Source organism: Mesoplodon mirus (assembly GCF_964341445.2).
Source record: "Mesoplodon mirus genome assembly, chromosome: X".
In the NCBI taxonomy this organism is placed as follows: domain Eukaryota; kingdom Metazoa; phylum Chordata; class Mammalia; order Artiodactyla; family Ziphiidae; genus Mesoplodon; species Mesoplodon mirus.
Genome location: NC_138981.1, coordinates 14,261,100 through 14,332,753, shown reverse-complemented (window position 1 = coordinate 14,332,753; position 71,654 = coordinate 14,261,100). Strand labels below are relative to the sequence as shown.

General features: G+C 43.5%; 2 protein-coding genes across 7 annotated transcripts in view; both read left to right on the top strand.

Moving 5' to 3' along the window:
- ASB11 (ankyrin repeat and SOCS box containing 11) overlaps window positions 1-7,120 on the top strand; it is a gene marked incomplete at both ends in the record, with an annotated part of 24,804 nt that extends 17,684 nt beyond the window's left edge. For all 3 annotated transcript variants that reach the window (XM_082609379.1, XM_082609380.1, XM_082609381.1), the window contains 4 exons: window positions 1-73; window positions 3,072-3,206; window positions 4,318-4,509; window positions 6,996-7,120. The exon at window positions 1-73 is cut by the window's left edge and continues 78 nt beyond it. In XM_082609379.1, coding sequence (XP_082465505.1) covers window positions 1-73; window positions 3,072-3,206; window positions 4,318-4,509; window positions 6,996-7,120 — 525 coding nt within the window. The remainder of the gene's footprint in view (window positions 74-3,071; window positions 3,207-4,317; window positions 4,510-6,995) is intronic.
- Window positions 7,121-16,636: 9,516 nt separating this feature from the next.
- On the top strand, window positions 16,637-63,583 carry ASB9 (ankyrin repeat and SOCS box containing 9). 4 transcript variants are annotated; one of them, XR_014292469.1, is made up of 8 exons: window positions 16,637-17,002; window positions 25,454-25,533; window positions 33,431-33,538; window positions 37,359-37,509; window positions 39,211-39,345; window positions 40,807-40,998; window positions 56,884-57,035; window positions 63,560-63,583. XR_014292469.1 is itself a non-coding variant. In XM_082609711.1 (7 exons), the coding sequence occupies exons 1-7, from the start codon at window positions 16,909-16,911 to the stop codon at window positions 56,931-56,933; spliced, it is 810 nt and encodes a 269-aa protein (XP_082465837.1). In that variant the 5' UTR covers window positions 16,637-16,908; the 3' UTR covers window positions 56,934-57,408. The 4 variants fall into 4 exon arrangements, 3 of the variants coding, with proteins under 3 accessions (XP_082465837.1, XP_082465836.1, XP_082465838.1); XM_082609711.1 differs by lacking the exon at window positions 63,560-63,583 and having other exon boundaries at window positions 56,884-57,408; XM_082609710.1 differs by lacking the exons at window positions 56,884-57,035; window positions 63,560-63,583 and adding an exon at window positions 47,267-47,482.
- The last annotated feature ends 8,071 nt before the right edge of the window (window positions 63,584-71,654 follow it).

The following is a 71,654-nucleotide window of genomic DNA, read 5'->3' as shown; positions in this document are numbered from 1 at the left end:
CTGCTGGAGTTTGGAGCCAAGGCCCAGCTCGAGGTGCACCTGGCTTCACCCATCCACGAGGCAGTGAAGAGAGGTAAACGAGGCATCACGTCGCTCACAGAACATTGGTGGGCTCCCTCCAGTCTGCATGAATCAGTCATAGAGTGTTTACTTTGCAAGGATCGCCCCAATCTTCTTCACCAGTAGACTAGGTGTGGCTTAGAAATCCCACAGTAGTAACTTGAATATACCTAAGTCTTTAGGAAATACCACCGGCGCATGGCACAGCTCTGCTTAGCACCAGGGAATGGCTGTCTGCCTCACATGTCCTCTTTCTCGCGTTCAGTCTCCCAGCAGGCCTTGCTTGAGGCTCCTTGCTGGGGTTTGGGCGGCAGCTGGTGGAGTCAGGAGGGCAGGGGTAACTTCCACGAGCTGTACTGTGTTTATGTCTCTGTGCTTACTAGAAAATAACAGTTCATGCCCCAAAGCCCATAAAACATCAACCACAGCCAGAAAATAAGTGGTGAAAGTGTCTGAAAGCCCAGCCCGATAGTGTCTCTAGTGGAGGATTAAAGGTAACTGTCCACAGCAAGCAATATACTCTAGATGAGCTGATAGGTCTCGAGGTCATTAGTTATTGGGAAAAAGTTGCAGCTGTAAAAACCGTGGCATTGGAAACCTTGAGGTGGATTCTAGATTTCCGTGTTCTCAGTTGCTTTTGAAATGATGGAAAAGAGTAAAATTAAGGAATTTAAAAGCTGTATGCATAGACTAGACATGAACAAGAAGAGCCATTGAAAGGCGAACGCCATTTGTCAAAGGTCACACCCAAAGAGCAACATTTTCTGTGTTACCCAGCGGTGGAGTTATTCTCTTATATTGAGATCAGAAATACAGTGGAGGGAGTTCCCTGGTGGTCTGGTGGTTAGGATCCGGTGCTTTCAGTGCTATGGCCCGGGTTCATTCCCCGGTCGGGGAACTGAGATCCTGCAAGCTGCATAGCACGGCCAAAACAGAAAAAAAATTCTTTTAATTAAAAAGAAAAGAAATACCGTGGAGAAGTTAGAACACTGTAGAACGGTGATCTTCGCTGGTATAACGAGAATTAAAGTCTTTATTTCAAAAGGCAATAGTGAAAGTTTTGTCCCAGGTTGTTAAACATGTCACTTGGTAATTTTTTTTTTTTTTTGCAGTGGATTACTATAAATGATACAAAACCCCCAAATCTCAATGTATCTATGGTTTTGATGTCCTATACATATTTAACAAACATTTATTAATTAATAATTGATGCTGATTATTTCCCAAACTTCAAGTAAGTCCTTTAAGTTGTAGGGGAATAGTCTATTTTGGAAATGGTATAAAAGTGTTCAAAATTTTTAAAATATTGATTTGAAGTAAAAATCTATTATCTGTATTTCCATCCAAATGCTTAAAAATGGATGAACGTTGGTAATGGTTTGAATTAAGTAATTCTGCAGTGCTTGGATGGTTATATATGGAGTGTTTGGTATCTATGTACCTCCGGTATGTACATGCTTACCATAAACAGATGAATTCATGTGTCTCTACATATTTTTTTCTGTATCATAAAAACTTGTGAGGGACCAGTGTCCACAGAGTGGAAGGATCAATAGCAAATTCATTATTTTAGATACTATTATATTAGTGCCAATCATTTGACTTTTATATAATCATTTTTTTAAAACTTCCTGAGAACACTTAAACTTAACTCAAGCTAGGCTCAGTTTCTTCTGGGAAAAAAAAGGGACAGGAATTATGCTTTTTTTTTTTTTTTTTCTTTTTGCGGTACACGGGCCTCTCACTGTTGTGGCCTCTCCCGTTGCGGAGCACAGGCTCCGGACGCGCAGGCTCAGCGGCCATGGCTCACGGGCCCAGCTGCTTCGCGGCATGTGGGATCCTCCTGGACCGGGGCACGAACCCGTGTCCCCTGCATCGGCAGGCGGACTCTCAACCACTGCGCCACCAGGGAAGCCCAGAAATTATGTTTTTAAATGTTTATTAGATACACTGAATTTACCAGGCAGTTTTAGGTCCTGATTAGATATTATTTCTGGGTTCTTACAGCTTTAAACCTCTAGGAACAAGAGGGGTCAGTCTGAGTCAATACTTTGACAGATTAATGCTATAATTGAGGTATAAAATTTACTTATGTGAACAATAGTAAAATAGTTGGAATTCACGGAAGCCTTACTTGTAGATTTTAATGCATAATTATGCTTAATTCAGAACTTGTGACGAATCAAGCAGGCTGAGATGAAGCTTATTTTGGTGTCATCTCTAAAGAAAAGGTTGGTTAAGCTAATCAGTGCTGATAAGATTTTGGTTTTTTTTAGGAAACATTTAAACCTTCAAAAAAGAACCAACTCTTTATAAAACTCCCATCAATACTTCAGAAGCATTTGCTCCCAAAAAATCATTCATATGCTGCAAATTAATCATGTCTGTCTCTTCACTGGATGAACTCTCCAAGGAGAATGCTTACTTATCTAGTTCTTGTTGGCCACTAAACTTGAGAGTGCATTTAAATAGGTTCTATACTTGAGGCTTTTTATTAATTCTCACAGGAGTCTTACAAGTTGACCAAAATAAGGAGGTGCATGGCGTGACCATCCACCCAATCTTACATGCATAGGCGAGGAGGAGAAGGAGAGATTTGTAATGGAGATGGATGGATCAGGGCTGGGCCTTGGATTTGAGCACTGGCTTTTCAGGGTAGTAATAGCATGAGTCATTTATTCCCCTGGGTCTTGTAACCTCTGCCTGTAATCCGGTGACTTATTATAGAGAGTGATTTCAGCTGTGTTCCTTGGAACCCTTAGTTTGGTTGGAGGTACCTCAGGGCTGCAGGGAAGAATCTCAGTGGGGCAGGGGGCGGTGCATGGGCATGCTCTTCTTTCTAATCTTTTTATTTTGGAGATTTCTAAGATTTCCCCCACCTCCCAAATATTTTTCTGCTGAAAAAAAAAATCTAGGTTTTTTCTAAAGCCCATTCCAGATAAGCAATCTTATAATTCTGTGAATAGTTAATATTTCCCTTACTTGAGTGAGGTTATCTTGTGTTCCACCAGGTAATAGAGAGTGCATGGAGATTCTGCTGGCAAATAACGTTAACATTGACCAGGAAGTGCCTCACCTTGGAACTCCCCTGTATGTGGCTTGCACCTATCAGAGGCTAGACTGTGTGAAGAAGCTTCTAGAATTAGGTAACTTCCAGAAGTCTTTTCATGAGAAGAATCAGTTAACCTTGTTGGTTTTCCATGGCTTCAGAGGTGAAGTTCTTGTCAGGCTGGACAAAATTCTGACAGCATTTGATATCTAAGTGGTTAAAACAACTTCAGAGATGCGTGTCTGTAGTTCTCAGTTCTGCTTCTTTTGATATTGGCTCCATTTTACCTGGTATGGTTCTCCTTGGTGGTCTGAAGAGAGAGCAAGAGTCTCTTTCCCATAAATCCCAGGGGAAAACAACCAATTGTATTTCACTGACTCTTTTTAAGTCACATGCCCATTTCTGAACCAATCATGGTGGCTAAGGGAATACAATACGCAGATCGGCTTAGGCCTAGATTTCAGTCTACACTGCAGTTGTTGGGCTTCACTGGAAGCACATGAGCTGGGAATCACGGGAGATGGTTCCCCAGAGGGAAATCTAGGTGTGGTTACCAGGAAGATGCTGGCTAGTAAAAACAGCAGATATTTGTCATAGAGTACTTTAGATCAACCCTGCTAAATTAGTTTTTTAATTCTCAAAGGCATGTACAGAAACTGAGAGTCCAGGGAAAAGTAAAAGGTCTTGAAACTATTATTTGGTTAAAGATTCCCCAAACTTAGCCACTGACATAAAGGTCGAGATTGTATTAAGAACCTTTAAATAAGAATTTTTGTCTCTAAGATTTTTTTTGTCTTTTTTTTAATCCCCTATCATTTACCACTCCCTATAGTGATTCAGAAGACTTTTTTTTTGAGCCCAGAATAATGTAAATACCAAATAAACCTAACTGTGTCCTTTGCCAAAAAACAAAATAACTATGTAAAAGGAGCTGCAAAGATTTAATTTTGTCTGTCACACAGTTCCTGTGGGAAGGCAAGTAAAGCATTTAAAATAACTAAAAATATCTTTATTCGATACTTTTCTCATCAGAGTATTTGGAAACAGTAGGCATTGCTGAGGGTCTGAGCTTCAGTCATATATTTTCAAAGATTTGTCAAATATGTCGTGGCGTTTAAGATGTCTTTATCGATGGCTAGCACATCTCAGGCACGTAGTGTTTCTCCATTAACCTTGGGTGTTGAATTGTGGTCATCTGCTTTGTTAAGGAGCCAATGTTGACCACGGCCAGTGGCTGGACACCCCCCTCCATGCCGCCGCGAAGCAGAACAGTGTGGAAATCATCCACCTGCTGATAGACTACGGGGCTAACCTCAAGTGCAAAAACGCTCAGGGCAAAAGCGCGCTTGATCTGGCAGCTCCGAAAAGCGGCGTGCAGCAGGCGCTGCTGCTCCGGGAAGGTAAGGAAGGGCTGGGCGTCCGTTTCTCTTCCACAGGCACATTCGCCCCCTCTCCTTCCGGTCTCCTCTCTAGACTCCCTTACCCTTTCCTTTTCCTCTTTTTAATTGGGAGTGGCACGTGGGAGGGGACAAGTCCTAGCATCTCAGAGTTGGGACTTTTGTCTGCTGGGCGTATTCACTTATAACAAAGGGACATTTACATACCACTGGTATGTTGCTTTGCATTTGCCTTAACAAGAAAATAATCAGAGAACTTTGGTGAAAGGGCTGGGCTGTCTCGTCTATCCTGGCATAAGCACGTGATTGAGCAGACCAAAACTCTGCTTTGTAATATTTAGAGGCAATTCAGGGAAAATGAAAAATACTTGAGTAGAGACGGTCGGGTGGACCCAGAGTGTGTCTTTCAGAAACTGGACTAAACGGTGAAGTTGCTTGCCTGTTCTCCAGCTCAGGGAGTAGGTGGGTTTGCGCTCCGCATTGCCCCACGCCCATGTCCACATGGGCTAATGCATCTCTAGATGCTAGAGGAGGGAAGGTGGCGTCTACAAGGCTTCATATGCCAGATTCTAAAGAGAACCGTGCTGTGTCCCTACAGAAAGAGAACACTATCTGAGCCTATTCTGAGCGTTTGTATGCTCGGGAGACTATTAAAGTAGTAATAATTATTCAGCTTTCTACGTGTCAAGACACTGAGCTAGGTCTGAAACATACATTCATCTCACTGAATTCTCAAAACTTTAAAGCCATGAGAACTTTATAGTAACGTGCTATCCCAGCTGCAAGCGGGAAAAGAGGGGCATGAAGAGATGGGGCTTTGAGAAGGTTACACGGCTACTAAAAAGTAGGTCTAGGATGCTAACCAAGAAATAGGATTCCAACTTGCACTCTTTTTTTTTTTTATTATTGGAGTATACTTGATTTATAATGTCGTGTTGTTTCAGGTATACAGCACAGTGATTCAGATATATATGTGTGTGTATGTATATATAAGTATTGTGTGTGTGTGTGTGTATATATCCTTTTTCAGATTCTTTTCCCTTATAGGTTATTACAAAATATTGAGTGTAGGTCCCTGTGCTATATAGTAGGTCCTTGTAGTTTATCTATTTTATATATAGTAGGGTGTATATGTTAACCCCACAGTCCTAATTTATCCCTCCCTTTCTTCCCGTTTGGTAACCATAAGTTTCCAATGTGTACTCTTAATGTTTTGATGCCCCAATCCTGAATCTTCTGAAACAATTTCTAGTGAGGAAGAGTTTAATTTCACTCACCAGCTCCATTTTGTGAAAGTGTCCCCATGTCTTGTATACCTTCCAAGTGGGATGCTTGTTGGTTCAATAGTTTTAGGAATACTCTCCAGAGCAGTGCTTCTTAAGCTTCAACGTGTGTATGAATCACCTGGGGATCTCCTTAAAATGCAGATTCTGATTCAGGAGCTCTGGGGTGGGGTCCCAGACGCTGCACGGCCACCAGGCTCTCAGGTGAAGCTGATGCTGCCAGTCTGAGGTCACACTTTGAGTAAGATGGGTCTAGATGATTTCCAGTAGTCTGTGTCATTAATGATTGTTCTTTGATTTGAACCTCTACTGGAAGAATTAGGACCTTCCTTACCAGCTCCCAGTTTGGAAATATGGGACACTTAACAACTATTAGCTGAGAATATGGTTTATAGCAGTTGTCACATTTCCTGTTTGCTTCCATCAAAAATGTTTCCAGATCCAGGATTCATATTTCTTCTAAACAAGTTCCTCTGTCTCTGTCTTCATAAATACAGCTGCTTGCTCTAGAAGGCTGAACAGCAGCTGTGTCAGAGGCCACTCTGTTGTGTGACAGGAGAGACACTTTGCATTCTTGCTTCCCAAGATTTTAACGAAGGGCAGTGGTCTGCTCCTCCAGGTAGCGTTCTGTCACATGGATGCTCCTTGGCAGTATCAATCCAAGTGTCATCCAGCTGTTTATTCGCCTGTGTAGTCACCATTTCTCATGGGGTGCTAGCTGCTGTGAGAATAGGATTTTCTTGGAAAGGAAAACTTTGTATAGTCCAGTAATCACATAGGTCTACTTGTATCGATCTTTATTGGTACAGTCAGGTAAGGAAACAATGGGGCATTATTACAAATGCCCCTGTGTGACAAGGATCCCAGCCAAATGCTCAGTCAGCCTATTCAGCCATATTTTGGACACTGGTTAGTTTGCTTTCCTTCGGGACTCAAAGCCTTGGTTGGGCACGATGACTCCATGAGACCCCATGAGACTGAGGTTCAGGGTATAATGGGGTCTAAGTGAGTTGGATCCTTTCTCCAGATCGTCTGCTGAGCTGGGATCCTTGCGAGAATGGAGGTCCCTGCCGAGTGTGAGTGGGGACCCAGCCAGCACCGCCGCATGAGCAGCTAGAGCCAGGAGGTCCCTGTGGCCTGACTCTCAGGCCCCAGCACATCTCCTGACACCGCCTCTGTGACCGCGCGTTTCAATTCCTCCCTCAGGCCCGCCTGCTCTTTCCCAGCTGTGCCGCCTGTGTGTCCGGAAGTGCTTGGGTCGCACCTGTCATCAGACCATCCACAAACTGTATCTGCCGGAGCCACTGGAAAAATTCCTCCTATACCAGTAGTCCCAACTGTCCACGGGAAGATACTTGGAAATAAACAGGTCGTTGTACCCTGCTGTACCCAGGGTACCTAGTGTAGACACCCAACAGCTAGACTCTCAAATGAGCTAAGCTAGTTAGAGCACATCCCTGATGGACTGGCACACGTGGGGAATGAAAACTCCTGGTTAGTTTAATGTTCTCTTTAACCAAGGGGCAATCAGAAACTTTTCTGTTTTTAGCTCTCGTTGTTAAGAAACTTAAAAAAATTGTGAAGTAGGGTGAAATTAATAGGCTGTTTTTCAAGATTCATGATCTTCGATTATCTAAGGATCACCATTCTGAATAGCATGTAGACACATATAAATCTGGGTGGATAAGATTTGGATGAATATAAGTATTCCAAGATGGGTTCCTGATTTAGTTCTTCCCGTCTTCCCCCTTTCTTTCTTTCCTTCCATGAATAAACCTCTGGTAAAATTTTATTTTCTTGCGTTTTATTTTATATATAAAAAAGTCAAATACTTTAAACCATCACAGTTAATTGAGACTTGCACTTACTGAGGTCCTGGTTGATGTTGATTACACATGGAAACGATAATATTTTGAATATATTAGGTACATTTCATTATTAAAATTAATTTCACTTCTTTTTACTTTTTAAGTGTGACTGCAATCCAATTTTAAATTACACATGTAGCTAGCATTATATTTCTGTTAATACTGTTCTGGATCTTTTCTGATTTTCACATAAGTTAATCTTCATTAGTTAACTATTTGGGGATAAAGATTAAATTCTTCACATCGTCATCTAAAATCGAATCTTGGTTTTTGGAAAATGTTAAAACATTTAAAATGATGGTATAAAATACTGGAATAAAATGTTCGTGAATGTACATGAAAGGGAAGCTCTCTTCTAATCATAATATCAAATGCAGAAACTTTAAAGGAAAATACTGATAAATTAAAATACATATGATAGAATATGCAGGAATTGGAGGCTTTCTATCTTCAAAGTGTTCTCCGGAGTGCATTTTTTGGTCAACCTGCATCTTGCCGAATGTCTGAAGTCTGTGTTAAGCCCCAGGATGTCCTAGCGTGTTCAGTCTGTCTAGAATCCTGCTGTTGCATCCACTTTCTGAAACGTCGGACCATGGATTTCATGAATCGTTTGTACGAACCTCCAAACTCTGGTAGGGGTGTGTGCGTGTGTGAATCACTCACCAGAACCGATCCTTCTGGATCCAGGATGGATTCAGAACAAGTCCAGATCCCTGCATCTTGGGGTTGTGATGTTTTACCATTTATGATTGGGCCTGAGATAGTCTTTATTTTTTATTTTATTTTATTTTATTATTATTATTTTTTTTGCAGTACGCGGGCCTCTCACTGTTGTGGCCTCTCCCATTGCGGAGCACAGGCTCCGGACGCGCAGGCTCAGCGGCCATGGCTCACGGGCCCAGCCGCTCCGCGGCATGTGGGATCTTCCCGGACCGGGGCACGAACCCGTGTCCCCTGCATCGGCAGGCGGACTCTCAACCACTGCGCCACCAGGGAAGCCCCCCTGAGATAGTCTTTAGATTCCCTTTGAGCCTTCCAGTCCATCAAGCTAGAATTAGACCCTCAGATGAATCATCTAGTTTGTATGAGATTTTATGGCTTGCTTTTGGGGGTTCTGAGCACTAATATAGATTATTTCATTTTTTTCACAGGATGTGGAATGTTTTATTCCCAAAGTGGTGTGATTTCTCACAATTTCAATCATATTTGAAGTGCTCTAGGGTAACTTCTCAATTCATTCATTCAACACATTTTTACTCAGCATCTGTTATGTGCCAGACACGGTTTGAGGCTGTGAAAAAGACAAGGTCCTTGCCCTCGAAAAGCTTATGTGTTAGTGGAGGCAACAAGGAATAAGCATACATGTGTCATCATGTCAGGAAATAAGAAGAAAAATGAAGGAGATTAGGGTGAAGAGTGATGGTGAGAGCCAGTATTTTAGATAAGTTGATTAGGCAAGGTCCCTGGCTGGGTGACAGAATTTTAAAAGAACTATTCATGTGTGTATCTAACATTTATTATTTAATTTTTACTATTAAGGTTTTAGTGACTTTTTTCAGTGTATTTTCAGTACATCATGATGGTTTTTTGTTTGTTTCTTTGCCTGATTTAATATAGCAATCCTATTACAAAAGTTTTTTTTTTTTTTTTTTTTTTTTTTTTTTTTTTTTTTTGTGGTACGCGGGCCTCTCACTGTTGTGGCCTCTCCCGTTGCGGAGCACAGGCTCCAGACGCGCAGGCTCAGCGGCCATGGCTCACGGGCCCAGCCGCTCCGCGGCATGTGGGATCTTCCCGGACTGGGGCACAAACCCGTGTCCCCTGCATCAGCAGGCGGACTCTCAACCACTGCGCCACCAGGGAAGCCCACAAAAGTATTTTTTTTTAATTGAAGTATAGTTGATTTACAATGTGTTTGTTTCTGGTGTACAGCAAAGTGATCTAGTGATACATACATATGTCTATTGTTTTCCATATTCTTTTCCATTATGGTTTATTACAGGATATTGAATATAGTTCTCTGGGCTATACAGTGGGTCCTTGTTTATTATCTATTTTATATATAGTAGTGTGTATCTGCTAATCCCAAACTCCTACTTTATCCCTCCCCTACACCCTTTCCCCTTTGGTAACCGTAAGTTTGTTTTCTGTGTCTGTGAGTCTGTTTCTGTTTCGTAAGTTCATTTGTGTCATATTTTAGATTCCACATACAAGTGATATCATATGGTATTTGTCTTTCTCTGTCTTTCTTCACTTAGTATGATCATCTTTAGGTCCATCCATGTGGCTGCAAATGGCATTATTTCATTCTTTTTATGGCTGAGTAGTATCCCATTGTATATATGTACCACATCTTTATGCATTCATCTGTCAGTGGACATTTAGGTTGCTTCCATGTCTTGGCTATTGTAAATAGTGCTGCAGTGAACACTGGGTTGCATGTATCTTTTTAAATTAGAGTTTCCTCCAGATATATGCCCAGGAGTGGGATTGCTGGATCATACGGCAACTCTAGTTTTAGTTTTTTAAGGAACCTACATACTGTTCTCCATAGTGGCTGTACCAATTTACATTCCCACCAACAGTGTTAGGACTGTCCCCTTTTCTCCACATCCTCTCAAGCATTTATTGTTTGTAGACATTTTGGTGATGGCTCTTCTGACTAGTGTGAGGTGATACCTCATTGTAGTTTTGATTTGCATTTCTCTAATAATTAGCGATGTTGGGTTTCTTTTCATCTGCTTATTGGCCATCTGTATGTCTTCTTTGGAGAAATGTCTATTGAGCTCTTCTGCCCATTTTTGGATTGGGTTGTTTGTTTTTTTGTTATTGAGTTGTATGAGCTGCTTGTATATTTTGGAAATTAAGCACTTGTCGGTTGCATCATTTGCAAATATTTTCTCCCATCCTGTAGGTTGCCTTTTAGTTTTGTTTCCTTTGCTGTGCAAAAGCTTATAAGTTTTGACTGGGTCTCATTTGTTTATTTTTGCTATAAAAGTATTTTTTGATTCCTGCTTTCCCCACAAAGTATGTTGTAATGATTTTCTAAGTTTCAAACCCTTTGAAACTACCCTTTAAAATGGCTGCATCATATTTCTTAGCTATTTCCGTATTGTTGGATACTTAGATTATTTCTAATTTCTTGCTATTTTAAATAATACTAGTATGAACTTCATTTTTTATAAATCTTTTAAAATGTTTGAATTATTTCTTAGATGTTCAGAAGTGATATTTACTGATTAAGAAAACTATTTAAAATAATAGTATAAAATAATTTTAAATATATATATATAATGAATCATTTTAAGGGAAAAGTATTTGCATAGCCAAATACCACATATTATCTGTTCATATGCCATCTGTCTCTCTATATAGACATCTAATATGGCTATCTACATACCATGTGTCTGTCTGTCATCTGTCTGTCCATCCACCATTTATCTAACTGTATCCATCATCTGCCTTGACCCATTATTTAAAAAAAATAAGCTCGCCTGTGTCACTTGAAGATGTAAACCTCAACTCTTTGAAAAGCCCATAAATTATTATTATTATTATTATTTTTTTTTTTTTTTTTTTGCATTACATGGGCCTCTCACTGCTGTGGCCTCTCCCGTTGCGGAGCACAGGCTCCGGACATGCAGGCTCAGTGGCCATGGCTCACGGGCCCAGCCGCTCCGTGGCATGTGGGACCCTCCCGCACCGGGGCACGAACCCGTGTCCCCTGCATCAGCAGGCGGACTCTCAACCACTGCGCCACCAGGGAAGCCCCCCATAAATTATTTAAAAAGCTGGGTACATCATTCAACATCTCTAAGTTTTTGTTCATATTTTATTAAGGAACCATTTCTCCCAAAGTAATCCTCCTCCCTGATATTTCTAATATTGCCATGTCAAACAAACCTGAGGTTTACAGATAATACTTTATTCAGTAACAACGCTCATTGCTGAGACAATTTTATGTGCTTAACACAAAGAGGAGAGCTGACACTTCAGAGACATTGCCTGAGGGATGAATCCTTGTCAGGGAGGGGTGCTCTCGGGGCTGGAGGACCTGACGTTTCTTCCCATCACAAATCCTCACCAGGGGCCGCTCCTGCATGGACATTTGCATGTGAAATACATCATCTTCTTCCTTTAGCAGAGTCAGTACCAGGACAAGACCCAGGTCACACTCAAAATAGCAGCTTCATTTTCCAACATGAGTTTAACCTATAAAAAAAAATGTATATCAGGTTTTTATTTTCATTTATTAATTTCTTCCCCTGCCATTGTTATATCTTGAAAATCTTTCCGCTTACAGAAAAGTTGCAAGAATAATACAATGAATATTTGTACATCCATCACTTCAGTTCGTCAATTGATAGGATTTTGCCACATTTGCTTATATCTTTGTGTGTGTATGCATGTATGTATGTATGCAGGTGTGTACACACACCTATATAATATATATGTATATAAGTAAGCCCATGTATAATGAATACCTATACACATATTTTTTTTTAATGAATCATTTGTGAGTAAACTGTCGACATCGTCATTCTTCACCAGGGCTGGGATTAGGAGGAAGCGAGTGAGGCAAAAAATTTAAGGGGGCACCGAAAAATGCAGTCATTGGGAGAAAAATTTTAGTGCAATATTAAAAAATACAAATGTTAAGGGAAAAAAATCCCCTGATGACCAAAATATCAAAAATTTTGATAAAGACAGGCTGTGGTTTGTTTGTTTTAGGACTCTGCATAATTGTACAATGAGAAGTGTTCCCCATCAGCCCAAGGTCCTGGGACATGGGGCTGCTGGGTTTATGAGGGATGACAATGGCTTGTGAGCAGAGTGGGCAATGTGGGCTTTATATATACTCAAGCTTTTTGACTGTAGGGCTTGCGTTAACTTTTGCTATTTGGTGCAAAACGTGTACATAGGGGCACGCATTTCTCCCCCTGCGTCAAGCTCCCGCGCGGCTCCGCACTGACCACTTCAGCGAGCATCTCCTAAGAACACAACATTTTTGACATTACTGCGGGTGATGCAGCGATCACACGCAGGAAATTTGACATTGATGCACTATGATTATCCGATATACGTCTGTATTTAGATTTCCGTGGTTGTGGCTTTGATGTCTCTTATGTCTTGTCCTCCCCAATCAGGATCCAGTCAAGGATCATCACATTTAATGATCAAGTGTCTTCATTCTCCTTTCATCTGGAAAGCTCCTCCACCACTTTTGTCTTTTACCCCACCCCACTGGCATTTTTGAAGAGTTCAGCCTTATTGTTATGGAGACTCTCTCTCAATTTCGATTTGCCCAATTGTTTCCTCAAGAATACTGCATTATGCCAGTTTTTTAAAAAACACACCCTTGTTTGAATCTTACTGCGCTGGTCGATGGAGTAAGAATGAGTGACAGCTTTCTAAAGTCACAACATCAGACAGCTCAGCGTGCAGAGCCAGCTAGGCGAGCACAACTCAGATAGCAGTTTTGCAGGAAAAGCAGATCATTCCAAATGACCAGAGGAGAGGTGCACCTTTAGGTTTTTAAAGGTTTTGTGCTAGAAAAATTGCCAGCTGGATTGACAAGAGGTTTCAGCTCCTGGGCCAACTTTGACTGATTGGAGGTGACTGTCAAGGCTCCCCAAGGCCTCGGGAGGAAAGTCTTATAATCCATGAATGATGTCAGCCATGGACATCTAGGGGTGGGGCAGTGGCTAGTGTTAAGTCTGCGCCTGATAAAGAAGATTATGGCCTTACTGCTGCTACAGGCCAGAATTCTTTTTTCTTACCTAACCTGGGCCAAGTTTCCTGAACATGCAGACACACACAGAGACTGACTCGAAGCTGGTAAGATTGTTCTGCTCTTGTGGCTTTTTTTTAAGCCAAGCTACTTCTCTATAATCCCAGCTCATATACATGTAATTCAACTTTATCCCCATGTAGATCCTTAAAAATGCATGGACTTCCCTTGTAATGGTTTTCTAATTCCTGACTAGAACTATTGTTAAATAGTTAAAAAAAATCAGTTCCCATCCTCCAATGTCCACAGGTGTTGATCAACATTATAAATATAATGAGAAGATAAAATGGTCATTAATTCCCTCCCAGGTACTAAGGCAACAACCTGGAAATCTTCTTTATTGTCATTTTGGGCAATCAAGTTAAATTTGAATATGCAAAACCTTATCTTCTTGGAATTTAATGAAAAGTATATAAAGAAGCTCTACTATGAAGATTTTGCTCAGAAAGAATGGAATGGTATCTAGCTTTCCCACTGCGCCCCTCTGTTTAACTCCTTGTCAGCAGTCTACATTGGGAGTAAATTTCTCCCTCTCTGCCAAGTACAAGTTTCATTGTTCTTCAAATCTTTCCTGACACAGTAGTGAACAATGTATATGCTTATGGCCTTCTCGGTTAATTCTGCAAATAGAGCCAGAGGGCAGTTTGGCAGTGTTTCAATTTTAAGTGAACAGCTTAATTAATTAATAATTGTAGATTCACATACAGTTGTAAGAAATAATACAGAAAGATCTCCTATAGCTTTGCCCAGTTTTCCCCAGTGATAACTTTGTGCAAAACTGTAGTACAGGACTTCCCTGGTGGCACAGTGGTTAAGAATCCACCTGCCAATGCAGGGGACACGGGTTCAAGCCCTGGTGCAGGAAGATCCCACATGCCACGGAGCAGCTAAGCCTGTGCGCCACAGCTACTGAGCCTGTGCTCTAGAGCCTGCGAGCCTAGAGCCCGTGCTCCACAACAAGAGAAGCCACTGCAATGAGAAGCCTGTGCACTGCAACGAAGAGTAGCCCCCGCTCACCGCAACTAGAGAAAGCCCGCGCACAGTAATGAAGACCCAACAAGCCAAGAATAAATTTTAAAAAACAAAAAAACAAAAAAACTGTAGTACAATATCACAACCAGGAAATTGACATTGAGACCATCCATTGATCTCATTTGGGATTCTCGTTTGACTTGTACCCACTCTTGTGTGTGTCTTTAGTTCCATAGAAATGATCAAGTGTGTATGAGCACAACTTGGACCCAGGATGTCCACTCTTAGGAATCTCGCCTCCAGAAATATTTGCATATTGTCACTGAGCCAAATTTGGGTCCACTCGCCTGTGCAGTAAAGCCAATCTACTGACACCAGGTTGTGGTGAAGGAAAGTATAGCGTTTATTGTGGGGCACCAAGCAAGGAACACGGGCAGCTCATGCTCAAATGACCCAAACTCTCCAATGGCCTTCAGGGGAGGGGTTTTAAAGGCAGTGTGAGGGAGGGCGCTGCAGGTTGCCTGATGAGCTCGTGCACAATTCTTGGATTGGTTGGCATCAAGCTGAAGTTTCAAGCATCATCAACCTTCAGGTTTTGACCAGTCTAGGGTCTACATGCTTGCAGTCAGCAGTTTTCATCTGGTGCAGGTCTGCTTCCTGTAAAAACAGCTTAGGCATGTGTGTCAGACCTTTAGCTGTATCTTTTAGGGAGCTGGGAGTTCAATGATTCTGTTGGGTAGCTGGTTTATAGTCTAAAGTGTTACCAGTTTCCCCACCCAACATTCTAATATTCTTTGTTTCTACATCTTCACATTTCCCAATCATTAACTCTTGAGACAGTCTTGAGACTCAGGGAGGCCTGGGAGACTAAAGCAAAAGCCTTTTACTTCAAAGGACAGGGACACGGGCTTGTACATGGCTTGAATCCCCCCTTGTCTTTGATACTCCTCAGTCTGAGGGGAACAGGTTCAGGACAAGAAAGGGAATAAAATTTTGGACAGAGGTTAATCATAAACTTGGTGGAAGAACTCAGTTTTAGGGGGACTTGGTTTCAATATGTGCACGAAGCCATATGAAGAGATGTGTGGACTGCAGTATTTTTGTACTAGTAAAAGAAAATGGTAACATTCTACCTCCATCGTTAGGGGAATAATGAAATACTTTGGGCACGATATATTTATGGAATGCTATGCAGTAGTATATAAAGGGACAGCTATTCTGCTGAAGTGGAAAGATCTCCAAGACAAGTGTAAAATGCATATGTGATCTAATTACAGTTATGTGGAAAATGTAAAGGAATAAATGTGTATCCACATGTGTGCATGGAAATGCATTTTAAAATATGAAGGACGTTCCTCAAACTGTAAACAGTGGCTACCACGTGGGTCAACCGAGGCTTCATAAATCCGAAACAGTAAGGCTGTATCTTTGGCGTTAAAAATAATCTGTAATTATTTCATAGCCAGGCTATGCTTGAGAAGAACTCAGAGACTTGCTGAATAGGGAAGAAAAATCCCTTTCTACCTGGAAGAGAGGAGCTGGGTGCGGGGAGGAGGGGGGAGTCCGGGGGTGACCATCAGCCTGAACCAGCACCAAGTGGTGCGGGGAAACGGGGTTTATCTGAAAACACACTGACAAAACCCCAAATGTTTTGTAAAGGCAAATAGGCGGAACCTTCACAAAGTAAAACTTTTTATAACTAATCATTGAAAGAGAGCAGCTCTCCTCCAGCGCTCCCTGCTGCCCAGCAATCCATTTTTGTTTTTGTGATAGCAACCCTGAATTCTTTCGGAGGAGCGTGAGCAGGACATTTAGTGCAACCCTGGCAGTCAGAGGAAGAAAGAAGTTCTTTCCAAACGTGCATTTTTGTAACATATAGAGACTTTTTCCTATAAGAAACTCCCAGAAAAATTGAAACCACATGTGCAGATGGCCAGGGCGTGCTGTGTAAGTAAGTTGCTGTGTAAGCAGTTCAGCAGGGCTGCAGCAAAACCAGCTTTCTCAGCTCCTGGGTTCTGGGGCTTGTCTCAACAACAAGAAACCCCCAAACAACAACCGGATCCCAGCAGGGGGAACAACGTTGCAGCAGACCAGTGGTTTCCTCCCCGCCCCCGCACACCCCAACCCTGGGCTCTCCCAAAGTTACATACTGTGTTTCCTTCCTGAGGAACCTCAAGGCTTCCTCCCTGATTGGTCTCAGTTTTGGAAAGGACGTGACATCAGCAACTTTGCAGACTTGGGGCTGGGGGGCTGCTGTGGGCTTTGGGCAGCCTCTAGCCAGTTAGGTGGAGAGAGAGTGTGTGTGTGCGTGTGTCTGTCTGACCACAGGTAGTACTCAGATTACCCTGCCCTGTTCTGTTCTCTGCCATCTGACCAGGACGGTGCTGCTCAGCCAGTCACAGCCCTGGAATTTCCCAGGAGCTGGGGGAGCATGGAATTTGGACTTTTCCTGAACAACTGAAGCGGAGCTTGCCCAGCCCAGGAGAGCACCATGGATGGTGAACCACGGGGTAGCAACGGCAGCAAGCCCCCGAGGCTGGGAGACTCTCCGGACGTCAGGCTCCTTTCCAACCCATTGATGGGGGGTGAGTCTAGGGGCTGTGGAGTCAGCCTGCTGGGGAGGTCGGTTAACGTGCTTTGGAGAGAAGAGGGAGAAGGGTGGGGCAATTTCAGTGACTCCATCTGAGACGTGGCCACGGGGCAGTAACTGGACAGATGTCCACGGCTTGCTGGGATCTGTCTTTCACACGGCTGTTCAAAAATGTGTACACCTCTTTCTGCAGGGTCCTGTGGACCATACCAAGTCAATGGTCACCAGTTACTCTCCAGGAAAAACTTCAGCTCCAAAGAATTATTCTTTGTGGGTCAAATGTATCATTTACATTACAGTTATTTCTAAATAGGAACATCTTTTTTTTTTTTTTTTTTTTTTAAGTAAATTTATTTATTTATTTTTGGCTGTGTTGGGTCTTCGTTTCTGTGCGAGGGCTTTCTCCAGTTGCAGAGAGCGGAGGCCACTCTTCATCGCGGTGCGCGGACCTCTCACTGTCACGGCCTCTCCCGTTGTGGAGCACAGGCTCCAGATGCGCAGGCTCAGTAGTTGTGGCTCACGGGCTTAGTTGCTCCGCGGCATGTGGGATCTTCCCAGACCAGGGCTCGAACCTGTGTCCCCTGCATTGGCAGGCAGATTCTTAACCACTGCGCCACCAGGGAAGCCCAATAGGAACATCTTTATTGCTAAAACGTTTATTAAAAGGTCTTAGGTATTTGGCATTTGGGTGGGGCTGGGTTTATAAATGATGTTCGAACATTGAGCACTGATTGATTCACTTTAAAAGGAGCCTTTTAAACTTTGGGGAAGCGTCGTACAGGTATGATTGTCACCTGTCTCGTGGTATCTTTGCTAATGTATAGAGCCTCAGGCCTCCGGGAAACTGTCATTTCCTGTGAGCACTTAGCTGGTACCTGCCGACTGAAAGGATTCTGAAAAAATGGGTCTAGGCATTAGAGGAGAGACATTATATTCAGCACCCTGGGAGGCTGCCCATAACACTTGGCGGTCAGAGGGACCAAAAGCAGGGAGCCTGCAGTCAGCTAGGACTTACCACTCTCCTACTGTTTAGGTGTTGAAGGGGGGAAAAGACAGAAGAAATAAAATACAAAATGCCTTCTCTCTGGCTCATTGAGCAGACAAGACTGCTCATTTATTCCTTCGTTTATCCGCTTTGGCTCGTAAAATGAGCAGAGCCCTCAACAGCGAGTAGGATTTGCATCTCCAGAGGCAGACCTGGATTCATCAGAGATATCGAGCATGAACTTGGAGCAGCAGAAGGCAGAGCGGCACCAAGTATAACTTTAAAAAATGGATTTGATAAATACATTTTTTTTTTTCTGGTACGCGGGCCTCTCACTGTTGTGGCCTCTCCCGTTGCGGAGCACAGACTCCGGACGCGCAGGCTCAGCGGCCATGGCTCAGGGGCCCAGCCGCTCCGCAGCATGTGGGATCCTCCTGGACCGGGGCACGAACCCGTGTCCCTTGCATTGGCAGGTGGACTCCCAACCACTGCGCCACCAGGGAAGCCCATGGTAAATACATTTTTAAAGGATCAAACCAATCAATACGGGGAAGAATCAGTAATGTGGTTGACTCCTCCATGATTATTTTAGTGCTGAGTAGTTTTATGTTTATTTTTATTTCCGCCTGAGAGAGGGGCACCAGCCGCTTTTCACCGTTTAGGGCTTCTAAAGGTCCTAATCCAACCCTGGTTAGGGCTGGCTGGGTGGGCGGCGGCAGCCAGGCATATACTGGGTTGGCCACAAAGTTCGTTCTGGCCTTTCCATACTATCTTACGGAAAAACCTAAACGAACAGTTTGGCGAACCCAATATATAGCGGACAGTCACAACTGGAGTGCAGTGTCTTGGCCAGTCTAGTGAGAACAAGTTTGGAGAGATGGAACCCAAAAATGAAGCTTCAGAAGCTAAGTGGAGGCGTTTAGCCTTCATGAGCCAGGCAGTTGGGAGCCACCGTTGGTTCTGGAGTGGAGACTTGGCCATAATGAAGACTGTAAGCAATTAATCCGATAGCCACCTTCAGGATGGATTATGGAGGATTTACGAGATATTCTTGCACGAATCCACTGCTTCTCAAACTCGGATACATCAGCATCACCTGGATGGATTGTTAAAATGCAGCTGGCTGAGCCCCACGCCTTCTGATGCTAGGTCTGGGCGAGGCCTGGGAATCTGTATAACACACTCCCAGGTGATGCTGATGGTGCCGGTTGGGGACCACACTTTGAGAACCACTGCATGAAGCTGACATCTGGATCAAGCTTCAGAAATGACAGAGAAAGGGAAACTATGGGGGATAACTTCAAAGGAAAGAGAAATCAAGCTATGTTGCTTGATTAAATATTGGGGCTAAAGGAGAGAAGGTGGCCAAAGCTGCCAAGTTTTCCAATGTCAGATTCGAGGGCCAGACAGGAGAGAAGTTGGGAAGGGGAGCTGGCCTGGGGGCAGAGTGTCGGAGGGAGGAGAAGGCCTTCGGTTGTGAACATGAGAGTGCCCAGGGCCCGGCATGATGGGTGGGACACCGGCTGCGGAATGAATACGGGTTGGCAATCACACCTCAGGCTGTTCTGCAGAGGGGCTGCGCTGAAATCCTGGAGAAGGAGACATTGCCTGATGGCTGATTTATGAGAGCCAAGGATGGAGCCCTGGGACAGGCCTCCAGTTGAGGACGTAGGACCAGTAAGTTGGACAGAGAAGCAAGAAGAGACTCGGATGCTGTCATTTCACAGGGACTAAAGGAAGAGAGGTTTTCCAAGAAGCAGAAGTCACGAGGGTGGGGGCCAGGGCCCTACCGCTCTCCCAAGCCCTACTTCTCTACATCTGACCTGCAAACTCCTGCATCCTTCCATCCACCCGGCCGAGCCACTGCCCCCAGAGAGCCCTCCCAGGCTTTCTGCCCCTCCTCACCCAAGTGGAGGCTGTCTCTCCCTACCGTGTGCCAGTCCTGCCCCTTGGGCAGAACCTCACTGATAGCTGGATTGCATTTGTTTATGCTTCAGGAGGCTTGCCCTTGGTGAAGTGTGGAATGTGAAACACTCAGAGTGTTGTTTCCGGATGGCGTTGACAGGAAGCTCAGCTCAGGTGAAGCATAGCCCCTGGCACAGGGCCAAGGCAAGGGGCCAGCCGGGGCCCAGGTGTGGTTGCTCTTGGGGAACTTTGCGGCTCCCACCTGCACTTGCAGGCTTTTCTTTGCCTCCCTCTTTGGAGGAAGGGAGGAAACGGTATGACGATGGCAACCAACTCTTTATAAACTGTAATTTTTTTTTTTTTCCTTTGCGGTGCACGGGCCTCTCACTGTTGTGGCCTCTCCCGTTGCGGAGCACAGGCTCCGGACGCGCAGGCTCAGCGGCCATGGCTCACGGGCCCAGCCGCTCCGCGGCATGTGGGATCTTCCCGGACCGGGGCACGATCCCGTGTCCCCTGTATCGGCAGGCGGACTCTCAACCACTGCGCCACCAGGGAAGCCCCCAACTCTTTATAGAGATTTAATTCTTGACTCTTCTGCCCCAGGAGCAGGAAAAGAATGTCTTTGTTTTCCTGAAAATACCTTGTTATGGATTGAATTGTGTCCCCCCCCAAAAGACAGGCTGAAGTCCTAACCCCAGTACCTCGGGATGCCACCTAATTGGAAATAGAGTGACTGCAGGTGTAATTAGTTAAGATGAGGCCCTAGTGGAGTAGGAAGGTCCCTTAATCCAATGACTGGTCCTTATAAGAAGAGGAGAGGCACACAGGGAGAATGCCATGCGATGACAGAGGCAGAGATGGGAAAGATGCATCTGATAAGCCAAGAAACAGCAAAGATGGACATCCACCACCAGCAGAGGTAAGGAAGGATTCGTCCCTAGGAGCTTTGGAAAGAGCCTGGCCCCGATGACACCTCCATTTCAGACTTCTAGCCTTCAGAACTCTGAGACAATGAATTTCTACTGTTATCAGCCACCCAGATTGTGGTACCTTGTTATGGCAGCCCTAGGAAACTAATTCACACCTAGTCAGAGAAACTTTGGAAAATACACGGAAGGGTAAACTCACAATCTCCCGTAATCACACTGAGCAGGTAATCACCGTTCTTGTTTTTAGTGTCTCTCCTTCAGGTTTTTGCCTGCAGGTTTTTGCTCACACCTGTAGGGAGATTTTCTTCCTCACAAAATTGAGCCCACCCTGGAGGGAGTATTCAGATTTAAACAGAAGACAGGCAGGAACAGGCATGGAAAGGAAATCATTTCATTCTCTTAGGGTGGATTTTTAGAAGGAGAAAGAATTGCAGTAGACAGGACCTATGTGCCCAACAGTTGCCTCAATGGACCTTTCTATTTGTCTGTTTGCGACCGTGAGCCTCTGTTTCTCTTCCTCCTTTTTTGATTTGTCCTGGAATCCAACCAACACTATAATTGTGCACACAGTACCCAGATCCTCTTTCCAATGTTGGAGAGGATCTCCACTGAACCCACCCCATCACGTCCCAAAGACTGAAAGCAAGTGTTCCAACACTCTCAGAGCAACCCAACCTCTCTTCTCCCCTCCTTGACCTTGCAAAATGTTTCCCAGGAGGAATAGATTGATGCTACTCCCAGCATCCACTGCAGGCTCTCGGAGCTTCACGAATAGCTCTTTGCAGAATGTACCAATTAGTGCATTTAAAATCTCTTCTGAAATAATGGAAATTAAAAAACTCATTCCAGAACTTTCAATAAAAATGAAACGGCACCCTTCCTAATGTGCTGCACGGTTTGATGGAGACTCAGTTTAAAAGAAATGTAAGTTGAATGGCACCGATTGGAGGACTTGTGGGGTCATTTCCTTAGGAGAGCTCCCTGCCCCGTGTTAACCATGAGCTACTCTAGTGGATCTGTGGCATTGCCCGTGACCCCCATTTGGCATCTGTTTCTCGGCAGTAAAACCAATGGATCTTGGTTCAAAAAGTACTGCAGAAGAATCCTTAACATGTACCAAGCGCTTGGATGATGTGTTGTATAGATGTAATGGCCCTTGAGTTTCAAAGACCTCATTGGGGTCAGTGGAAAAGGGCATGTGACCTTGAGTTTTCCCTTCATTCATAGCCTCCTTCTATGAGCAGCGTCCATGTTCTGGCAGGAACAGGTCCCCTTTCCTGCTTATTCTGTTCCCTCCACTTGTCAGCAGGAAGGCAGGCAAAGCTGCTTTGGGGTTTAATTGCTCATGTGTTGAGCTCGTAGCTCACTGCCTGCTTGTGATGTGGGATCTGGAAACCCTGGAGAAACATCTCCTGGATATCTCGTCAATGTTTTCAAGAGCCAAAGAGAGTGTGTGGATTAATCCATGTTGCAAATTATGGCGTTCGCTAAATGAGCTACATATAAAGTTCATGCTCTCAGTGCTAGAAAAATGTCAACCTTTCACAGTTTAAAGTCTTTAGATAATCACTCAAGTGTTCAGAGACCAGCTGAGGCTCAAGTCTTTGTATAAATTTGAGATGACTTTTGGCTTTAGAAGCACCTAAGGTTTTCTTCTGGCCTGGAGTATTGGCAAGCTATGATATAATCACCAAATCCTAGTCTGAAAGGGCTTTAAATTAGGAAGGGAAGTCTCATGGTGCTGATGGAATATAAAGTGGTACAGCTGCTTTGGAAAATAGTCTGGCAGTTTCTCAAAAGGCTAAACACTGGGTTACCGTGTCATACAGCAATTCCACTCCTAGGTGTCTACCCAAGAGAACTGAAGACATACATCCACTCATATTTGTACACGCAAATCAGAGCAGCATTATTAATAACAGCCAAGAACTGGAAACACCACAAATGTCTATCTGTACAAATATTTGGCCATAAAAAGGAATGAAATACTGATACATACTACAGTGTGGATGAACCTTGAAACACTACACTCAATGAAAGAAGCCAGTCACAAAGGACCACATATTGTATGATTCCATTTGTGTGAAAAGTCCAGAATAGGCAAATCCATAGAGATGGAAAGTAGATCAGTGGTTGCCAGGGGTTGGGGGAAGTAGAAATGGGGGGAGTGACAGCTGATGGGCAAGGAGTTTCTTTCTGGGATGATGAAAATGTTCTAAAATTGATTGTGATGGATGTACAACTGTGAAATCTACTGAAAACCATTGAGTTGTACACTTGAAAGAGGTGAATTGTGTAGTATGTGAATGATAAATCATTAAAGCTGGTACATAGATGGGTAGCCGCCCACCACGTGTCCTAGGACAGTATCCCATGCTTCTCGAAGACACAGGCCATCTCTGCCTTGTAAATACTATGTCCTAATGCATGAGTGCAAAAACCTCAGGTAGTCTTTTTTTTTCTCTCTTGGAGAAGTACATAATTCTTTATTTACTCTAAATAGAAGGAGTCATGTTTCCATGATGAACGCACAGAAAGCAAAGCCCATTTTGGTCTACACTTGATAAGATAATTGCATCACTTTTATGAAATCTAAACAGAGTTACAACTTAGGGCCCAAATTACCTGCCTGGCTGTGAGCTCTAATTATCTGAGGTAGCTTTCACAAAGGTTGAGTGTGGCAGCGATACTTCTGAGCAGCTGAGCACTTGGCTGGAAAAAAATGGCTTAATCATCACACACATGATTTTCAAGACCTTTCCCAATGTTTGGCCCTTCTCACTCAGGATTTCGTGTGGATGGTATTGTGCCTTAGCACCAACAGGGTAGAATCAGTTGTCCTTTTAATTCTAATTTGGAGATCAATCTTCCATAGCTGCTGTTTGGATTGTAGGCTCCAAGCCCTAGAAGCAGCAGTATTTTTCCTGAAAGCACTAGGGCCCTCAGAGAATACTGTGAGGACACGAATTTTCTATTGAGCGTCAGGTTTTGGAGGTTAGGAAAAGCCATTTCACTGAAGGTACCTCGAGCATGTTGGTGAGCCCAGAAGGGAAGCCTTGGAAGGGCAACGTGTAGGCAGGCTCATTGAGCTTGCTCTTCTCTATTAAATACCTCATGAATCCATCTGGAAGGATGGTCATGTGCTCACCGGGACAGAGTTTCTGGGACACTGATAGCTCCAGGTGGCAGGCCCACGTCGGCCAACACGTGTTAAGTCCAAAGTGTTCTAGCGTCCTCCTTGATGGGCTGGTGTTGGCCAGGCTTTAGAGGCTTACCCCGGTTCTCCAGGTCTTCTGGGCTTTTAGGAGATACCAGTTCGTCTACGAGGCATGACTGGTATCGGACCATCCTGCCTCGTGTGTGTGTAGTGTGTTTACTTGAGCAGAGGCAGAGCTGGAGCTCAGACCAGCCTCCTCACGTTCTGACTTCCTGCCTTTGTTTGTTCTAGAAACCAGACGCAGCTGGCGATGAGAAAAATTCAGGTCTGCGCCGCAGTCAGTTGACATCCCGAGGAAAGCATTTAACGTGTTGGGATGGGTTTTACAAGCTTCCTTCCTAAGAAAGCGTATTCTTTCCAAATGGTTGGAGAAGACATTTGCTATTTTTTAAATAGCAGTGACTGTGGGGTCTAATCAAGACCCTCTGGTTATTGTTAGAGCAGGATAATAATAGTAGCTAATAGGAGTTGAGCCATAAGTAAGAATATTGCTGTCCTGACTTTACAGAGAAGGAAACTGAAGCTCGGGGTCTGCCCAGGGACCCACAGCTCAGAAGAAGTCAAGCGGGTCTGAATTCACAGCTTTCTCTTAATCACATGGGCGCATTGCCTTTGGGGGTAAATCACGTCCCTGTTACAAGGTCAGACTGAGCTCTGATTTGCGCTTGATATTGGGACAGGAGGTAATTCATAAATATGGTTTTGTTTAGATTTGATTCCAAACCTAATGGCGTATGTAATGACATGATTACTACTATTAGTATATGGCACTGTTTGCTGAGATGCCAGAGTTTGTATTTCATGCAGTAAACTAGACTGGCAACCACCGCTTAACGCACTAATGCTGGTAATTAGTGAAGCTCTCATTTAACTAAATAGACCATTTGCCTTTGAAACCAGCGTCTAAATGGAAGTACAGTAATCTGTCATCCCAGTCCACCACTTTGTCCTCAGTTTGGACACTGGCTGTAGTTATTTCTTTAGCTAGCTAGACATTTCAAACAAACGGTGTTCAAAAAAACATCTATAGGGCTTCCCTGGTGGCGCAGTGGTTGAGAGTCTGCCTGCCGATGCAGGGGACACGGGTTCGTGCCCCGGTCTGGGAAGATCCCACATGCTGCGGAGCGGCTGGGCCCGTGAGCCATGGCTGCTGAGCCTGCGCGTCTGGAGCCTGTGCTCCGCAACGGGAGAGGCCACAACAGTGAGAGGCCCGCGTACCACCAAAAAAAAAAAAAAAAAAAAACCATCTATAGAGGGGAGAAATTCTGAAGTCCTGGTGGAGTTTTGGTTGATTGACTCCAATGTCTCCCTCCAGTAAGACCGGTTAGACTCTTATTGATGGGCAAGGATGAGCCTCCCGGTCTAAAGTGCATTAGCAGGATGTCACCTGCTCCTCCCTTTTCCATACAGATACTGTGTCTGATTGGTCTCCTGTGCATGAAGCAGCCATTCATGGACGTCTGCTGTCTTTGAGGAACCTCATCAGCCAGGTAAGTAACTTTTTGGGGAAAAAAAAGATGAATATTAAGCACATTCTACTGCTCACCACATTGAGAAAAAGACACCACAGTCTGATATTAAGATATAAATTTCCTCTTTAGCAGAAGGAGATGAATCCTGTCCTTCTTTATTTGGAGGCTGGCATAATACTAGAGTTTGGTACAATTCTACACACAGAATAGATTCTATACTAAATATCTGTTGAATGAATAGCAGGCAAATTAGTGCATTCAAGTTGCTCTCACTTTATTCAATAGACTATGTTCTTGAAAATTATCATGTAAAACAGTGGTTTTCAGCTGGGGCAGTTTTGCCCCAAAGGGGACATTTGACAATGTCTGGCGACATTTTGGGTTGTCATGACTGGAAGCAGGAGCAGGGATGAGGTGGAGTGGAGGTGTTATTGGCATCTAGTAGCTAGAGACCAAGGAAGTAATTAAACATCTGACACTGCACAGGGCAGCTCTCCACATTCAAAAATTATCCAGCCCTGAACGTCAGTAGTGCTGAAAGAGGTTGAAAACCCCTCATGTAAAATAACTGCTTGAAAATGTCTTTTAAAATATGACATCGTGGGCTTCTCTGGTGGCGCAGTGGTTGAGAGTCCGCCTGCCGATGCAGGGGACACGGGTTCGTGCCCTGGTCCGGGAAGATCCCACATGCCGTGGAGCGGCTGGGCCCGTGAGCCATGGCCGCTGAGCCTGCGCGTCCGGAGCCTGTGCTCCGCAACGGGAGAGGCCACAACAGTGAGAGGCCCGCGTACCGCAAAAAAAAAAAAAAAAAAAAAAAAAAATGACATCGTATAATTTCAAAGACTTGTTCAGTTCTGTTGAATCTCCAGTGGAAATGGCTCTGCCCAGTTTCATATTAGTTTCTCTGCTCCTTGGGCGTCATTTCAAGTACACATTAATTTGAGTTTTGATGCTTTGAAATTATTGGGAACTTAAGCAAAGGCGCTTTTAAGAAAGCAGTTGCAATCGCCATTCAAAATTCCAGTAAAGTTTTTCTTCATAGTGTTCTGTTCTCTGAAGAGACAATATGGACCTTTTAGGTTAGAAGCTCTTGGCCCTTTCATGGACCCCTTTGATAGTCTGGCAAAGTCTGTGGACCCCTTCTCAGACTAATGTTTTAAATGCATAAAACACAATATAGAGGAACTCTATAAACAAATGTGTGACATAGTAATCTATGAACTTCTTTATTAATGCACTCAATAAGAAGATTTAGTGGTGATTCTAATTACTACCATACTTTCTAAGTAGGATGAATGTATATTTTGAGATATTTTAGATATCTGCAATATTCGTACTGCAATTAAAAATATCTGAGATTCCTCTCTGTGATAGTCCTATATACTGCTGTTTCTACTGTGGTTTGTGATCTAAATTCACAATCAAGAGACATGATAAATTTCAGGTGGTAGTTCGTGGAAATGTGCTTTGAAAAAATTCCAATTTCACGGATGTATATAGACTAAGAAATCCTCCCAAGAGAAAACAGTTTCTAAAGACGATTTTCAGATTACTCTAAGCCACTGTCTTAAGCTGTTTTTGGTAACAGCAGCCTCTTATAAATAGAAATACAGATAGTAACACGTAACTCTAGCTAAATGAAGTTAAGCTGCTTCTCAGATAAAATGTAACATTTACCTTTTTTTGATAGGGTGAAAAATGATCATTGCAGCTTTTATATATGATTTATTAAATTGGACTGATGTTCATTTATGTTTAGTATTTACATGTTTACTGAATATCAGCTGGAATCATGTCTTTAAGCTCTTTTGCATTATTTAAGCAAGTTATTTTCTTGGAACCTCAATTTCTGCCTTTATAAAATGAGTGTTCCAATACCTACCTGTATTAGTCAGATCTTGCTGTGTAACAAACACCCCAAACTCAGTGGCATAATACAATTAACATTTATTTCTTGCTAATGAGACTTTGGATCAGCTGATCTGGACTGAGCTTGGCTCCAAGCTGTGGGTTGGGTATAGCTCTGCTGCACACGCCTCCCATCCTTATTTCACCAGTAGCTACCTGAGGAATTTTCTCCTTGTGGCAAAATGTTGAAGCATAGCAGGGCAAGCTCAACCATGAAAGAATACTTCCAGTCTACTTATGTCACATCTGCTAACACCCCATTGGTCAGAGCAAGTCAGATGACCAAGTCCAAATTCAAGGATCAAGGAAGTATTGATACATTTTGTCAACTATGAGGTCATGGCAAGGGTGTGAATGTATTACACTGCTACAGGAGAGTGAAGAATTGAGACCAAAAATTCAGTCTATTATGTTACCTTATATGAGTTTGAGAGAATTAACTAAGGTGACGTTGTGTAAATTACCTGCTCCAGTTACTCCTCATAAATGAGGAGTATCTATTTTCTTATTACAATCTACATAGCGCTTCAGGTAATCAAAGCATACTGAAAAACTCTCCTGCTAAACTAAACAAACATATTTTAGTAAGGGGAGTAAGACCAAACATTCAAATGGCTATAACAAAGAGAAAAGAAAATTACAAAAAATAATTCTCACTTGGTCCAAGAAGGGAGAAACTGAAACTGTAGCTAATTATTCTTTACTGTGACTTCACATTAAAATAATGTGAGATTAAAAAAAAATAACAATGCCTGGGCTTCACTGTAGATATTCTGATTTAGCCTAGGGCAGGCTTCATGCATTGGTATTTTTTAAGCTCCTGTAGGACCAGTACGTTCAGGGATTTAAAAAAAATAAATTTATTTATTTTACTTATTTCTAGCTGCATTGGGTCTTCATTGCTGTGCACAGGCTTTCTCTAGTTGCGGCGAGCGGGGGCTACTCTTCGTTGCGGTGTGTGGGCTTCTCCTTGCGGTGGCTTCTCTTGTTGCGGAGCATGGGCTCCAGGCACGCAGGCTCAGTAGTTGTGGCGCACGGGCTTAGTTGCTCTGTGGCATGTGGGATCCGGCAAGACAAGGAGCTCCTTTCAGGGGAGCTTGGTTGGCAAAGGCTGAATTTATGTCGTGAGCTGGGTCTCTGGGTGGTTATGTCTTAGCAGGGAATTAGAAACATATACTGGGGATGGAGATTTAGATTTTTTATTTTTTAAAATAAATTTGTTTATTTATTTATGGCTGCATTGAGTCTTTGTTGCAGTGCACGGGCTTCTCATTGTGGTGGCTTCTCTTGTTGCAGAGCGTGGGCTCTAGGTGCGTGGGTTTCAGTAGTTGTGGCACACAGGATTAGTTGCTCCGCGGCATGTGGGATCTTCCCAGACCAGGACTTGAACCCGTGTCCCCTGCATTGGCAGGCGGATTCTTAACCACTGTGCCACCAGGGTAGTCCCGAGATTTAAATTTGAAAGCCCTGATATATAATGTATAAAGAGTATTGAGAGAAAAAGAAAAGGATTTGAGGGCAAATCCTGGAGGAAATGCCTGCATTAGGAGATGTAAGGATGAAAAGGACAGAGTTAGTGAAAGAGACAGGAAAAAAGGCAGTCAGAGGTCGGAGATAATTCCAGGTAGAACTCTGTTTTAGAAGTCAGGGGAGAGGTTTCACGAGGTGAGGATGAACATGTGACAAATTTAGAGGTGGAAGAAGGTGGGGGGCAGAGCAGTGCAAACTGGTTTCCGGAAGTCACAGGTGGTCTTTAAAAGCAGTATCAGCAGGATTGTGTTGGTAGAAAATGAGAGAAGGGGTAAAAGTACAGACAACGGGGATAGACTATTTTCAAAAAAAATAAATAAATAAAGGAGGGGGCAGCAAAGGGAAGAAGCACATGGATGGATGCTTGGCAGAGGGTCAGGACTGAGGGATGGGGGGGCTTTGAAAGCAAAAAGAAAGTGTATCTCGAGAGAGCAGGGGACACGTGAGAAGGTGGATGAAGGAATGTCACGGGCGTGGCGGGAGCTGGGGGGGCCCGGGTGCGGTCACGGGCTATTGGAGTGCACTCATATATTTCTTCCTCAAAGAAAGGAGCAATGCGAGAAAAGAAGACTGGAGGAATGCAGAGAGATTTTAGGGGTGGGGAGAAAGGGAATGTAGGAAGTTCTCACATCAAATGGCTTTGACCTCCTTGGTAAAGTAGGAAGGAAGTGATGTGTTCTGATGAACGTGAGTACGATAGGTGTTCATGATCTTCTTTTCTGCTGAGTGTAGAGAAGGAAGTGAGAACTGTGGGAAGGACAAAGAATAAAGCCTCAGCTTCTTGTAGTCAGTTGGTTCAGCCTGGGTAAGCATATGATTTGAGGCTGGGACAGAAAGTTGCCAGGTACTAAGCACTGTGTCACCCATGGGTGCCCTGATATCGTACAACCCCAAGGACCCATCAGAAAGAGCTTCTGAATATAGGCTGAGACTAGGGGACAGACAGTTGATGATAGAACAATTAAAGATAAGCTATTCATTTTTTTAACTGAGAACTCACTGTAGACTGGACCCTCTCTGAAGTAATGGGTTAAAATTTACCTTATAATAGTATATGATTCAGTCTTGTCAATAATTCAAACAAATTGCCACAGTTCATTTAAAGTCAAACTTGTACCTCTAAATACAGTCCTCAGTTTGCAAAGGGAAACTTAATTTAATGGAACTTCGTTGTAATGTGAATATGTAATGAGTGGTGAACACTTTTGTACTGTGAATAATTCCTTTTTTACATTTTCATTTACCTGGATTTATGTATAAGCACCTAAATGATGATTTAGAAATGGCAGTGGTGACTGCAGTTAACAGAACACAGTAAAGAATTCCTTTAAAGGACAGTCTTCTTTCATCTCAGGATCTGTCGCACAGAGAAAAATGCAGTTAACATTTTGCTGTGAATTTTTTGTGTACTCTAGTAGTGTGTGGGGAAGAGATTGGACAAATATAGAACATTGAGAGTGGGGAAAAAAAGGATTTGAGAACAGATCTTTGAGGGGATGCCTCTAATAAAATAATAATGACAATAATAAAACAGCAGATGCCACACTGAAGTCCATGGGCAGTGCTTCTGGAGGGAATAAATGCTATAACTCAAATTCTTCTCGAGTCAGAGGGTCAGTAGGCATTTATTGAATACAGATGGAATTTGAGGTTATGACGGAAGGGAAGATACAGTCCTATCCCTCCCTGCGAACAGCAGAGCTGGGATGACAAAGTAGTATAAAGGATATTGGAATTTCTCATTTTTAAGCAGGTGATTTTGAGTCACCCAGAACCCCTTTGCAGACCCACCTAAAAAGGCTCTGCGTCTGAGATCCTGTAGACTCAGGTGTATGTCCAGGTATATATCAAAATGCATGAGCTTGACAGTCAGAGGGTAAAAGTCCAAAGGACAGCATGACTAGGGGGCTGACTTGTAAATGCCCACAGAAGTAGAAGAATGTATGTTAGGAATGATGGTGAGTGAAGTCATTGATTGGAATGATTTTAGGCAAATTTAAACTGTTCTGGGAAGAAAAGGTATGTTACCAAGATGTTAATTAAACTATCCATGCTCTTAACTGACATGCCCTAAGGAAAAGAACTTTTATTGTACGTGATTTCTTCCTGTTAGGGAATAGATAATATATTCCAAGATCGGGGGGGTGGGTCTGTGGAGCCTCTCCTGGAGTTCTTTGATGTTTTGCTTGGATTGGGCTCAGGATCCATCTGCTGGAGAGCACATTTTCCCAGAGGATGAAGAATCCCAGGGCCTTTCAGACACTTTCTTGCTTCTTCAGCCCTAGTATACTAGAGTGAGAATGTAATTGCCCCTCAACCTCAGGACTTTCTGCCTCTCTGTCTGTGGACGTTCACCTAATGCTTTGGCCTGTATTAGTCCAGGGCTATTGGAGTGCGCTCATATATACCTGTACGTATATAAGAAATACATATACATATTTCTTATATATACCTGTACGTATATAAGAAATCCCGAACTTAGCGGCTTCATGTAACAGACATGTATTAGTTCCCAGTGTCTATGGGTCAGGAATCTAGACACAGTTTAGCTGGGTCAGGGACTCTTATGAATCTGCAGTCATAAGAGTGTGGACCAGAGCTTCAGGCATCTTGGGGCTTGTCTAAGGATGGACCCCAGTCCAAATTCTCTTACATGGCTGTTGACAAGATTCAGTTCCTTCTGGGTTTTTTTTTTTTTTTTAAGCACACACTAGAAACTGCCCTTTTTCTTTTTTCTTTTTTTTTAAATTTTATTTATTTATTTATTTATTTATTTATGGCTGTGTTGGGTCTTCGGTGCTGCACGCGGAGTTTCTCTAGTTGTGGCGAGCGGGGGCTACTCTCTGTTGTGGTGCACGGGCTTCTCACTGCAGTGGCTTCTCTCGTTGTGGAGCACGGGCTCTAGGCGCACGGGCTTCAGTAGTTGCGGCACGCGGGCTAGTAGTTGTGGCTCACGGGCTCTAGAGCACAGGCTCAGTAGTTGTGGCACACGAGCTTAGTTGCTCCGCGGCATGTGGGATCTTCCTGGACCAGGGATCGAACCCATGTCCCCTGCATTGGCAGGCGGATTCTCAACCACTGCGCCACCGGGGAAGCCCCCTTCTGGGTTTTTTTCACTAAAAGCCTCAATTCCTGGCTGGCTGTTGCCTGGAGACTGCCCTAAGTTCCTTGTCATGGCCCTCATCAAAACAATGAGCCAATAAGTGAGAGGACAAGAGAGTGTGAGAGCAAGCTGAAAGTCAGTCTTGAGTGTGTACACCTAAGAGTCACATGGCTAGGTCATAGGTATGTGTGTCATCAACTCTAACAGATACTGTCAAACTGTTAGCCTGAGTGGTTGTGTTATATTACACTCCCGCCAGCAGTATGATGGTTCCTTTTTTTGTTTGTTGTTTTACATCATTGTCAACACCTTAGCGTACTGTCAGATTTTGAGCCAGGTTAACTTTTTTTTTTAAGTTGTTGGGTTTTTATTTTTATTTTATTTTTAAATTGAAGTATAGTTGATTTACAGCATTGTGTTAATTTCTGCTATACAGCAAAGTGATTCAGTTACACATATATATATACATTCCTTTTCATATTCTTTTTCCATTATGGTTTCTCACAGGATATTGAATATAGTTCCCTGTGCTCTACAGTAGGACCTTGTTGTTTATCCATCCTATATAGAATAGTTTGCATCTGTTAGTCCCAAACTCCCAATCCATCCCTTCCTCAGTCCCCTCCCCCTTGGGAGCCACAAGTCTGCTCTCTATGTCTGTGAGTCTGTTTCTGTTTCGTAGATAAGTCCATTTGTATCATATTTTATATTCCATATATAAGTGGTATCATATGGTATTTCTTTCTCTGTCTGACTTACTTTGCTTAGTATGATAATCTCTAGGTCCATCCATGTTGCTGCAAATGGCATTATTTCATTCTTTTTTATGAGCCAGATTAACTTTTTTTGTAAATTTTTTAATTGATGTATAATTGATTTATAATGTTGTGTTTGTTAATTTCTGCTGTACAGCAAAGTGATTCATTTATATATGTATTAATATATATATACATTCTTTTTTTAATATTCTTTTCCATTATGGTTTATCATAGGTGAGCCAGGTTAACTTTTTTTTTTTTTTACAGTTTTTTTTTGTTTGTTTTTTTGGTTTTTTTTTTGCTGTACGCGGGCCTCTCACTGCTGTGGCCTCTCCCGTTGCGGAGCACAGGCTCCGGACGCGGACGCGCAGGCTCAGCGGCCATGGCTCACGGGCCCAGCCGCTCCGCGGCATGTGGGATCCTCCCGGACCGGGGCACGAACCCGTGTTCCCTGCATCGGCAGGCGGACTGTCAACCACTGCGCCACCAGGGAAGCCCCGGGAAGCCCCCAGGTTAACTTTTAAAAGAATTGTCTTGTACTGAATTCATGACTGAAACCCAACCCTACAGAACTGTTGCTTTGCATCCCTTACTCTGCCCATTTCCCCTCCTCCAGGGCTGGCTTGTGAACCTCGTCACGGCAGATCGTGTGTCCCCGCTCCATGAAGCCTGTCTCGGAGGTCATCCGTCCTGTGCAAACATTTTATTAAAGCATGGAGCTCAGGTAAGTGCAGCTCAAATCACACCTTAGACACCATGACTGAAAAATGACGATTTCTATCCGTTTTGAATACTTTCCAGCGTTTTTGATTAGCCTGATTTGAAATATGAAGTTTTTTTTCAAAAGTATTATGTCTATCAAGCTTATTTACTTTAGTAGTAGATGAAATACTGCATTTTTAGCTAGAAAGTCATGGTCTGAGCCTGTATCATTTTCTTTGACTGTCACTATTCATAAATAGCTGTTCGATTTCTGCCTTCATTCCTGTGGCTGGAAGGTAGTGACATATTGTAGAAAACACATAACATTTGGCTCCATAAGACCTGATGGTCCCAGACCATCTCTACCATTTACTAACATTGGAAACTTGGACAAGTTACTTAGCCTATAAGCTTTAGAGTCTATATATGAGAAAAAAAAACAGGGAAAATACCAAAAAAAATTATGTAGCATATTTTGTGGTATTGTGAGGATTGAGAGGGATAAGGCATGTGATTATTATTTGGAGAATGGGAATCGGGATGACATAATGAGATTCTAGAGAAGGAAGATACGAAATCATTCAATTTGAAAGTAGGGACCAGTAGATCTTCCATTAACTTAAGTACTCTCTTGCTCAGAAGTGATGGGCAAATCTGATCAGGAAATTCTGTATGGGTTTCTCGTCTTTTCTCAACCAGTCTGTACTGAGCATTTATTATGTGCCTAACTCTAGATAAAGATTTTCAGGAACTTCTAAACTAAATGAGGAGACAACCAGATAAACAGGTAAATGGCGGCATGTAACACTAACCACTTCAAAAGATAAACCCTGAAATCTTGGTAGCCTCATATAATAAAAGTTTATTTCTTGTTCAACTCAGAATCCAGTGTGGGTGTTCCCAGTTGGGTGGCTGTTTTCCAAGGGTGATTCAAGGACGCAGGCTCCTTTCATCCTGTTGCTCCACTGTCTTCAACAAGTGGCTCCCATATGTGCTCCATTCCAGATGGCTAGAAGGGGAAAAGACATGGAGGATTGTGAATGGAAACTTTTTCAGGGCCAGTCTTGGCAGTGACATATGTCACTTTTGCTCATATTCCATTGGCCAGAATTCAGGCCATGTCTAACTGCCAGGGAGGCGGGCAAGTGTAGTATGCCTCTGCGCCCAAGAGAGAGGAAATGAGTTTGTTTAATGCATAGTATCTCAGCCACAGCAGGCAATTACAATACGCTGTTTTTATCTGTTAGTTTCTTCTGTGTAACAAACCACCCTGACTTAATGACTTAAGACAGTAGCCATTTATCTCACAGTTCCTTGTGTTGTCTGGACAGCTCTTCTGGTCTGGCTGCTTCAGCTAACCTCAGCTGGGCTTACTGAGGCATTTGAGGTTAGCTGATAGATGGGCTGGGGCAGGCTGCTTCATGATGACCTTGGCTGGGATGGCTGGGAGGTCTGGGGAGACAGAAAATCTCTACGTGGTCTCTCATCCTTTAGCAGGTGGCCCAGGCCTGTTCACATGGTAGCAGGGATTCCAAGAGCAGCAAAAGAGGGCAAGCTCTCTGCTTGCATCACACTTGTTAACTGTCCCATTGACCAAAGCAATTCATGTGGGCAAGTCCAGATTCAAGGATTGAAAAGATAGTCTCCGTCTTGGGATGGGAGGAGTTACTAAGCCACTCTGCAAAGGGATATGCATCCTGGGCAGAGAATCTGTGGCCATATTTTGCAAACTACTACAATGTAATAAGTATTAATAGTAAGGGGATTGTTGGGAACACATAGAAGTGTCCCTAACCCATTTATTTCTGATGGAGAGGGGGAGTCAAAAGATGCTTCCTACAGGAAATGATGTTACAGTTGAAACCTAAAGGACCTGTTGGAGTTAGTCAGCTCAGCGGTGGGTTGGGGGAAATGATGGACTTCCCACCCACTGGGAACAACAAACGCAAAGGCCTAGAAGTGAAAGTGGGGGCTTCAACTCGTTCCTTCAAATCATTCCTTAGAGACTTCCCTGGTGGCTCAGTGGTTAAGAATCCACCTGGCAATGCAGGGGACACAGGTTCGGCCCCGGTCCGGGAAGACCGCACATGCCGCGGAGCAACTAAGCCCATGCGCACAACTACTCAGCCTGCACTCTAGAGCCTGCGAGCCACAACTACTGAGACCGCCCGCCTAGAGCCCGTGCTCCGCAACTAGAGAAGCCACCGCAATGAGAAGCCCGTGCACTGCAACGAAGAGTAGCCCCCGCTCGCCACAACTAGAGAAAGCCTGTGCACAGCAACGAAGACCCAACACAGCCAAAAATATATAAAATAAATAAACTTTTAAAAAACTGAAAAAAATAATTCCTTATAGCAGCAGAATAGAGCAGGTGAGAGGGGTCAGAACACAAACAAGCTTGCCAACCATGCCAAGAAAATGGGCTTTGTCCTGAGAGCAGCCGAGAGCCATAGATGAGTGTATCATGAGGTTTATATTTTGGTTAAGAAAACTTACCCCAAACCTGGAAACAGGGCCAGGACTAAGCAGAGGCGAGAAAGGAGCCTGGGGTGCAAACTCTAAACTCTGCTCACTCGCAGGGTCACTCAGCACTTCTGTAACCCTGGGAGCGAGTGTCTCCTTAAACTTTGCACCCTGGACATCTTTCATGAGTCACTAGTCCTGGCCTTGAGTGGAAATGGGGCATGAGAATGACGTCCCTGTCTTCACGGTATCATCGTTTAACAGGTTCACCAAAGAATTCCGTGATAGAGGAAAATGCATCTGCACTTGGCTTTGCTCTTTGCCATTCAATTATAGCCCAAACACTGTGAAGTTAGATGTTAACTTGTAAGGTTCAGTCTGATTTCCAGTGTTAGAAAAGATAGCCCCAACGATTATAGTTTTATGGCCCTATAGGATATTAACCACTTTTGTATCTGTTAGCAAATTTATTTCAGCATTGCATTGACTGACTATATAAATTCTCCTTTTAGCCAACCTTGCCATTTTACTGGTTCCCTCATTAATGAATGAGCTGAATAAAATCTTTTGCTTGTGTTCACTCTGTATTTGGATGAAAGTGATGTTTTTTAATTTATTAATTTATTTTTGGCTGTGTTAGGTCTTCGTTTCTGTGCATGGGCTTTCTCTAGTTGTGGCAAGCGGGGGCTACTCTTTGTTGCGGTGCGCGGGCTTCTCATCGCGGTGGCTTCTCTTGTTGCGGAGCACAGGCTCTAGGCGCGCGGGCTTCAGTAGTTGTGGCACGCAGGCTCAGTAGTTGTGGCTCACGAGCTCAGTGGTTGTGGCTCGCGGGCTCTAGAACGCAGGCTCAGTAGCTGTGGCGCATGGGCTTAGTTGCTCCGTGGCATGTGAGATCTTCCTGGACCAGGGCTCGAACCCATGTCCCCTGCATTGGCAGGTGGACCCCCAACCACTGTGTCACCAGGGAAGTCCCGAAAGTGATATTTTTAAATTAAAAAATATAATACATTAACAATTTTAAAAGGTTACTCTAACTTCTGTGGGGAAATTGGATTGGTGTGGGATGGGTCTAGGATGGCATGTTTAAAATAAGGTGATTAGTGGGAATCTCCTGGCCGTCCAGTGGTTAGGACTGCGCACTCCCACTGCAGGGGGCACGGGTTCAATCCCTGGTCTGGGAACGTTCTTGATGCGTTACATTCCATACCTCATCCGGTTTTTCACAACAACTTTGGGGAATTTGTTATTTTTTGTCCCCATTTTGTAGCTGTGGAATTTAAGGCTCAGACACGTGAAATAATAGCTTGAAAATGGTGGAGCTTAGGTCTGAATCCAGGATACCCCACTGCCCGCTTTCATGCTGGAGCTTTTCTTTCTAGGTGAATGGTGTTACTACAGACTGGCATACTCCCTTGTTTAATGCTTGTGTCAGCGGCAGCCTGGACTGTGTGAATTTGCTTCTGCAGCATGGAGCCAGTCCCCACCCTGAGAGTGATCTGGCGTCCCCCATGCACGAAGCTGCTAAGAGAGGTAAATCTGTTGAGAATTTAAGTTTTCCACCCCCTCCTTCAAGGGACATCTTATTGTTGAAGGGAAGAGGGAAAAGGAAGTATACGGAGCAGTTGTTCTCAATGTGTGGATCCTGGGACCAGAAGCGTCAGCCTGACCTGGCATGCAAATGCAGATTCTTGGGCCCCATTCCAGACCCAGTGAATCAGTAACTTTGGGGGTGGGGTCCAGCCATCTGTGCTTTGTTTAACAAGCCCTCCAGGTGATTTCTGATGCACAGTAAATTTGAGAAGCACCCTTTTAGAACATTTGGAATGTTGCTCACTGCTGTGTTTCTGGAACAGGGCCTGGCATATAGTAGACTATCCGTCAGAATTTGTGGAATGTGTTGTTGAACCCATGACCCCATAAAGTCAAGTTATTTTATAAAACAAATTATAGTCTTCTGTTTTAAGGCCTTAAAGAATATCGTCTCAGGGCCACCTAAGTTTGCTAAGTGAAACAAACTTTCAATTTTTGGAAATATAAGATGTTATATACAGTTCCGGGTAAGTCTCCCTATCCCCAGGTTTGTTGAGGTATAATTGACAAATAAGATTGTATATATTTAAGGTGTACAGTGTGATAATTTGATATACGTATACATTGTGAAAGGATAACCATAATCAAGTTAATTAACACATCCATTGCCTCATATAGTTCCCTTTTTTTGTGGTGAGAACATTTAAGATCTACTCCCGTAGCAAATTTAAAGTACAGTATATACAGTATATATATTATTAGCTGTAGTCACCATGCTGTACATTAGATCCCCAGAACTTATTCATCTGGGATAATTCTTTTCATAAAGTCACAGTTTTCCTGCTATTCTTAACTCTGAGACAAAAAAAATAAAATTGTAAGTTTTGCTTTTCTCTGATATTTCTCCTCCTCCTCGACATCATGATGACCGTACCTTGCCCCGAGGGCCATTTCCGCAGTGACTTCACAAAATGGCTTCCCCTCATCTTTACAGCAGCCCCATTTGACTGGATCCACCCATATTATAAGTATCTCCCAAAGCACTGGCATTTCTTCACGAGGAGACATGTTAACTCATCATATTCACTGGACACATAGAGCTAAGATGGTATAACAAGATAAATGCAAAGGAGCAATGTTTCAAGTATGATGTCCTAGACCAAGGAAGAGTGATTCTGCTTTCACCAAACTTAGCTGGCCACACTGGGCCTCACTCACGCTGGATTTGGCACCTTCTTCTAAGCCTCGCCTGTGCCCGCCGTGGCCTGTTTGTCCCAGGCCCTGCCCTTGGTGAGGTTGTAACTTTCCTGCCCTGTTCCACGGTCCACTCTGTGCCCTTTCTTCTCCAGGTCCACCTTTAGTCCCTGTTGTTCCATACCTCTCCTCAGCGCTCACTTTGATTTCTGTAATCAGACTGATTACAAAGCCACCAACAGTTGAAAAAGGTGGGTGGCTGCTCGTTGCTTACTGTGGCTGGTACACTCAAGTGGAGTTCCACCCAGAGCTACAGATGCCATCTTATAGTCAACCCATTAACTGGTGACGGTGTTGAAGATCATTCCCTCTTCTAAATAGAGGAAATAGCTTTTGGTCGCTGGATAAGTTGTTGGAAAATTTAAACACACAAAAAATGGGCGAGGTGTTGTTTCCCTAGCTACGAGAATTTGTGTTGTAACTGTTTTCTCTCACTTTGGGCTGCAGGCCACGTGGAGTGCATTGAGTCTCTTGTGGCTCATGGGGGCGACGTTGACCGGAACATCAGCCACCTGGGCACACCGTTATATTTGGCTTGTGAAAATCTGCAGGTGGCCTGTGCCAAGAAGCTTCTGGAATCAGGTAAAACCAAAAGCAAAACATAACAAGGAAAGTAAATGAAAAGTAAATTAAAGGTATTTGAAAGCTCTTTCTATTGTAGCAGAAGAAAGAGCGCGGGCAATGGAGCCAGACAAGATCAGAGTTCATACTGACTGTGTTTCCGTGGGGAATTAGTTTAAACTGTTTCAACTTTAGTTCTCTCACTTGTAATGAGAATAGTGATAATAATGATAATGATGATATCTCCCAGGATGGCCCTCAATGCTTATTAGTTTCTCCTCCCTCCCTCTGGCCATTGATATTATTAGGCCCTGAGTAACTTGCACAGCTGCTGGCTTAGGGCCGAATCTTCAGATTTGGGGCCGCCTTCACCAGTTCTCTTTGACTTGGAAATAGAACTTGCCCCATTTTTAGTCCATTGTAAATATTATATTTTTGAAAAGTCGTAGGTCGCATCATTCTTTTGCACCTTCCTGCTGTTATCCAGACCCTTCTTCAACACTTGGTATACCACTTCATCACCTCTTTCATTATCTGAGTCCTGGTTATTCTTTAAAAATCCAGTAATCTTGCCCTTTGCTGAATGCTCTTACAGTCCTCATTGCCTTCTACTCACTTGGCAGCCATTACCATGAATTAGGAGATTGGTTCCCTCTCTCCTTCTCTCCCTCTCTTTCTTCTATTACCCTAGGTGGATTTTAAGCTCCTAGTCAGGAGAGGGCCATGTTTGGCATCCCTCACAAAGCTAAGACCAATACAAGAACCATTCAGTTAACATTTGTTGACTGGACCTAGATTCCCATTTTACTAGAGGGACAGCAGCTCAGGCAAAGTCATATGTCCCCACACATCACAGCGGGAGCCAGCATCTGGACTGGGGTAGGGATTTGTTGAGAGTGTAAGGATGGAATTGGGTGGGGATGGTCCTCGAATTCTACCTTATCCCCGAAGAGGAGGGCTTTGCCACCTTCCCTGTGATCTTGGGATTGGCCACCCCAATCTAGGCAATGCTGCCATAATTGATTGCCCTTCACAGTCCAAATCACGTGGTCCCAAGTCTCTGGTTCAAAACCGCACGGCAGTTGCTCGGCGTGTAAATGTGGATAATTGCCATAGATGAGATTTCACCATCTAGCGTCACTTCCGGCCTGTACTGGCTAATATTTGGGCTCCATTAATAATGAATGTGCAGCTTTCCTGCCACCAGGATTCTTCTTGCATGTATCACACCTGTGTAGAGTGCTCAAAGGCAAGATGTTCAACCTCATATGTCACAGAGCTCCTGTGGTACATTCAGTCACATTGTCAAGTGGCATTTTCCCCATATTATTAAATGGAATCAAGTCATCTCCTGTTTTCTCAGGAGAACTACTGTGCCTGCTATGGATGCCCTTTTGGTAGGGAATTTTGAGGTGCAGTGCTTTGAGAAGGGGGTGCTTGCACTCTGCTCCTTGGCTGACTCTTGTTCTCGTGATTGTTTAGGGGCGAGCGTGAACCAAGGCCGGGGGCTGGATTCCCCTCTGCACGCGGTGGCCAGGGCGTCCAGTGGGGAGCTGGCCTGCCTGCTCATGGACTTTGGAGCAGACACCCAGGCCAGGGATGCTGAAGGCCACCGTCCCTTGGAGCTGGTGCCTCCAGAGAGCCCCCTGAGCCAGCTCTTCTTGCAGAGAGAAGGTGCTTCTCCTTTGCCTGAATCTAAGCCCTAATCCATAGACTCCTGTGGGCTCTAGCAGGAGGCAGGTACTTACCGAGTTCTGACTTCGGATGTTATGAAAAAGATTGTGCTCTGCCTTCACCAAATGTGGGGAGCTGAGATAGTTTAGTATTCAGCAAGGTACAGTACTGGTTATATAATAGATAACCATCCTGCTCTTTGGCATGTTGGAGACAGGCTGTTTGGATGATCTGATGTTCATATGTGGGATAGGCCAGCTTTCAAAGAATTAAGATACCGTTTTAAAATGTTAAAGTTACCTAAGACATGCTGTATTTTAAAAAAAATTTTATTGGGGTATAGTTGATTTACAATGTTGCATTAGTTTCAGGTGTACGACATGCTTTATTTTTTAAAAATTTATTTTATTGAAGTGTAGCTGATTTATAATGTTACGTTTATTTCTGCTGTACAGCAGAGTGATTCACTTATACATATACACTCTTTTTCGTATTCTTTTCCGTTATGGTTTATCACAGGATACTGAATATAGTTCCGTGTGCTCTACAGTAGGACCTTGTTTATCTGTTCTATATATACTAGTTTACATCTGCTAACCCCAAACTCCCAATCCATCCCTCCCCCACCCCCCCTCCCCCTTGGCAACCACAAGGCTGTTCTCTATGCCTGTGCGTCTGTTTGTGTTTCGTAGATAAGTTCACTTGTGTCATATTTTAGATTCCACATGTAAGTGATGTAATAGGGTATTTGTAAGTCATGCTTTAGAGAGATGCAGCAGAAGCGTCTTTGGGGTTGTACAATGCCCCAGGATGTCTTACTGCAGTACAGATAGGCTGAACTACTGGGCATTTGGCTTCTGGGATGGGGGGTAAGAATGCAACTCACTGAGTATTACATGGTATTACTTTCATGATGCACAGCAATCAGGAGACGTTTACTATTGGGTTGGCCAAAAAGTTTGTTCGGGTTTTCCGTGCCATCTTATGGAAAAATCCGGATGAACTTTTTGGCCAATCCAATATAATACATTAATCAACACTGAGTCCACACTCCTCTATTAATAAAAACTGACACTCCTGACCCAAACCACTAAACACTGGGGTTGAGCAGTGTGCAAGGGGGTAGGGGCACTTCCCTGGGCTGAGAGGTCACGGGTGGGCTGGGATGGGGAGAAGAGACCTAAGACTGCATTCTTACTTGTCCCTAGAGGTGGAGAGCAGCCAGCTGAGGACCTGCTTTTTTCTGCCGGAGTGCGGACTTTGTTGAGTCTTAGGGGTTGTGGGAGTTTGAAGCAGGCTTCCCTACCAGAAGGATTCTTTTTTTTTTAATTTCTATTTTTTTATTTGTTATTTTATTTTATTTATTTATTTTTGGCTGCATTGGGTCTTCGATGCTGAGCATGGGCTTTCTCTAGTTGCAGCGAGCCGGGGCTACTCTTTGTTGCGGTGCACGGGCTTCTCATTGCGGTGGCTTCTGTTGTTGTGGAGCATGGGCTCTAGGTGTGTGGGCTCAATAGTTGTGGCACGTGGGCTCTAGAGCGCAGGTTCAGTAGTTGTGGCGCACGGGCTTAGTTAGTTACTCCGTGGCATGTGGGATCTTCCCAGACCAGAGCTCGAACCCATATCCCCTGTACTGGCAGACGGATTCTTAACCACTGTGCCACCAGGGAAGTCCCAGAAGAATTCTGATGTCATGTAATCTGGTTATTTTCTCCCCACATGCTGAGAATTAGGGCTCTGGGCAGAATTGTAAAGTGGCCCCTGAATCCTTCTTCCTGCTACACCCACTGCCCCAGCGTACTTGTGGCCATAGCTTGCCTTGGGGCCCCCCAAACAAGGCCTGTGCTCCCCGAGCCGAGGCACAAGGAACAATCCAATAGAAACCCCTTTATGAGAAGCAGTGGGGTCACCCCCGGGCAACTCTGCCTGTACTTTGACAATTTCTTGTTTTCAAAAAATTGTATCTCTATAGACGGGGCCGATTTCTCCAGCAGGCACAGATGGCACAATGCGTGGGGTCCACTATGTTTTTAGGGGCCCACAGAAATGTTCTAATTTCTTTTAAAATCAGAAGGAAAAACAATGAATACAACTCAACCTGGGTTATATTCATCTTTATACTGGCACTTGTCCCTGACATTGTATCTAGCACATGTGATTAGTAACTTCCTTCAAAGTGCCTTAGTGAGAGGAGATTAAGTTCAGTTGCCCCACACTATGCCTTCTGCAGCTTGTTAATAAATGCTTTGAGCACACTGGGAAATCCTTCATTAATATACACCTTGAGTACACTGAACATATGTGGAAGGTGCCCTGAATTTCAACAGGGACCTTCTGAATGTGCTCTGAGGACCTGATTGAAAATATTTCCTTTCTTTCTTTCCTTGTATATATGTCTGTTTCTACCTCTCCTTGTTTTCCATCACCTGAGAAGTATGCAACCCAGTTTATCCTGTAGCTTGCAGTGATGCTATAGGAAACTGAAGCCAAATCCGGCCTCTGTACCCTGACACTGAATTAAATCTCAGAGACAGAGTTTTGGGTGAAGTAGAAGAGAATAGCTTTATTACTTTGCCAGGCGAAGGGGGACACAGCAGGCTAATGCCCTCAAAACTGTGTCCCGACCTGGAGGGGGTAGTGAGGAGTTTGATAGTAATGGTTCAGAGAGGGTGTGATCAGCTCGTGGACGTTCTTCTGATTGGTTGGTGGTGAAGTTGGAACCGTCTGGTTCCAGCTGGTCTGGGGTCTCCGTGCTTGTGGTCAGCATGCAGTTAACTTCTCCCACCTGGTGGGGGCTTCAGCATCTGCTAAACAGCTCAAAGATATTGTTATATGTGTCCCTTGAGGGGAACCAGGACCCTGCCTCAAGGCTGTACTGTTGTTTCTCTTGACCGTTGCTCCCTTGTCTCCGCATCCCCTCCCTTCCCTAATTAGCATTGGTTTGAACCTGCTTCTTGGAACTCAGGGAAGGTCAGGGAGGCTGAATGAACCCTATTTCCTGTAATCAAGAAATGGGGGGGGCTTCCCTGGTGGCGCAGTGGTTGAGAGTCCACCTGCTGATGCAGGGGACACGGGTTCGTGCCCCGGTCCGGGAAGATCCCACGTGCCGCGGAGCGGCTGGCCCCGTGAGCCATGGCTGCTGAGCCTGCGCGTCCGGAGCCTGTGCTCTGCAACGGGAGAGGCCACAACAGTGAGAGGCCCGCGTACCGCAAAAAAAAAAAAAGAAAGAAAGAAAAGAAATGGGGGACACGGAAGGGCTTTTGTGCCCTGGAGTCCCACAGGGTCCTGCTTGGTATCAAAGTTAGAGGCCACTGTACCCTTTTGGTTGCATTCTCAACCCTGGCCACACAATACAATGACCTGGGACACGTGTCTTTACAAAAATCAGATGCCCCGGCCCCACCTGACAGTAACTGAAGCAACATCCTTGGGGTGGAGTTTAAAGCCCTCCCCCGCCCCCAGTCAGGCTTGAGGGCTACTGCTTTATGGGATTCTTGAAGGTATACAGCTTTGCCTTTTAAAAAGTTTTTAATAACCAAAAGGGAATTCCCATTACAATTTAGTGCAGGGGCTGGGGATGGGAAATCATTTCCCATCTTTTAACCGTATGACAGGGTTTTTCAAGCTCAGCACTATATACATTTTGGGCCAGATGGGGGCCATCCTGTCCTGTGCACTGTAGGATGTTTAGCAGCATCCCTGTCATTCACCCACTAGATGGTAGTAGCAACACCCCCCCACAAGTTATGACAAACAAAATTAGCTCCAGACATTGCCAAGTGTCCCTAGGGAGCAAAATACTCGCCTCCCCCCTTGAGAATCACTGTCTTAAGATGTAAACACTTGGCTGGATCCCTATGCAAGGTTTGTGCTAGTTCACTTTTCACCTGTGAGTTGAAGCACTGGGCCAACTCTGAATGCAGAATATAAAAACAAATATGAAAAGACCTGTATGCACAAAACTATAAGACACTGATGAAAGAAATTAAAGATGATACAAACAGATTGAGAGATATACTGTGTTCTTGGAATGGAAGAATCAACATTGTGTAAACGACTATACTACCCAAAGCAATCTATAGATTCAGTGCGATCCCTATCAAACTGCCAATGGCATTTTCCACAGAACTAGAACAAAAATTTCACAATTTGGAAACAAAAAAGACCCCGAATAGCCAAAGCAATCTTGAGAAAGAAAAACGGAGCTGGAGGAATCAGGCTCCCGGACTTCACACTATACTACAAAGCTACAGTAGTCAAGACAGTATGGTACTGGCACAAAAACAGAAATATAGATCAATGGAACAGGATAGAAAGCCCAGAGATAAACCCACACGCATATGGTCACCTTATCTTTGCTAAAGGAGGCAAGAATATACAATGGAGAAAAGACAGCCTCTTCAGTAAGTGGTGCTGGGAAAACTGGACAGCTACATGTAAAAGAATGAAATTAGAACACTCCCTAACACCGTATACAAAAATAAACTCAAAATGGATTAAAGACCTAAATATAAGGCCAGATACTATCAAACTCTTAGAGGAAAACACAGGCAGAACACTCTATGACATAAATCACAGCAAGGTCCTTTTTGACCCACCTCCTAGAGAAATGGAAATAAAAACAAAAATAAACAAATGGGACCAAATGAAACTTAAAAGGTTTTGCACAGCAAAGGAAACCATAAACAAGATGAAAAGACAGCCCTCAGAATGGGAGAAAATATTTGTAAATGAAGCAACTGACAAAGGATTAATCTCCAAAATTTACAAGCAGCTCGTGCAGCTCAATATCAAAAAAACAAACAACCCAATCCAAAAATGGGCAGAAGAACTAAATAGACATGTCTCTAAAGAAGATATACAGACTGCCAACAAATACATGAAAGAATGCTCAACATCACTAATCATTAGAGAAATGCAAATCAAAACCACAATGAGGTATCACCTCACACTGGTCAGAATGGCCATCATCAAAAAATCTACAAACAATAAATGCTGGAGAGGGTGTGGAGAAAAGGGAACCCTCTTGCACTGCTGGTGGGAATGTAAATTGACACAGCCACTATGGAGAACAGTATGGAGGTTCCTTAAAAAACTACAAATAGAACTACCATACGACCCAGCAATCCCACTACTGGGCATATACCCTGAGAAAACCATAATTCAAAAAGAGTCATGCACCCCAGTGTTCACTGCAGCACTATTTACAATAGCCAGGACATGGAAGCAACCTAAGTGCCCATCGACAGATGAATGGATAAAGAAGATGTGGCACATATACACAATGGAATATTGCTCAGCCATAAAAGGAAATGAAATTCAGTTATTTGTAGTGAGGTGGATGGACCTAGAGTCTGTCATACAGAGTAAAGTAAGTCAGAAAGAGAAAAACAAATACCGTATGCTAACACCTATATATGAAATCTAAAAAAAACAAAAAACAAAAAGGTTCTGAAGCACCTAGGGGCAGGACAGGAATAAAGATGCAGTCGTAGAGAATGGACTTGAGGACATGGGGAGGGGGAAGGGTCAGTTGGGACGAAGTGAGAGAGTGGCATGGACATATATACACTACCAAACGTAAAATAGATAGCTAGTGGGAAGCAGCCGCATAGCACAGGGAGATCAACTTCGTGCTTTGTGACCACCTAGAGGGGTGGGATAGGGAGGGTGGGAGGGAGATGCAAGAGGGAGGGGATATGGGGATATATGTATATGTATAACTGATTCACTTTGTTATAAAGCAGAAACTAACACACCATTGTAAACTCCAATTAAACTCCAATAAAGATGTTAAAAACAAAACAAAACAAATATGACTTCAGGTAACATTTATGCTTCACTGATAGCTTCTTATATTTGAATATCTTAAAACTGCTAAATTATAAAAGTATTTGCATCCAGAAATATGACCTTATTTTTTTTTAAAGTAAAGATAAGGAAGGCATTAAACATGGATTTTCTTGTCATTGCTGGGAATTCCATACTTTTGTAATTCCAAAATTAGCTCCCATAAGCCTCCATTGGTGAGACTGAGCTTTGAAGGTCTTTGTTCTAAACCAAAACCTAGCAAACTCATTTCAATGAGATACCAGAAAAGAGAGAACATGGCCTAAAAATGCCTCCTACAAAAAGCAGAACATGGTCTTAAGCTGCACCATATTATTTCCTTATAATAGTGTCATAGCTTGTATGCTTTCAACGAAGGAAGGGAAAAGTCTTAGACCAGTGAAACCCATGGGTGACTTGTCTTATCATCTTTCTCCAGGGCCCCCTTCTTTGATGCAGTTATGCCGCCTTAGAATTTGGAAGTGCTTTGGGATCAAGCAGCATCATAAGATCACCGGACTCAGCCTCCCTGAGGAGCTGAAATGGTTTCTCCTCCACATTTAAATGTGTCAAGGGAATGGCATCACAAACAACAGACAAACGTTATCGAGTGTTGAGGCCACTGGGATTTTAAAATAAAGTCAGGTTTATTAGAGTTTGGCTAGTTTTTTTTTTTCAAGGAGATATTTATTTGTAAAGGAACATACTGGGTACTTTTGTGTCATTGGTTGGAGGGCATGAAAAATTCCACCATAGCCCTCCACCCCCTGCCGCCTGGAAAAGGGTGGCTAAGATAACAAGTATGGTGTTGATCGTGCCAAGCACTGAGCTGGGAACACTTTATGCTTCACCTAATTTAGCTCACAGCAACCCCACCAGGTGGGTACTATGCTCTCCCCTTCTCCAGGTGAGACCCTGAGACTCGGGGAAGTCAATTTGTCCCATTACCCCCAGTGAGGACAGGCAGCCAGATTTGAGTGTAGGTTTTCTATTGCTAACCTGGGGACTTGTGTGGGAGACAGAAGTTTCCAGTATCACTCTCCTGGCTCCATCTCTGCTACAAGGGAAGGAAGATTAAAGAAGCAAGACATTTCTTTGACTACGTCTGACTCTATTTTTTTTAACCTTCCCTGTTCTTATGACAAGACCACCGCTGCCCCAGTATAGGATAGTGGGCAGTTCTTTCTCAACCAAATGTCCTATACATATCAGGCATCTTCTAGAACCATGCTGCTCAGTGCAATAGCTGCTAGCCCAGTGGTTCTCAACCAGGAGCGATTTTTCCCCTTAGGGGGTATTTGACAATGTCTGGAGACTTTTATGATTGTCACAACTGAGGGCGAGGGTACGCCTGGCCAGTGGATAGAGGCCAGGGCTGTTGCTAAATACCCTACAGTGCACAAGACAGCCACCACAGCAAAGCATGACCCAGCCCAAAATGTCAATAGTGCCAAGGTTGAGAAACCCTACACCAGCCGTATGTGGCTATTTTAAAAATGTAAATTAATTAAAATTAGATACAGTTAAAAATCCAGTTCCTCAGAATCATGAGCCACATTTCAGATGTTTAATAACCACACATGGCCAGTGACTACTGTATTGGACAGCACAGACATGTATAGATCATCACAGAAAGTTCTGTTGTTCCATTGTTGCAGAAATTCCTATTTGACAGCACTCTTCAGATGCTTGAGAAATGTTTTTTTTTTTTTTTTTTTTTTTTGCGGTACACGGGCGTCTCATTGTTGTGGCCTCTCTCATTGTGGAGCACAGGCTCCGGACGCACAGGCTCAGCGACCATGGCTCACGGGCCCAGCCGCTCCACGGCATGTGGGATCTTCCCGGACCGGGGCACGAACCCATGTGCCCTGCATCGGCAGGCAGACTCTCAACCACTGCGCCACCAGGGAAGCCCTCGACAAATGGATTTTAACTGCCTTTCAGTTTCTGGTTTATATGAGACCTGTGATATAATTTAGTAATGATGGCTGTAGTTTGTCTTCTCTCTGAGACATGAATTTGGCGCTCCATTGGATCAAGAGAAAGTAAGAAAATGTTGTACCCGCTTAAGGCAAATACTTACCTGTAAGATGACATATGGCCTAGATGACCTGTAAAGATATTTCCTATGTAATTTGTGATTCTAAATTCAATTTGCTATATGAAAAAGAAGACTCCAGAATATTGTTCTAAAATGCCCAACTAGTCACCCAGAAGATGGCGCTGCTGGCACACAATCATTTAAGCTCCTCATAAATGACCCATTGTAAGATGGTTTACAACATAGGCTCTGGAAATTTCCATGCAGGGATGAAAAGTTTGTAGTGGTAAATTCCATTGACACTGGGTTTTCTTCTCTTCCAGTGTGCTCAGAAATTCAAATGTGAACTTATGTCACCTCCCTGCTTTTTTGTTTCTTTCTTTCTTGGTCTGATCATGTTTACGTTTTTAACTGCTCAGAATTTAGACAGAAAACGAACACCAACAGCATAGCGCTTGCTAGTTCAGTTAATTTCATTAGTTCATTTGTTCAGGACACATTTAGTGAGTGCCAGGCGCTCTTCTAGGCACCAGGGTAGCCACAGTGAAGGAGATAGGCAAAGGTACTGACTTTCTGGATCTCACACTCTAGTCGGAAGAATCATTTGCTAGGGAGTAAGGAGCTTAGGCATTTTGCTATAGTTTTCTTTTTGAAAACACTAGTTTTTGTTTGTTTGTTTTTAAAATAGCCTGGTTTCTCATAGAAAATGTATCAGACAGAATGTTGCTTATGTTAATCTTCTCTTGGCCAAATTCTCTGAGTTTAACCCAGGACTGTACAAAAGTACTAGAACAGCATTTTTCTTCTCAGATCTTCCAGCCAGTTAACCAATTTGCAAATCCATGTAATAGATGGTCATCTGCACAAATGGGAAAAATACCACCACCACCTGCCTCATTGCAACTTAGGAAAATTTCAAATTACTTCACTTAGCAGTGCTCAGAAAGAAAATTCTATTTAAATAGGAAGTCTATTTTTATGAGTCTAGATGTGGTTATATTTATAAGTGATATATACCTTTGAACGCTTTATCATCACGTTCTGGCACAGCCTCATAAATTCCATCATCAAAGCTGGTTCGGTGACATTTAATAGAACCCCACCTTTTTGAATGAGGGATGTAAATTTTCAGCATCGTGAAACCATCTTTTAAAAATGCGAATTACTTTGTCTGTTTTAAGAGTGCAAACTTCCCACATATTTCTTGTAGCCCAGTCTCATATGGTAAGTTTACTACATTCCCTTGGTTTTATCCAGTAGAAACACTGACCACTTGGTACAAGAAGAGGCCAGCGAAGGATGATTGATGTATCCTGCGTTTATACTGGGGCTAATTGACATGGTTTGATACTCCATGTTCCAGGCTGGAGTAGTTAGTCATTAAGCAGTCCCTCGGGCTCAGAAACAATGGAACGAGATGTGCTCTGCTGTCTGATCTGGCGCACGGGGTGGGGGTGGGCATTTACAATCTGAAGAAAGCCCAGCATTAGGGCTAGTGTAGAAGACCTGATCAGCAACAAAATCAGCTAAACAACAGCTCCCGTTTTGGAGGGCTTGCTAAGGGCTAGACCCCTCGCATCAGTGTTTTATAAGCCTTACCTTCCAACCTTCACAACTCTGGCATCCCCATTTTACAGATGGGGATGCACAGGGCGAAGGAATTTGCAAAAAGTCACAGGTGGTGAAGCCAGGGTTTAATGCAGAAGCCAGAGCTCTTAACCATTATACGCCCTGCCTTCTGTTTTCTTCAGTAAATCCCAGAGCTCTGGTTCCTGGGTCCTAAAGCCCTGCCTAGTTTCCCGGAAGTCCTTGGACGTGGAGGCGGAGCCACGTCCTTAGGTCAAAGGTCTCGGTATGAGGTCAGGAGGCTGTGCCGGGTGTAGATCGAGCATCACCCAACTCTTACCCCAGCCTCGGGAACCAGCCTGGGAGCCCCCAGACTTGCTGCGTCTTGAAGCAGGTGGGTCAGCCTTGCCCTGCAGTGATGCTGGTGAACAATGCCTTCCCGTGGGACCAAGCCCCGCGTGGCAAAGGAAGTTTTTTTCGAACTGAGAGTATTTGGTACTGATTTCATCAGCGAAAAATCGTTATCTGTAATGGGCAGGGTGGAGGGGAAGCTGTCTGGGCTTTGAACAACATCGTCTGGCTGTGCATTTGCGAGTTCTGCATGTTTTTTTTTTCTTGCTGTATTAGTGTTCTATTGCCGCATAACAAAGTATCACAAACTTAGTGACTTAAAGCAACATGAATTTATTATCTCATAGTTTCTGTAGGTCAGAGGTCCAGGCATGGCGTGACTGCATTCTCTGCTCAGGGACTCACAGGGCTGAAATCAAGGTGTTGGCTAAGGCCACAGTTCTCATCCAGGGCTCAGGGGTCTTCCTCCAAGATGACTGGCTGTTGGTAGAATTCAGTACCTTGCACCTGTGGGACTCAGGTCCCTGTTTTCATGCCTGCTAGCTGTCAGCTCAGGACTGCTCAGTATCTAGAGACCACCCACATTTCCTTGCCATGTGGTCCCCTCTGTAGGAAGTTCACAGCATGGATTCTGGCTTTCTTCTAGGCCGTGGAGTGCATCTCCCTGCATTCCTATTCTGTGACCAGCTGGAGGAAACTCTCTGCTTCTAAAGGGCCCACCTGATGAGGTCAGGCCTACCTGGTTAATCTCCTGATTTGGGACCTTAATTACACCTGAAAAATCCCTTCAAATGAGCACCTAGATAAGTGTTTAATTTAGTAACTAGCAGAAGGAGTGTGTACACCAGGGGCCCAGAATCTTGGGGGCCATTTCAGAATTCTGCCTACCATACCTACTAATGGCTAATAACCATCAATGTTGTTTCAATTTATCTGAGGTCCGATATATAATCACATGATGATGGTTTTTGTTATATAATCATACATGTATATAGTGCTTACTCTATATGAGGCATGGCTCTAAGAATTTCACAAACATCAAGTCATTTAATACTTATAATAATCCTGTGATATACATTTTATAGCTAAGGAGACAGCCACAGAGAGGTCAGGTAACTTCCCCCAGGTCATACAGGACTGTCAGGGACCACATAATTCCTTTAATCACATCAAGCCTAGATCAACAAGTTTGGCAATGATGAAGGAAGGGCTAGGTGAGGCCAGGAAGTGGGACTTCTCAGCCTTGCCTCCATTCCCTCTGGAGCCTGCTCGCTAAGTACAAGGTCACTGGCATGCCTGCCTGTGGGTGAGGTGGGGGAGTGCGGCTCTCCCTTGTACTGGCTGTCACGATGCTTCTGTAAATCTAAGTATGTTGTGGACTGAATGTGTCCCACCAAAATTCATATGTTGAAATCCTAACCCCCAATGTGATGGTATTTGAGGTGGTGTCTTTGGGAGGTGATTAGGTCATAAAGATAGGGCCCTCATGATGGGATTAGTGCCCTTATAATGGAGACCCCAGAGCATTCTATTGCCTCTTCCACCATGTGAGGACACAGTGAGAAGATGGCCATCTAAGAGCCAAAAGCTGGTCCTCACCAGACACCACATCTCCTGCCGCCTTGATCTTAGACTTCCCAGCCTCCAGAAGTGTGAGGAATAAATACTCGTTGTTTAAGCTGCCCAGGCTATGGTGTTTTTGTGATGGCAGCTTGAATGGGACCAAGACAAGGAAGGACAGTTTCAACTCGGCAGATGTTTTACAGGAGACTTCACTACTGTTTATAGAAACCAGAAGAGAAACCAAGTAACATGCTTATAACATGCAGCTATGTTTGCTACTGGTCCACCTCCTGGCCCCTGGCCAACTTCCCTCAGGCAGAGGACATTGGTCCTTCCCTCTCCCAACTTCCCTTCAGCACTTACCTGTGATGTCTCCTCCACACCCAGGAGCGTGAAGCCCAGAGACGGGCAGGAGCCTCCAGGTCTGCCTCCTGCTCAAGGCCCACCTTGCATACTCTAGTTTCCCGTCTGATTCCTTGGGGATGTCACAGGAAGTCTCTTCTATCAGATGGCCCAGCAGCCCCCAAATGCCAGGGGCACTCACCATCAGAGGCAGGATAAGGGGGACTTCTGTTGGATGTAACCTGGAGGCTTGTTTTGGTGAGTTGGGAACAGAAGCTTCCAAGCCTTCCTGTGTCTTTCTCTGGTCCCACCCTTCAGAGTGTGTGGGTTGAGGAAGTTGCGCTCCGGTTTGGCTTCCGCCTCGGACTTGTCTTGACGAGGAATGCGGCAGGCATTCTTGGCACGCTCTCCTCAGTACAGAAAAGGGCCCAACCTTCACGCCATATCCCCCATGATGTGCTGGAGGAGAACGTCCTCCTGTCTGATACACCCTACGAGACCTTTGGACTCCTTCAAGTGTGTAAATTCTCACTGATTTGCCAAGATTGATTTTCTACCCTTTATTTCACAAAATCCATTGTGAGGCCGAAGCAAGTAAAATTGATTTCCCCTCACTTTCCTCCCCACCCAAGGTCTCTTTGCTCACTCCAGGCGATATGAGATTTTTTTTCAACTTTCTATGCCCTTTTGAAAAGCTTTTTCTTTTTTAAAGTACAGTGAAATCAGGTGGTTCTACAGGCCTGTGTGGGAATTTTAATGTGATGTTTTAAGTGTTTAAGCTTCATTGGCTTAGAAGATACCTCTGTTGGAAGATACTTCTGTTAGAAGATAACTCTGCTGGATGCCTGAGTATTTACGTTGTAAACATTGGGCTAGGACCATGAAAACTGGGGACGGTAGCATCCTGCTTTTTGTCCATTTCACATGTTGTGTGTTTGACTTAAGAATGCACTTCAGAAAGCCTCAGGTGGAAATTTCTTCCACTGAGTTGCATTGTACAGACTCAAATGTAGTGGGTCTGTGTTTTACCCTTCTACATAGGATATAAGAAATGTCCCATTTCTTTGAATTCTCAAGTGAATTGGTTCCAAACCACTATCATCCTGGCTGGAAATTCAGCATCAGTCATATTATGGACCCCACTGAAGGGTTAAGCAGAGATCTCAAGCGTCTTATGGTACCCGGAACACGCAAGGAGGACCTCCTGGTCTTAGGTCGAGGTGGGCGCTGATGATGTTTGTTGTCCAGTCCCACGTGGTTTCTTGGATACAGGAGGCTCTGTGGCAACCACGTGACCTAATGCTCAGATGGAGGCTGGGAGCCCTGGTGCCTGAGAGCCAGCCTCCCTCAAGATACCCTGTAGCAATTCTCTCTTAACGCTGTGCCACTTCTCCAAGCTGTTGTGTGGGAAGAGGGCATGAGCACACACTTCTGGCACCCACCCCCAAACCACAGTCCCCTTTCAGTCTTGGGGGAATTAACGTCTCCCCGTGTTAACAGATTCCACCCTAGGTCTCCAGGTGTTCTCTGCCTTCAAGCTCTGGGAAAACTTAACATGATCCCCTCAGTGAGTTTCAGAAATGCAAGCCAGGAAAGTGGGCACGTAGCACAAAAGGTGCCTCCCTTTAGGGAACCCCAGCCTCCAATCCCGAATTATAAATGTTCGTGAGCCCAGGGAAGTCCAGGCTCAGGTAGTTGCTGTTATTCCAATGAAACAGGAAGAGTGAGTAGGAGGAGGCGACTTGGTAGGTGAGAGGGTGGAAAAGATGTGAAGTGATTGTCTCCAAGGGTGGAAAAGTTAACTGTACCGGAGAACCATGGTAGGATAGTTGGGTATGCAGAGTACCCACCTGAGATCTGTCGTCATGATTGTGTTTCTCCTCCAGCCACGCTCAGCGCTCAGGTGCCGCCCTGGCATGGGTGAAGTGCTGGGAAAGAGGGCCAAGGGAGTTAAGAGGAGTACGCACACAGTGTTCACTGCAGCACTATTTACAATAGCCAGGACGTGGAAGCAACCTAAGTGTCCATCGACAGAGGAATGGATAAAGAAGATGTGGTACATCTATACAATGGAACATTCTTCAGCCATAAAAAGAAACGAAATTGAGTTATTTGTAGTGAGGTGGATGGACCTAGAGTCTGTCATACAGAGTGAAGTAAGTCAGAAAGAGAAAAACAAATACCGTATGCTGTTTAGATTCCACATATATGTGGAATCTAAAAAAAATGGTTCTGAAGAACCTAGGGGCAGGACACAAATAAAGATGCAGACGTAGAGAATGGACTTGAGGACATGGGGAGGGGGAAGGGTAAGCTGGGACAAAGTGAGAGAGTGGCATGGACATATACACTACCAAACGTAAAATAGATAGCTAGTGGGAAGCAGCCGCATAGCACAGGGAGATCAGCTCGGTGCTTTGTGACCACCTGGAGGGGTGGGATAGGGAGGGTGGGAGGGAGACGTAAGAGGGAGGAGATATAGGGATATATGTTTATGTATAGCTGATTCACTTTGTTACACAGCAGCAACTAACCCAACATTGTAAAGCAATTATACTCCAATAAAGATGTTAAAAAAAAAAGGAGTACACAGTGGTATGGTTGCTGTCTAAACTGGGCAAGGAGGGATAGGAGGACGGGGCTGGTAGACAGTAAAAAAAAGTGGTACGGCCAGTGGGTTGGAAGTCCCAGTGACCTCAGTGAGTCAAAGAGCTATTGGTATCTAGAGCAAGAGGGATTGATTGTTAGTGAGAGGCTGGAAATCAAGATTTTGGAGGTAGTTTGGTTATTGGAGATGACAGACCTATGAAAAAGTGAGTGCATTAAGTGGGTGGGTTAAGGAAAAGATCATTGGAACTGAAGGCTGCAAGGAACAGAGAAGTGAGGACATAGGGTGAATTACCTTCTCCATGAGCGGGAAAATTGCCAAGAACAATGACAAGCATAAAAGGTTAAGAGGGAGACAGAGAGCCAGGTCTAAAAACCAGACGTTTGTTGGTGACCGTAACGAGGAGGGCTGGGGGGTTGTATCCTCTGGTGATATTCCCTTAAAAGGAGTTAAAGGTTTGAGGGAGGAGGAATAGAAATGATCTAGAACAGAGGTTGGCAAAGAATGGTTAGCAGACCCAATCCATCTTGCCTCCTGTTTTTGTAAATAAAGTTTTCTTGGAACAGAGTGACACCCATTCATTTACATATTCTCAATGTCTGCTTTGGCACTACGTCAAAGTTGAGTAGTTGTGACAGATGCCATAGGCCCGCAAAGCCTAATTTACTTACTGTCTGGTCCTTCACGGAAAAAAGCTTGCCGACCCCTGAACTCGAATTAGCAGTGAAGAATATTAACCTCACAGTGAAAAGAAAGCAGAATTAATATCACAGCAACTTATCTTGCCATACACATGTCAAATCTTTCTGTTCCTTTCAGTTTGGGTCTGCTCTCGGTCACCAGATCAAACATTTTGACTCAATAGATATTTTTTTTTCCACAGTGAAATCAACCCATTGGGTGGTTGAAATGACAGAATGACTGGCCACTTTAACTTTGCACGTGGATATATTTTTCCATGTAAGCCAGAGCCAGCGTACATGATTATAATGTATGAAATGTACGGAGGTAAATTTCATCAGGTTGCAAATCCAGATTGCCAATTATTCAAACATAAACCGCAGGCTATAGCACTACCCTATGGCTTGTTAGCGTACTGAGTAAAGATGCTAGTGGACCTGGCTTCCACCACCAATTTCCTGTTCTAGCTTACCTTGTTCCTTGCTATTAGTCTTAAGAATGGGAAACTGTCCTGCGTGGCTTTGCCCAGTGTAATGAGACAGGCAAGCGTAGCATTCCTAGAATGGTCGATCTGAGGTTTGCCAGGGGTCACTCACATTCCTTCTCTGGAAAGTTGAAATCAAGCAAAACAAAGACTCAGAGAATGGTCAACTGTGTCAAGTAAATGGTGGGGCACTGGAGTAAATATTCATGTGTGCCTATTGTTAAGCTTCTTGAAATTATCTTTTTTCTTCCTTCTCTTTCTGGAAACTGAAATCTATACAGCTTCTTCTTCCATGAGATCTTTGTCCTTTCACTGAAACTAGCTTGAGTAGATTCTATTCCTTAGAACCAAATGATTACTGAAACAGTCTGAGTGCCAGATTCTTGGTCATAAGGGGGTCCATTGTCTTGTCTCTTTTAGGATTAAGATGTGTTCCCCAGGTCGGTCGTCCTCTGTACCCTTTGTCATAAGGAGAAAACAATATGGAGGGAGCAGCTCAAATGCACGTCAGTCTTTACCCTTGGGAAGACCATCAACAAACAGCACTAACCTAACGGAAGCTGAGTCAGAAGGTACACTTTCTGTAACAGATACACTTTTCTCGTCTTACTAGGAAGGACTGACACTTGAATAGCAAGAGCCACTGGGGTTATTTGCCACCCGAAGATAGCCTAGGGATACTCGCAGACAAAGCTAAGAGTGATCATTTGAGGTGCACATGGTTTCCTCGGAAGGTTTTTATTAACTAGAACATCACCTTGGTTGTTTTCCTCCCTACATTTTCCAGAACTGACATTAACCGTGGTGTTTGTAGAAACGTATTTCAGATGTGGTTGTATCAGTTATGCTCTGAACCTGTCAAACTGCAGTGATGGAAAAAAGTTAAAAAAAAAATTCCTCCAGAGCCCCTAGCTACTGGCAGTTACTGATGGAAACAGGCCCTGTTGCGCCCTTTGGCTTATTAATAAGTTCTTCTGATCCAATCACTTCCTATGTTAGTTGGGTTTAGTGAAAATGTATTCTGCTGTTTGGGGATTTAGCAGCAGAAGAGAGGAAGAACGAAGCATGTGTACTAGTACCAGCTACTATGAAAACACTACCCCAGAGTTGTGGAAAGCTTTTGATCAGTGAAAATCCTGATGTCTCAGATTCCAAGGCTCTAAGCGGACTCTCTTTTCCACGCCTGATCAGTGATGACTCTTTTCCCTGTGATGAATGAATAAGCAGCTCTCTGTCTTTAGTTCAATAAACTGTGGATGGAAGGCAGCCGTCCTACTAGGCATCCCCCACCATGGTAGTGATGCCAGATTGGTTGTTCAGTGAGGCTGGTAGATAGTTTCCTGATGCTGTGGGTTTCTGTGTCTCATGGGATTTCCACTCTAGGTCCGGATTGGAGACAGCTACTTTATTTTTATTTATTTGTTTATTTTTTAGCATCATGGATTTTATATTCCCTAAGTTTTTTATTTTTATTTTAAAAAATTTTTTATTGAAGTATAGTTGATTTACAATACTGTGTTAGTTTCAGGTGTACAGCAAAGTGAGTCAGTTACACATATGCATATGTCCACTCTTTTTTAGATTCTTTTCCCATATAGGTCATTAACAGAGTACTGAGTCGAGTTCCCTGTGCTATAGGGTAGGTCCTTATTAGTTATCTATTTTATATATACTAGTGTGTATATGTCAATCCCAATCTTCCAATTTATCCCTCCCCTCTCCCCTCTGGTAACCATAAGTTTGTTTGCTACATCTGTAGAGACAGCTACTTTAGAAGGGAGAAAAACTTTAGTTTGAGGTGAGACTTCCAACTCTAGCATGCTCGAAGAAGTCATCCAAACAAATGACTTTTCCTGTAAACTTTCATCATCTTAGGTTTGTCATAGTGAGCAAAGGGCCGTCTTTAAGTGGAGAGTCGTGCCATAATGAGCTTCTCTGAATAAGTCGGTTAGTCATGAAAAGAATGACTCAGAAATTAGTTAGGAAGCTTGTTTTCATCTGATGTGGGCTAACAGGACAATATTGGACTTTTGGCTGCTCTCTGTTTAGAGGAGCCCTTCAGCAAACGCTTTACCTGACCTAGTGGAGGCAACATAATGACAATAGCTTATTTTTTTAAAAAATTTGTTTGGTTGAAGTAGAGTTGATTGACAATGTTGTGTTAGTTTCTGCTGTACAGCAAAGTGATTCAGTTACACACATATACGCATTCTTTTTTATGTTCCTTTCCATTATGGTTTATCATAGGATTTTGAATATAGTTCCCTGTGCTATAGAGTAAGACCTTGTTGTTTATCCATTCTCTATATAATAGTTTGCGTGTGCTAACCCCAAACTCCCAATCCATCCCTCCCCCACGCCCTTCCCCTTTGGTAACCATTAGTTTGTTTTCTGTTTCTGTGAGCCTGTTTCTCTTTTGTAAATAAATTCATTTGTACTATTTTTTTAGATTCCATGTATAAGTGATATCATATGGTATTTGTCTTTCTCTCTCTGACTTACTTCACTTAGTATGATAATCTGTAGGTCCATCCATGTTGCTGCAAATGGCATTATTTCATTCTTTTTTACAGTTGAGTAGTATTCCATTCCGTATATATATACAATGGAATATTGTAGATATGGTAGAGAAGATATGGTATATAGATATATCTTCTTTTTAAAAAATTATTTTATTTTATTTATTTATAATTTTTGGCTGCGTTGGGTCTTCGTTGCTGCATGTGGGCTTTCTCTAGTTGCGGTGACCAGGGTCTACTCTTTGTCACGGTGAGCGGGCTTCTCATTGCAGTGGCTTCTCTTGTTGCGGAGGCACGGGCTCTAGGTGCACAGGCTTCAGTAGTTGTGGCTCACAGGCTCTAGAGCGCAGACTCAGTAGTTGTGGCGCACGGGCTTAGTTGCTCCATGGCGTGTAGGATCTTCCCAGACCAGGGCTTGAACCCGTGTCCCCTGCGTTGGCAGGCGGATTCTTAACCACTGTGCCACCAGGGAAGTCCCCTTCAGTTCATTCTTTTATTCATCAAATAATAAATGCAGATGCTGTGCTATGGTCCAGAGATACTGCAGTAAAAAAAAAAAAAATTGGACCAGAAACCCTACCCTCATGGAGTCCCCCAGCGAGAGGACTGTAAAAAAATAATACTAAAGGAACAGTCAATGAATATGTTACTGTGATAAACACAGTCAATAAGTAAAATATATAGTATGTCAGATGATGCTAAGTGCCATGAAGACAGGAAAACCAGGCAAGCAGGAGGGAGAGTCATGATCAGAATTACGCACTAATGGTGACAGTTCAACAGGGTTTGACTGCTGAAGAGGACCCGTAGGAACTTCAGTGAAATGCTTACACATCTGGAGTTTATTACAGGAGAAGAATATCCACTAGAGAAAGAGCATTCATAATGATCTATTGTCCTCTGTCTGTAAGGGCTGTGGCACGATACACTCTTGCTTTCTGATCAGGAGCCATAGATGTGTACATGGCACTCCTGGGAATCAGGGAACCCAAAATGGAGTCTTGGCTGGAGTTATTCATATTTTGCTGGTTCCCTACGCATATTTCTGCTGTGTAACCAGCTTTAACAACAGAGACTTCTGAGGGTCTCACCCTGACCAGGCGCAGATCATTAGTCTGTCTATTGTCAATAAACAGTGCTGACAAGCTGGTACAAACGTTCCCAAAGTCCTTGAACCCATGGTCACACAGCAGTATGATTAATTAATAGGTTTTATGCCTTGGCCAGGGGTCAGTGCCATACAGATGCATTTCTTATTTCAAAAGAACAGCTTAGGCCAGTTATAGGCATGCTGCAATTAACTCTCATAGCACAGATTGCAATTCTTTTTTTCAAAAATTGAACTCTAGTTGATTTTATAGTATTGTGTTAGTTTCAAGTGTACAGCAAAGTGATTCAGATAAATCTATCTATATGTCTATATCCATATATATATTCTTTTTCACATTCTTTTCCATCATAGGTTATTACATAAGGGATAAATTAGGAGTTTAAGATTAACAGATACACACTACTATATATATAGTAGTTAAAGACTGTACAGCACAGGGAAATATATAACTAAATTCAGTATCTTGTAAGAATCTATAACAGACTGCAATTCTAAATATTAAGTCAGGGAGGGCTTAACTGACAGCATGACATTTAAGCCAAAATCTCAGGGTGGTGACAGAAGCAGCTATGTAGAAATCCGAAGGCAGCTCCCCGCACCGCCCCTGGCAGGGAGATCAGCAAATGCCAAGGCCCTGGGGCAGGATTGTATTCAGGGAAATGCAAAGGGGTCTCTGAGGTCAAGGCTGAATAAATGATGGGGAAAAACTTAGTAGATGATCTCAAAGAGGTAAGGAGCAGATACCGGGTGGAAATCTGAATCATGTTGCCTTTGAAATGTTTCTGGACTTTGCCTTGTTTTTCCCTTCATGTTGCAATGGACTCTGTCAGTCCATTAGAACAGGAATTCTTTTTTTGTTTTTAAGAGATTTTGATGTGGACCATTTTTAAAGTCTTTATTGAACTTGTTACAACATTGCTTCTGTTCTGTGTTTTGGTTTTTTGGCCCTGAGGCATGTGGGATTTTAGCTCCCTGACCAGGGATCGAAACCGCACTCCCTGCATTGGAAGGCGAAGTCTTAACCACCGGACCACCAGGGAAGTCCCCAGAACAGGAATTCTTAACCTAGGAGTCTCTGGATAGAATTCAAGAGGCCTGTAAATTTGAATTTTAAAAAATCTGTATTTTCATTAACCTCTAACTGAAGTTGAGCATTTCTTTCAATTAAGGATTCAGGCATATATGTATATGTATAACTGAATCCCTTTGCTGTACACCTGAAACTAACACAACATTGTAAATCAACTATACTCTAATATAAAATAAGATAAAATGTCAAGTAAAAGGTCAGCACTGAATGAAAACAAACAAACAAACAAACCAGGCAACCGGAGTAGTATTTGCAGTACTTGTTAACCCTGCTATCCATAGATCTCACAGATATTTTTGTATCACACTGTAGTTCTTGCAAATATTCTGAAATACCTTTTCTGTTCCTCACTTTTCTGAAATTCCTGTAGTTATTAACCTGCTGCTAGATTGCGCATGACCACGATCTTCCTGTCTCTTGATTATTTTCATAACTGGAGTTGAACTCAGAAAGTTCTAAGGGAGTAGATTTGAAAGTTGCTAAGAGAGCATATCTCAAAAGTTCTCACCACAAGAAAAATTCTGTAACTACGTATGATGATGAGTGTTACCTAGATTGGTAGTGGTGATCATTTTGCAATATATACAAATATGGAATCATTCTGTTGTACACTGGAAACTAATATAAGGTTATACGTCAAGTACACCTCAATTAAAAAAAAAAATACCCAGCAGCACCACCACCAAAACAAAGCCAAACAAACAAAACAAACCGCTCTGGAGAATTCTGATGTCTTTGAGAGAAGGTTATCTGCGCCTTGTAAAATGAGCTGTGGAAGTTTAATTCCATTTGTAACAATGTGCCTCTATGGATTGACTTTTCAGTACTGGTAACCGTTAAAACAAACAAAAAGGATGTGTGTCATGTTGATTAGATATCCAAAAAGATGGGCCCCCAGCCTTATCAAAGACTACTCCACAGTCCAGTGTTTTCTTTTTCTGAAACTAAGCGACAATAGCCTTCACACAAAAACGTCTTCCAAAAAATCCTGTAACTTGCGTGTATGTGCTGTAGCGTTATTGTATTTGTTCTTATTTAGGGCGATGACAGAGAAGCACTTAACTTACATGTCATAAATTGATTCATTTTCTTTATTTTGTAAGGTTCATTGAGGTAGACTTTACATATAATTGATAGAACTTTACTAGCTGCAAAAAATAAAAAATGAGCTCAGCAAGAACATTTGCTATTAGCTGTTCCAAACAGATATGCGAGGTCTCCAGGATAACAGCTGGTATCTTGAGAAATTGAATTTTCCAGTGCCAGGTAAGGTTGATGAGGTATTATCTCCTGAATGGAATATATCATATAAGGTTTGACAAGCTTGAATTAATACCTAATGTTCTCGAAAGGGGTGGGAAATGATTGGAGGGCAATCAGGGAGCGTTCCCAAAGAGGCCACAGGCAACGTGAAAGCAGAAAAATCGGAAAATGCACCCCATTAGCAGGTCACGAATGGACTGGCATCGGGCACGTTATTGCTGAGGGTAAAATGAAAGCTTAAGGAGATGCGTGAACACAACAGGGAACCAGCACCTCTGCTGATTTTCGCTTCTCAGGTAACCAGAGATTTGTTTATAGGGCTTGGCTATTCAGAAATGCTTTTGGCTGAAGCCTCCACTTAAAGAAAGAGAAAAGGGCTTCCCTGGTGGCGCAGTGGTTGAGAGTCCGCCTGCCGATGCGGGGGACGTGGGTTCGTGCCCCGGTCCGGGAAGATCCCACATGCCGCAGAACGGCTGGGCCCGTGAGCTGTGGCCGCTGAGCCTGCGCGTCCGGAGCCTGTGCTCTGCTCAGCCGTACCCTCTGGGCTGAGAAATATGCATCCCTCACGTTCTGTTTCAGTTATTGATCTGGGTTCTAACCGCATCTGGCAATCATCTAAATTCAGTGCTGACATCCAACATCTAATCCAGCAGCCCTTCCTCCATCCTTTGCAGTGCAGTAGAATCTTCTGGAGTCCTCTTGGGTTCGCTGACTTCTTGGGCCTGTGGGTGTCCTCAATTGGGGGGGTATTTAGGCCCTTCCCAGGGGACATTTGACAATGTGTGGAGATACTTACTGCCATCTAGTGGGTAGAGGCTGATGATACTGCTAAACATTCTGCAGTGTTCAGGACAGCACTCAACCACAAGGAACCCTGGCCTAGAACGTGAGCAGCCGTAGAGAAGGGTGCACAGAACTGCCTGGTAGTGTCAGGCTTGCAGAGATGAGGGTCTCGAAGGAGGACCAAAGTGGCCAGGGAAGGAAGGGAAGGAAGGGTATACCATTTTGTCTGTTCTGACACATTTTCCAAACACGACTCTGCTTTGGACTTAAGATTGCTTCATGGAAACTACTCATTTCTCTCCTGTTTTCATCTTTCCTGTGAATAAAAAGGGGCAGCCAGGATCAGGGAAGGCTAACAAGGCTCTGGCACCACCCAGGAAAGCGTCCACACTTGGAACTCCTTTGTTCAGTTATCTTATGCTAAAATATTGATATACTATCACCAAATATTGATCTGTCATATATCAATCATAATATATTGTGCATATGTCATCCTCCTAATTAATATTATTTTTAGCTCTTATCCAAATAAAGAACTTGAATGCAGTCATAACTCACACGGTGGAGCGACTGGGTGATAAATGTTTTTTTTTTTTTAACATCTTTATTGGAGTATAATTGCTTTACAATGGTGTGTTAGTTTCTGCTTTATAACAAAGTGAATCAGCTATACGTATACATGTATCCCCATATCCCCTCCCTCTTGCATCTCCCTCCCACCCTCCCTGTCCCACCCCTCTAGGTGGTCACAAAGCACCGAGCTGATCTCCCTGTGCTATGCGGCTGCTTCCCACTAGCTATCTATTTTACATTTGGTAGTGTTTATATGTCCATGCCACTCTCTCACTTTGTCCCAGCTTACCCTTGCCCCTCCCCATATCCTCAAGTCCATTCTCTACATCTGCGTCTTTATTCCTGTCCTGCCCCTAGATTCTTCAGAACCATGTTTTTTTTTTTTTTTTGGATTCCATATATATGTGTTAGCATAAGATATTTGTTTTTCTCTTTCTGATTTACTTCACTCTGTATGACAGACTCTAGGTCCATCCACCTCACTACAAATAACTCAAAAAAAAAAAAGAAGATGTGGTACATATATACGATGGAGTACTGCTCAGCCATGAAAAGGAATGAATTTGGGTCATTTGTAGAGACGTAGATGCATCTAGAGACTGTCATACAGAGTGAAGTAAGTCAGAAAGAGAAAAACAAATATCGTATGTTAACTCATATATGTGGAACCTAGAAAAATGGTACAGATGAACCAGTTTGCAGGGCAGAAATTGAGACACAGATGTAGAGAACAACCGTATGGACACCAAGGGGGGAAAGTGGTGGGGGGGGGGCGGTGGTGGTGGGATGAATTGGGAGATTGGGATTGACATATGTACACCAATATGTATAAAATAGATAACTAATAAGAACCTGCTGTATAAAAATAAAATAAAATTCAAAAAAAATCCCTTCCTGTTCAAAATACCTAGAATGGTTTCTGTTTTTGTGGCCAAACCCTGACTGATACACATATAATCTAATTTTATTGAGAGAAAAGGTGTAAGAATTTGATTTGCCATTGTTGATGGTTAATAGGTGAGAGGAAGATAACAAGATCCATCTCAGACAACAAAGCAACTGTATTTTTAGAGATGTTAGAACAATATATATTACATTAGAAGTCAAGGTGAAAATCATTCCAAGAGAAAGGGGATCATTTATTTATTTACTTACTTGTGCATTTATACACGCATGCATGCTGTGCGGGGTCTTAGTTGTGGCATGTGGGACCTAGTTCCCTGACCGGGCCCCCTGCATTGGGAGTGTGGAGTCTTACCCATTACCCAGTCTTACCCATTGGACCACCAGGGAAGTCCTGAAAAGGGATCCTTGATGATGAATATCCTCTTGTCTCCCAAGAGATGCCAGCCTGTATCAAGCCGACGGACATAAAACAATGCAGTTTTTAAAGTCATGGAATTGAAACCCTCTGTAAGTCAGTGCAAGTAAATAAAGAAGGAAGGATGAGCCAACCATAAATACCTCATTAACATGCATGCAGTGGCTGTGTTATCTGAATTCTCACAGGTGCTGATGCAGTGATGCTGGGAATTGTGTACTGTGTGGTGCTGTGAAGTAGAAAGTACAATTTACTGAAAAAATTAAGAATTACAGGCGACACTGCAGCTCATAATCTGTCATGTAATGCTTCCTTAATGGGTCAGGAAGGGGGCAATTTAAAAGACGTTTTTCGGGTTTTGGGAGTGTTTTTGGTTTTGGTTTGTAGTTCTTTGGCATGCTGGAGAATAGGGTGAAGTTTTGGGGTGTAAAATAGCTCTCTATTCATATGAGCCCGAAACACCTGAGTCATATAAGAAATGAATACTTAAGTTAATGTGTCTCCAGGGTTAACATTTTCTATATATAGCATTTTTGCACTGTTTGCCTAGAGATTTGGGACAGAATTTTTTTAGCCAGTGATCTTTATTTATAGTCTATGATTTTGGTAAAATATTGATGGTAGACTTAAATTTTAAAAAGACTCCAATAAAAAGCTATGTGGATTAGTCAGGGTTCTCCAGAGAAACAGAACCAATAGGATGTGTATGTACATATATATTTAAAGAAATTGGCTCACTTGGTTGTATAGGCAAGCCAGAGACCCAGGAGAGCTGATAATGTAGTTCTAGTCTGAGCCTGAAAACTTGAGAACCAAGAGAGTTGATAGTGTAGTTCCAATCCAGAGGCCTGCAGACTTGAGGCCCAGGAAGAGCCAATGTTTTAATTCAAGTCTGAAGGCAGGAAAAAACCAATGTTCCAGCTTAAAGGGAGCCAGATAAGAGAAGTTTTGTCTGGCTTGCAAGAGAGTCAGCCTTTTTGTTGTATTATGTCTTCAACTGATTGGATGAGGCCCACTCACGTTACAGAGGGCAATCTGCTTAACTCAGTTTACCCATTCAAATGTTAATCTCATCCAGAAACTTTTTCACAGACATACCCAGGATAATGTTTACTCAAATGCCTGGTTATCCTACCTGTGGCCCAGTCAAGTCAACACATAAAATTATTCATCGCACTGCTGTGAAAGGGAACACATGATTTCTGGCTAAGAACACCCAGAGCAGAGATTATCTATCTATCTATCTATCTATCTATCTATCTATCTATCTATCTATCTAATATTTCCAGGTCCAAACTCAGGAAGAGCTCCTGTTTTAGTTGCTAGAGATACAGAGACAATGACCCTATTTTCAAGGATCCCCTAGTCCACTAAGGGGAACAGACAAGGTCTGGAAAACTGTGCCTTGCAGTGTGATAGACAGAGGTATGTACCGGATGTGGAGGGAGCTCCAACAAGGTGCCTGGAGGGAGCTGGAGATGGTTTCTTGGAAGAGATATCTGATGTGTGTCTTAAAGGACGAGCAACATTTAGCTAGGCCGAGGAGAGGTTGAAAAGGAAATGTTAAGTGACAGAGACAAGAAAGAGAACAGTACATTCAGGAAATTACAAACAGTTATCATGTGGATGAAATGAAATAACCCTTTAAGCACCAATGAAATAACAGCTCTAAGCACCAATATCTGACACTCGAGTAAACGTTAACCCTTGTCTGCTTTCCCTCTTTCCCTTATTGTTGTCATTTATTCTTTAGGGGGACGATAAGATTTTCAAATGTCGGACAGTATTTGTATAAGTACTTCCATGTAATTCACTACACTTAAAGAAATCATTGCCTCCTTGTAGAAGCTGCACCTTAACAGATGTTTCTGGGTGAATTTATTCATCATAACGAGCATAGCCTTGCAACGTGGGATGCTTTTCAAAAGCCCCTTTTAGGTGAACAGATTGTTTTGCTGCTAAGGGAATTCACAGGAATGAAGCAATCACGGTAATTCAAATAATTTCTCCTCCTTTAAGAGCACCGCTGTTTGTATTAGCACTGACATGATCCATTTAGGAAGCATCTTAGCGTAGTTGTCTGAAATTTTTGGATGTCAAATTTTTGGCTGTCAAAGAACTGAGTTGGGGACGTCCAACTGAGTTGGCACACTGGTTACGAATTCGCCTGCCAATGCAGGGGACACAAGTTCAAGCCCTGGTCCGGGAAGATCCCACGTGCCGTAGAGCGACTAAGCCCATGCACCACAACTACCGAGCCCACATGCCACAACTACTGAAGCCCACGCTCCTAGAGCCCATGCTCCACAACAAGAGAAACCACCACAATGAGAAGCCCGTGCACCGCAACGAAGAGTAGCCCCCGCTCGCCGCAACTAGAGGAAGTCCGCGCGCAGCAGTGAAGACCCAATGCAGCCAAAAATACATTAATTTAACAAAAAAAATAGGAAGATGCCTCTGGAACCTGTGTCATATTCCTTGGCCTACCACTGATCTCAGCTGCAGTTGAGTTGGACAGTTCCTTGCAAATCTAGATTCAGCTTGCCCTTACAAGGCCTCACCTCAAGCACACACCTTTCTACATACTGCTTCAAGGTCTCTTCTGACACCTTGGAAGCTGAATAAGCCCTTGTACAAGCACAGCCCAGAAATATGAGGGAAGTACCCCCAGGGACTACCCATACTATGAGGGAAGGAAGCTAATGTATAAATCCTCCAACCTCCTCCTCTTCAGGGTGGTCATTTTTTCTGATTTGGGGTGGAGTGGAGCCCCCATTCCTCACAGCAGTGACTTTGATAAGACACCCCAATATTGGCTTTTCCTCCTTCCATGTCTCACTCTTCCCATTCACTCATTCATGCTTCCCGATACCACCACTCAAATAAGCTGTCTCAGTCCCTGATTTCATGGGGTCCCAACGGAGACATCCCCTCCTGAGTCCTGACAGCTCTGGGATTTCCTGAACTTCATCCTATCAAAGCCAGACATCCGTGTTTCATCTCTTAACCACATGGTTCATTTGTCCAGTTGGAAGGGGGTGGTGAGTAATTTCAGGGAACATCTGAGCATTTGCCCATTGACCAGTAAAGGAGCTCATTCTTTTTCAGAAGAGAAGAGTCAGGACTAGTTAGTACTAGATCCTGGCTTCAGAGCCCTTCCCCCTGAAAGCCCTCACCCTGTAGTGACAACTCGTGGGAAATAGAACCAGTCCCAAGAGTTCCTATTCCTAGGAAGTCCCATCAGGGAGCTTCATCTGCTATTTCAGGGAATCTACTTCAGGATACAACAATATTGTTAATTCCTAGTTAATATTAACCAGTTTTAGTAGTTTTTGGAGTAAAAGGCATTAATTTCCACAAATACCACGTGTTCCCTAGATCGGTTTTTTTTTAGTGGTATTCCTAAGGAAGGAAAGTGAAGAGAGTTGACAATTTAAATTTATTTTTGGTACTCTTGAGGTCAGCTAAGAGTTAAATCTAACAAATAGTCATTCATTCCATCCTGTTTTTGAGAAATATCTATTGTTTCTTTTCTGTGTAAGACACTGTGCTGGGTATAAAAAGATGAACAGAACATAGTCCCTGCTTCAAGGAGCTCATAGCCTCATGGGTGTGTGAAATTTTACACAAAGCATGCGTGAGTCCTCATGATGTTTATAGACTGGTAAATGGGAAAAAACCAAGTATGTAGGTTTTGTTTTAAACTCACTATGTATGTATCAAAATAAAAGCACCTAGTGTTTATTGAGGGCTTTCTATACCAAATGCTATTCTAAGCACTTGACATGAATGGATTCATTTAACCCAAATCATAATATTAGAGGAGGATATTACTAGCCCCATTATACAGATGAGGAAACCAAGGACTTGAGTGGTTGAGTAACTAGACCAAGGTCACATAGCAAGTAAATAAAAGAGCTGAAATTGGAGCTCACGGTGACTCCAGAGCCCAAATATTTAACTGTAATATTACACTACCTATCTTTCTACCTTTCCATAGCTCTTTCTCTTCTATCTGTCTTACCCATTCCTCCATCGGCCTGCCCCTCCATCCATCGACCTGCCCCTCCATCCATCCATTCAAAAATCCATCCATCTATTCAACCATCCATTATCATATTCCAATAGAAGCATTAAAGGTACAAAGAAATAAGCAGGTAACCATATAATATCAAAAGCTCCATGGGAAATAATTAGGTTGAATGGATCAGGGAAGTTTTAATGGAAGTTTAAATATGGATATGATTTTGAAAGTTTGGGGTGAAGTGGAGAATAAGAAGGAGCATTTCCAGCAAAGATTATCAAGGACCAATGTATGTGTGAAATGGAGGCGTTGTTGTGGATTATAGTGATGCTGGTGATACAGTAGATGAAGATAAAACTTTACTTCTTACCTCTTCTGATTTTGTTCTTACAACCACCCTGCTAAGTAAAATGATAGTGCTCTAAAAACAGTAGCGTTCTTTGCAAATGTAAGGTATTGTTACAGAGAAGGGTCCAAGGTCACCTTCTTTGTCTCATACATCTCTTTGGCCAAGGACTCTTAGGTCTTGAACCAGAGGTTGACCAAGAAATTGAGTAGCTGGCAGTGCTGATTTACGTGAGTCTGAGGCTTTAATTATATTTTGCTGTTTCTGCATTTCTGGCAAAATGTAGCTGTGGAGCATGGTTTGTTAATCTTTATACATGTGGACCGCAGCTGGGGTTTAAATAAAGCCCATTTTCCCCTGTTTCTTGCCAAAATGGAGCTGTAGCATCTTTTTGAGTCCAGTGAAAATGTAAACAGACTCTTCCCAGAAGATGCTAGTCTGTATAATGTCATCAAACAGCAGCACCCTGGTGTCTTTAGCATTGTTTCCACCTGCCCATCTCATGATGAAAAGTCATCCAGAGCAGGTTTCTTTCTTTCCTTGAAATCACAGTGTCCCAAGATCCCACGTCTCTCCTGGTCCTTTTACAGCCCCAGAGTGAAGGGACTCAGATAATGAGTTTTGATTGTTCTGTTACTATATCTGCTCATTTTTATCACAGCCTTCAAGGCCCTAGGCTTTGCATTTGCTCTGGAATCTCTATCAGTGTGACAGACTCTGGATTGTACACTTTTGGTGACCGGGCCTCACCGGAATACTCCTGTCTGTCAAGAATATTCTATCCTAGCATATCGATGAACTATGGTCAGATTTCCAGCTGGTCAAGTTTTTCAAGCCACCTGACATGTCTGATCCTGAGCTTTACCTTAAGACTGCACCTCACCTTTAGGCCCCAGCATGGTCCCAGTAACCTGCAGGAGGTTGAGGTAGAGAGAGAATGGATTGAATCGATGGATTCATTTCTCTCCTTTGGCAAGGATACTGCCAGTGTCAGCAGTTACAGCCCCATTTTGATGAAGTTCTCAAGTCTTTGGGTAGCTCCTTCCGCTTGGCAGGGTTATGGCAATCATCAACTGGTGCTGAAAAGAACTTTTGTTTTGACATGAGCTGCATGAAGTGGAGACTGATAACTTTTCTTCAAAATCTCCTGCTCTCTGTGCATGTGGTCAGACCACTTCCCAGTGTTCCTTGAGGTTGTAGCTCCGTGAACGAGTGTGGCCAGTGGGATGTGGACAGAAATGGGAAATGCTACATCCGGCCTGGCTCAGGAAAAGCCCCACTGTGGTCCTCCATACCCCTCCTTTAGTGGGTTGGAGTGGAGGGTACCCCGTGGAGGGCACTTTGGGAGCTGTACCTGGAAGACGGTGCAGCCCCAAGATGGAAGGGGTCTGAGCCTTGAATCATCCCTTTGAGAAAAGCCAAATGACTGGTTAGAGTACATTGAAATGTTATCTGAGTGAGAAGTAAACGATTACTGTGTTAAGCCACAAAATTTAGGGATATATCTGTTAAAGCAGCTAGTATTCCCTTGTTTCATTCATGGTGTGAGGGACTGGGTGTTATGGAGACTTGATTGATGCTGGGAGGGGTTCTGCTATAGGAGAAAGGAATTCCGTGGCTAGGGAGTTCCACGTGAATGGTTTACCCACTTGCCCGTGTATCACAGTGCTACCTGGAAGTCTGGTCACAAATTCAAGTCCCTGAGCTCTGCACATTCAGCAGAGCTTGGAAGAGGCCTAGGAATATGCGCTTTGATTATTAGCTTCCGTGATTTTTTTCTTTTTTTTTTTTTTTGGCGGTACGCGGGCCTCTCACTGTTGTGGCCTCTCCCGTCGCAGGCCCAGCGGCCATGGCTCACGGGCCCAGCCGCTCTGCGGCATGTGGGATCCTCCCGGACTGGGGCACGAACCCGTGTCCCCTTCATTGGCAGGCGGACTCTCAACACTGCGCCACCAGGGAAGCCCAGCTTCCGTGATTTTGATGCAGGTACACCAAGAAGGCTGTTTTGAGAACTGGGGAGAACAAGGTCTCTCTGTGCAAAGGAGATATTTGTCAAATGAATAATTAAATGAACCAGGGGCGGGAGAAGAGAGAACAAAAGTGAGATTACACGTGAGGAGATGTGAAAGAGAAGTAAACAGCTGCGAGAGCCTAGCCCTGA

What these genes read in the sequence shown, in the direction of transcription:
- ASB9 (XM_082609710.1), top strand. Translation starts at nt 16,909, where the DNA reads ATGGATGGTGAACCACGGGGTAGCAACGGCAGCAAGCCCCCGAGGCTG. An exon ending in GCACGAAGCTGCTAAGAGAG is followed by an intron (nt 37,510 to 39,210) that starts GTAAATCTGTTG and finishes TTTGGGCTGCAG; the next exon opens with GCCACGTGGAGTGCATTGAG. An exon ending in GCTCTTCTTGCAGAGAGAAG is followed by an intron (nt 40,999 to 47,266) that starts GTGCTTCTCCTT and finishes ATCTTTCTCCAG; the next exon opens with GGCCCCCTTCTTTGATGCAG.